This window comes from Eschrichtius robustus, chromosome 3 (genome assembly GCF_028021215.1).
Source record: "Eschrichtius robustus isolate mEscRob2 chromosome 3, mEscRob2.pri, whole genome shotgun sequence".
Taxonomy (NCBI): Eukaryota; Metazoa; Chordata; class Mammalia; order Artiodactyla; family Eschrichtiidae; genus Eschrichtius; species Eschrichtius robustus.
In genome coordinates, this window is record NC_090826.1 from 181934385 (window position 1) to 182006473 (window position 72089).

The following is a 72089-nucleotide window of genomic DNA, read 5'->3' on the forward strand; positions in this document are numbered from 1 at the left end:
GCCATTGAAACTATACTTGTGCTATTCCTTTACGTTCTTTGATAACTTTTGCACATTTTCTCCATTGATTTTTTAAAACTAACTGGTCTTGCTTGGGTTGTTGATTTTTTTTTCTTAAATGATCAAAATGTGAAAAACTAGGTGAAATCAGCAGTTTAAAATTTTCCACAGATCATTACCTGTATTTCTAGTCAAGAAGATTGTTGGGAAATAGTTATTTTCCCGTATCATAATAAATATCCTAATTATTATACTTTAAAAAATGTGGGTAATTGGTCAATGTAGTGGGGAAAATCTGTGTTTTTTTCAAAACTCATGATGCAAATATTTATTGAGAACATATATACTAAGAAATGTTCTAGACCTGCACTTTGCAATATTGTAGCCACAGATACATATGCCTATTTGAATTTAAATTTAAACCAATCAAATTTAATAAAGTTAAATATTCTGCTCCTCACTTACTGTAGTCACATTTCAAGCATTCAGTAACTACATGTGGCTAGTGGGTCCAACATTGAACAATGCAGAAATAGAACATTCCCATCGTGGCACAGAATTGCATTGGACAGCACTGTGAATCTTGACACTGAAAGTAATTACTTTTAAAAGTTTATCTTTTGATGGGCTCACTGAAAAAAGGAGGATGTATACAACTACAAAGAACTACAATAGACTGTGAGTATTTTCATAGGCAATATTGCTTATTTTCCAAATAAAAAAGTGACGTACTAGCTAATTATTGAATTAATTCTAATAGGGATTTTCTTGTGTGTCTTTTTTTATACTTACTACATAGAAATTTATTATTTTCAAATAATTTTATAGACGGTGATACTATTAGTAGTGTAGCTACCTATACTATCCCATAAAAATAGAAATAAAAATATATACAATGGAATATTACTCAGCCATAAAAAGGAATGGAATTGGGTCATTTGTAGAGACGTGGATGGACCTAGAGACTGTCATACAGAGTGAAGTAAGTCAGAAAGAGAAAAACAAGTATCGTATATTAACACAAATATGTGGAATCTAGAGAAATGGTACAGATGAAGTGGTTTGCAAGTCAGAAATAGAGACACAGATGTAGAGAACAAACGTATGGACACCAATGGGGGAAGGTGGAGGGGGGATGAATTGGGTGATTGGGATTGACATATATACACTAATATGTATAAAATAGGTAACTAATGAGAACCTGCTGTATAGCACAGGGAACTCCACTTCGCTGTACAGAAGAAACTAACACAACGTTGTAAAACAACAATACCTCAATAAAAAAACAAAAAGAAATAGACAAAATTCCATTATAAAAAAAACAGGAATAGAAATAGCTCATAGAAATAGAAGTGTGATTCTATTTCACTAAATATCACTGCTCAAAGGAGAATGTTATAAAAAATCAAGTTCAAATAGATTTTCTGTCTTTAATCTCATCAATTGCTTATTTTAAAACAACATATTTTAGCTTACTTCCTGTTTGCACTAAGACTTTTTCTACAGCTTTATTTTTAATCCTAGAGATTATAATCACCTTAATGTCATATCTTTTCTCAAATAAATAAGAAAATAGTTACACCATCTCACAAAGATAATCCAAATACTTTTTCTTGCACCTTTTTAAAGTGTAAGAAATTTTATCAGAGCACTTATTTCTAACTATTCTTTCTTCTGTTCTGAAACATCCTCCTTTATTGAACTGCTGAATATTTGTCCCTCCCCCTGCACTAATTGTATCTCCCAATACATGATTTTGGACCTCCTAAATTATTTCCTACAACTTTTAAACTTTTCTCTCATATTTTAATTATTTTTGGCTTCTTGCTCTCTGTTATAATAAATTTTTAATAATTTTATTTCTTCATCTCATTTTTAATTTTAAAGAAATCATTTCTTCCTAAAGTACACTTATTTTTTTAAGTAAACTATTGTCCTGAAACTCTTTATAATTACACTAACTGTAATTATTCCTAAATAATTTTATAATCCCAGAGTTACTTTTGTTGTAGATGGGAGTACCTTGTTCATCTACCCTTTTCATTTTATTCCTGGCTGTCAGTTTACACTTACGAAAATCAATTTATATTTGTCATTGAAATGGGTTTCCTTTGCTGTCGTACAAGTTTGTTTCCACAAACGTCACCCAGAATGGGAAGACTGATTATAGATTATAAGCGGAAGGAGTCTGATTTTTGGAGTGTTTGTGGTGCGAAACAGCCCATGAGTGTAACCTCCACCCAATCAGCTCAGAAGCACCGACCTTCACTAAAATCCCTGGTGTCCTCAGTCATACCATTCAATTTCTTTAGAAAGCTTGGGGCTCAATCCCCTGAATTCTGTCTTATATGCAGGAGGAGCCAAAGTTGGAAAGGCTGCCAAGAGGTTTATGTACCTCCTTTAATAACTGGGACACTCTACCCAGGTCCACATTTGCTCTGCACGTTCAGTGAGTTTGGGAATTCTCCAGTCATGGTGAGAAGGGCCTCTCACATCTCTGGTCTCCTAGGTTAAGGTCTTGGTCCTGAAGTTCTGCTTCTTTGTCCTTCAACATGACTTTTCCCCTGTTCATCCTGCAGAAACATGTCCAAATGACAGCTACTGTTCCACACTCCTTGTTCTCAGGCATCTAATAGATACCATGCTTTTGTTGATTTAAGCCCTTTTTCATTGTTATTGGAATTCTTGGAGGATAAAAACAAAAGGAAGGTACAGTCTTATGATTTAAGAGATGTAGTTAACTGCTATTTTTTTCTACCAATGATGAAAATAATTCAATTTAAAAAAAAATATTTTTATTAAGGTATGATTGGTATACCAAAAAATCTGTACATATTTAATGTATATAGCTGGATGAGTTTGAATTGAAACATACACTTGTGAAATTGTCACCATATACAATACCGTATGATTAACTATCATCTCTAAAAGTTTCCACTGTCCCTCTATTTTTTTGATAAGAATATTTAACATAACAGTTCTTTCAATTTATTCCCACTTATTGGAAGCATTCACTGCATCCATTTTCCCCTGCAACCTTCTATACATTGTGAAATCACTTGTACATTTTTTAACATTTTCACTCTATGTTGCAAACTAGTAACCTTTGCAGTTTTATTATCAAATTTTATTTTTATTTTATTATGAGTTATGTTGGTTTGTCGATGTTTTCTTGCATAAATATCTTTTATCAATATTTCAAGTTCTTGCATTTAGGGAAACCTCTTTATTTTACCCTTAAACTTGAGTATTTTCAGTTGTTTAACATGGACAGAATCTATGTTCAAAATTATTTTTTTCTTCAGAGCTATGAATATTTTGCTCATTATCTTGCTTTTGTCTGGAAAAAATCAGAGGCCAATATGACAAGTGCTCATTTAACAGTTAACATGTTTGGTGTTTTTATTGTTTTCTCAAGAAATTTTAATAATTTTTTTATTCTTGAAGTTTATACATTTATTATTTTGTGTTTAGGTGTATGATAGATTTCCTTTTTTTCACTAAGTGCCAAAAATAATCTCATTTTTATGACATTATTACTTTGAAGATGTCTACTTCTCCTTTTTTTTTGTATTTGCATTCTTAAACTACTCTGATCCAAAGTTTGGGTCTTCTGGTTTTATAATCTGTGACACTTTCCTTTTACAGTATATTTACTTCACATTTGCTGCCCAGTGACTTAAACTGCAGCTGTGCTTTTGTGCTATTAGGTTCAAATACTGAGTTTTAAGAAGGTTTATTTACACATTTCAAAACCTCTTAATTTTTATCAAAGGCTCTTCTTTGACTGTAGGTAAATATCCTTATACTATTTTTGTATATACTAATTTTTCTTATTTTAAAATTTTCTTGTTTCTTTAACTCTTTTGTTGTTAGGGAAGACTTCCCAAACTCTCAAGCTAAAGGCATTCTTTGAATGTCTGGTGATTCTTAGTCCTCTGACCATATTAGATCAGCGGGACTCCACAAGGTTGGCGGCTGGAGTGCATATCATCAGGCAAGTGATGATGTGCATCACAAGGGCTGCAGCCCTGGCCATGGGAGTTGTATGGGGATGCTGGATGAAGGACTAGGAAAAGAAAGATTCTTACTGATTCCAGGGGCCCCCTCACTCTCCTGATGGCCACAAGTCACCTCAGTTCCTGTTCCGATTTTCTAGCCTCACCACCTGTTTTAGAAGTGTCCCACCTCAGAGAGTTACTATTCTTGGCTCCAATCTGGGGGCAGGCATTGGCATCAGTATTCAGTGTTCAGGATCAACACACTGTTTTTTTGTTTTGTTTTGTTTTGTTTTTCTTGTTCTACCATCCAGCTTTAGCTTCTACTCCTAATCACACTTCTTAGTGCAAATTTAGTGTTTTGGCAGTCACTTCTGATAGCACCCTTCCTTCTTTGTAGCACTGCTATAAATTTATATCTACTCATTGTCTTTTCTTCCAGTGGTATTTGGAAGGGCAGGAAGGTGAAGGCAGGTATTTGCTGATCTAACTTGTATTGCCTTTGTTGTCAGGTTCTCCCCAGTAGCTGAAACATAGATAGCACATGCGTAACATGTGTTGGAGTTTGCTACTGTTATTGTCAATCTCATCCTTGTGATTTTTAAATTATCAACTTCTTTTTTGGTAGTAAATTCTTATGGTTCTATTAAACTTGTTTCTTAGAAACACACATCCGGATTCTAAATTACAAGTCCCTAATTATATACTTATGTTCAATACTCAGCTTATATCCAGGAGGAAAATTAAGCATAGTGACGATAAAATATGGTTCCCCTAATCTACAGGGATGATGGTTTATGGAACCTATGATGAAATGTGACTGTTTTCTAGTAAAAGACTCATCAGTTATTATATATTAAAGTCTTTCTTCAGATTGTTCTTATGAGTTAAAGAACAAAAAAAAATGAATCTTACCTCATTTGACTTTCAGATACTAGTAATTGAAAGAGACTTCTTAACATTACAGCTATTACCTAATATTATCAGTGTTTTATTATTACTTTTCAGACAGTAATATATCTCCTGTTGAGGAGATGGAGAGAGAGAAATCAACTGAATGCTTGAAAAGATATGTTTCCTAAGCTTTTCTTGAAATTCACTATCACTTTTTTATCACTGTACTTGACAAGGGAGGTTATTAAGCAGAGACCAATAAATATATAACATAAATGATTGCATTTTAGTGTAAAAGTCCTTCTGACAGTGGACACTTAAAATGTATATCATGTAAGAGGAAAAAAAGTTGAAAAATGCATTTAGCCTTATCAAATATGTGAATGTCTATCTGTAATGAAAAAAAAATACTTGTATAAGTATTCACTCTATGATGCCTATTTGTGCTGTGTTTAAAAATATAACATCTGGAAATAGGGATTTGTAAATTATAGTCTCTTTTGCAAAAGAAGAATAATGAATACCCTCAACTAGAATGAGACAGACAATCAAATAAAAAACCTTAACTGATAAACTAATCACACTAAGATGAGTAGAATTTTCTGGAGCTTACACATTTCTTGGATAATATTCTCATCAAAAAGAAATGCATAAAGTGTTTTTAAAAGCAGATTTACAAAATTCAAATCTAAGGGAGTAGACTGTTTATCTAAATTAATGGATTTTTTGTTGGAAATCTGCCTGCTCCTCTCAAACATGATCTTCAGTATGAATATATTTTGAGGTAGTTTGGATTCAGGTAGTTTCCTAAGTGGGTCAGGACGTTTTTTGGAAGGCTGAAGGACCTTGGAAATCTACAGGACTCTCACCAGAATGTTGGGTCTGGGTGAAGTGAAGTAAGGTGAGGAATTGATGTGAGAAAGATTCAGAGAGGAGCCTTTGGAAGGGATTGTCAGGGTTCCTGTGTATTCTCCCAATCATTGTCAAGACATTTATCGTGATTCAAGAGATCACTCACAGAGTGGCAGTGCTTGCTGGGTTGGGGCGGGGGCGGGTCTGTCCTCTCTCTTCCAATTGAGTAACCTCCAAGCTGCAGGTCTGTGTTGCTTCTGTACATTATTGGGGTAGAGAATTTCTAATCACAGCATGGAGACATTTTCATGTGGCTACTAGACCCTGGACAATTGCATTGGTATTTGATCCTTACTTTATGAATTCTGAAAGAGACTAAATAAAATTCCTATTACATGGGGTACATTAGTTTCCTAAGGCTGCTGTAATAATTTGCCACAAACACTGTGGCTTAAAACAACACACATTTCTTTTACGCTTCTGGAGACCAGAAGTCTGAAGTCAGTATCACTGGACCACAATCAAAGTGTCAGCAGGGCCATGCTGCTTCCAGAGGTTCTGGGGGAGAATCTCTTCTTTGCCTTCTCCTGCTTCTGAAGGCTGCCATTCTTCCTTGGCTTGTGGCTGCATCATTCCAATCTTTAAGGCCAGCACCTACAACTCTTGCTCTGCTTTATCTTCACATTGCCTTTTCTCCTCTGTGTGTTTAAAATTTGCACCCCCCCAACTTTGTCTCCTTTTTATAAGAGTACATAGGACTGTATTGATGACCCACTCATAATCCAGAATAATCCAGCATAAGATCCTTAATCTAATCTAATACGAAAAGACCCTTTCTTGCCAGATAAAGGAGCATTCACCAGTTCCAGGAATTAGGACATGGATACCTCTTGGAGGGGGTAGGGGGGGGCGGTCAATTTCCAGCCTATCACTTGGGGTAAGAAGAGATGGCACAATGAGAGAGATTTTTCCCTTGCACCCAAAGCCAGGATGAAGCAGTAGGAGTAGATTTGAGGCAGACATCTGGGCTTCTTTGCAATTGAAAAAACATGAAATATGTCCTTGAAGCAGGAATTGGAATGTGACTAGAGGTAGAATTGCCATAAAGTTTCTGAAGTTCAAGCTTCAGGACCCCTCACTTGCAAGAGGCCTGGCACTTAAACTGCCCTATGCATATGGTCAAATAAATTTTTTCGTATAATAAAATTTCCCAAAATGTGTCAGTGGCATGGCCCACTAATCCTGGATTTGCCCATCTCTGCCTGGAAGCTATTACTTCCATCTAAGGGGCATTACTTCCCTCTCTAAATTCAATGAGCCATTGAAATGTGTGTGTAAAAATCTTAAGAGATAAGTGAAATATTAGACTCATTCAGATAAAAACAATAAATTGTTTAAAAGGAAAAAAGGGACATTTGAAAAAGTACCATACAAAAATTTAGAAGTAATGAAGTTAAAAATCTCAATAGATAATTTAAGGGACAAATAAAAGTTGTAATAATATTTAAATAAAAAATAATGAAATCTTTAAATTGTAATGGATTAACCCTCTTCCAATAAGGGCTATTTAAACAAATCTAAAACTCAAGATTGCTGTGAAACTGAAGAACTTCAAAGATAATGAGACATAAAAATACCAAGAAAAATGAAATCACACAGTCATTTGACATAGAAATCCCATTTCTAATATATCTGCCAGGGTGTGTGTGTGTGTGTGTGTGTGTATATATATATATATATGCTATATCAGAAAGGAAAAAGAAAAACAAAATATACTGAAATGGTTTCCTGTTGGGGAGAGAATAAATGGATAGAATGAAGGGGACAAAGAGAAAAGTAAAACGTCACTACATGTACCTGGTTTTATTGTTTAGATTTTGAAAGAATGTATTTTACATATTTTAGAAAGCAATATTATAGGGAAAGAAAAAATACAAATTCTAAAACTTGAAAATGAACTGAAACACACTACATCTATATCAAGTTGGCAACAAAGCCAATTATAACAAATGATTTTAAAGCACATGTATATTGATGGTAAACCTAGGTGCAGAGTACAAACAGATATGCAAAAAAAAGTTAAACTTCATTCAGGAGTCTTATTTTAGTATTGATATTATTATTGCCATTTGAAACTATAGTACAGTGGAGAGGGTGGGAGGGAGGGAGATGCGGGAGGGAGGAGATACGGGAACGTGTGTATATGTGTAGCTGATTCGCTTTGTTGTAGAGCAGAAGCTAACACACCATTGTGAAGCAATTATACTTCAATAAAGATGTTTAAAAAAAAAAAAAAAGAGTACTATTCAAGTATAGCATAAAGCAAGCAAGAAAATATGCTAATGTTTTAAAAGCAAAAAATTTCAGCGTAAAATATAAAGCCAGAGTAAAAAAGTTTAAATACATCGCTGTAGTCTTAAAATTCAAGTTACTTTTTCTTTCAGAGATACATATATTTCTTAACTCTCCACTAAAAATGCCTGGAAAATGATGTTCTAATAATAATTTGCATTCCAAACACCCAGAGTGTGATTTCTTTCCTTTTTTTTTTTTAACAAATTTATTTTTGGCTGCGTTGGGTCTTCGTTGCTGTGCATGGGCTTCCTCTAGTTGTGGCGAGTGGGGGCTACTCTTCGTTGTGGTTTGCGGGCTTCTCACTGTGGTGGCTTCTCTTGTTGAGGAGCACAGGCTCCAAGCACGTGGGCTTCAGTAGTTGTGGCTCGTGAGTTCTAAAGCGTAGGCTCAGTAGTTGTGGCGCACGGGCTTAGTTGCTCCGCGGCATGTGGGATCTTCCCGGACCAGGGCTCGAACCCGTGTCCCCTGCATTGGCAGGCGGATTCTTAACCACTGCGCCACCAGGGAAGTCCCCAGAGTGTGGTTTCTAAACGCCATTTCTTCTTGAAAGAATTGGGGCAGAGAGGGGTTGTGGTGGAAGATTTCAGTTACCACCCTGAAAAGGACACATGGAGCCAAGGAATCTTACACCAGAAAGCAAAAAGCTACTGGGTTTGTGTCCAAAAAGACAGAGAAACAAACTTGAAGGGGGTCTCCCTGCCTGAGAATGGAACAATTTGAGCATTACAATGAATAATGACTGATACTTATTCAAATATATCAAATATATCAAATCCATTTTGGGGTTCTAGAGAACCAGCTCAAAATTAATTACTCTCAAAATTAATAAGGGGAAATAGACACTCTCCTTCTTATAAACAAATAGCAAATGGGGAAAACATTCTTCTGCATAATAAGAAAAATACTTTTGATAAAGGAATAATAGTTCCAGGCAATTATCATAAGTAGATGCTACAACAATCATGTTAAAGTTTAATGAGAAATTTTCTAATGATTAGATCACCCTGCCAACACCTGAACTTGCTCATTAATCCTCAGTCTTAGCAACCTTAAAATTACACCACATAGGTTTTGTGTATATCAATATGATGCAGTGGGAGTACAGAACATCACTTATGAGTTGCGCCTGCCAAAAACAATTCCCTTATTTAAGGAAATCCCTGGATTTAGCTACAAATTTATTTATTTATTTGTTTTAAGAAGAAAGGTTAACAAGTTTAAGGACTCTATAAGGAAACAATCAGATATATCCAGAAAGTAGATTCAATTTCTTCAACAAATAAAAGGCATGGAAAAGAAAACATAAAGCACTTGATATACATTAAGAGATTTAAGAGATATAATATACAAATGCACTTTATGGTTCTTGTTTTGGTACCTATTTGAATGAGTAAAGTTAAAAGGCATTTTAATCAATTGGGAAAATTTGAATATGGATAAAATATGATTATTATTTATTATGTTAGGTTGATAATGGCATTGAGATTATCATATAACAAAACAAAACAAAAAACTCAGGCACTGTAATGGATATTGAACTACTTACCTGTAAAATAAAGAAAACCTGTACGGAATATATTGGAAAATACTCCACACAGGGACTCAAAAAAATGGAGAGGAATACTGATAAAAAAGATTGGAAAAATATCTGTAAGTCTTAAAGCTGGGTGATGAATGTATGGGGTTCATTATACAACTCTTGCCACTCATTTGTAAAGTCAAATCTTCCATTAAAAAAAACCAAACAACTGAGAAAAGACACATTACCACATAGTAAGCAGTTATTTAACTGACAGTAGATTTCACAACTGCACTAATAATCTGCAGCTGATAATCGAATAATATCTTCAAGATGCTGATGTTGCACATTCAGGAATGAGGGAGGAACAAATAAATAAATGTGTAATTTCTGGTCAAAGATGACAGAAAATCAGATCAAAAGCTTAGTGACTCAGTTATACACATATAGACTTTTTTTAAAATAGTTTTTTCCATTATGGTTTATCACAGGATATTGAATATAGTTCCCTGTGCTATATAGTAGGACCTTGTTGTTTATCCATCCTATATATAATATTTTACACCTGCTAATCCAAAACTTCCAATCCATCCCTCCCCCACCCCCTCCCCCTTCCCCCTTGGCAACCACAAGTCTGTTCTCTATGTCTGTAAGTCTGTTTCTATTTTGTAGATAGGTTCATTTGTGCCATATTTTAGATTCCACATATAAGTGGTATCATATGGTATTTGTCTTTCTTTTTCTGACTTACTTCACTTAGTATGATAATCTCTAGTTGGATCCATGTTCCTGCAAATGGCATTATTTTGTTCTTTTTTATGGCTGAGTAGTATTCGAATGACTACATGATTTTTACAAGAAAAGATTTAAAATTGGGATAGTGTATATGAAACAAAAAGAGATTTAGAAATTTCATTATTAAAAATAAATTGTCTATTAACTTTCAATTGAAAATATTCTTATAAGAAAAGGAAAAAAATTACCCATATGGGAGTTAATTTAATTTTTATTGAATGTTTAACATTTTTCACACCATATTCGACAAGTTTATATTTGAACTTTCAAATATGTACAGGAAATTCATTGAGAATATATTTTACATTTTCAGTCATAAGTTATTTCTTTAACAGAACGAAATAAGATACTAAAATACATTGTTCAGGTGTGTCAGCCTAAAGCTGTTGACACATAGACCTGCCTGCCACAAATGTCCTCATTAATCAACAGGGCAATTACCTGTGTGCTTCAGATAAAATGCCCAAGAAAACAAACAAATAAACAAAACTTACAATTAATAATAACATTTTCTATGTAAACTAGTATTATATTTTTTTCAGTGGCAATAATAATAAAATTCTCTTGCACTCTTTATTACTTTTTCAAAAGCATAGAATGCATGATATATAAAAAAGTAGTCTTATAATTCTAGGGGAAATTTATATTTCTAATAACTTACGTAATCTTTATATGCAAGCACATTTTTCACAAATGTCCAAAAAAGAATAAATAATCATCAAATATTAGGAACTGTGATGATCTAAAAAGTATAATTATCTATGGTCATGTACTCAATCATAGGAATTCCTGAATGCCAGTTACTGTTCCTGGATGAAGGATTCATTTATATGCCTATTCATTAAATAGTATCAATAATTCACTCCTTGACTTATTAATTCCCTCATAAATATTTCAGTATATTTTTAAGTGCCAAATAGATCTTAGATACTAATCAAGACGATGTGACTACAAGCGTTAATGAACTATAGTTTCTTCAGATACTTACAGTCTGGTAAGAGGTCTTTTCATATTAGAATTTAAAGTGAATTTTATTAGTTACAGATAACCTACACAGCCATGTTGATTCACATACCATACATCATGTACTTTTGTTTATTTAATCCACATAGCATTTTATTGGATATATCAATATATCATTTAGTAAGATTTAAATAAGGCCTTGATGCTTAGCCAAGGGCTTTGTAACCAAGGTTGGCAAACAGTTTAAGGTAATGAATGTATATTTTCTCCTGTATAAAAACCACAGATATTTTCATTATTATATAAACTCCCTAAAATAATTTCATTCTTTGCTATCCAAATTTCCTGAAATAGAAATAAATAGGTTGACAACCCCAGGTGCATAAACTTATTGCTTTTATTCTTGTGGTTTAATACTTCAAGCATTATCATATGATGAAAGAGTGAGATCAGTTAGTAAGTGTACATTATATTACAACTTGGTAATATTTATCTAATGAAAAATAGTATGTCACATGAATACTGATCAAAGCTATTAATTGTTTGAATGGTGAATTTGAAACATCTGAAAAATGAGTATATGCTCTTTAATAATTAATATCAATTGCACTTAGAAATCAATAATATACCTATATTTGAAAAACATATGTTTTTACTTCTCATTTTTATATCATATTTATATATATATTTTTTAAGTCATCTGTATGGAAGGTGTAGGAAAGTGTATATATTACCTTCTTAAGTAAATATAGCATAAGTCTATCTGGTTAGGCATTTATGATCTATCTAGTCTAATATATATTATATATATTTCTAAAATGATACACAAAAATTATTAGTAGTTATTACCTTTAGAAAGAGGCACTGGGGTAGAGTAGATGATGTTACTTTTCAAAAAAATTTTTAAGTTAAAATTAATGATGGATGATAGATGATAGAATATATTTTTATTTGGAGGCTTCATAAAATTGATTAAAGTTTTAAGGAATTACAAATATTCCCTCTGATCTCCAGAATATACAGACAGCTCATGGAGCTCAATATCCAAAGAACAAACAACCGAATCAAAAAAATGCGTGGAAGACCTAAATAGACATTTCTGCAAAGAACACATACAGATGGCCAACAAACACATGAAAAGATGCTCAATATCACTAATTATCAGAGAAATGCAAATCAAAACTACAGTGAGGTATCACCTTGCACCGGTCAGAATGGCCATCATTAAAAAAATCTACAAAAAATAAATGCTAGAGAGGGTGTGGAGAAAAGGGAACCCTCCTGCACTGTTGGTGGGAATGTAATTTGATACAGCCACTGTGGAGAACAGTCTGGAGGTTCCTTAAAAAGCTAAAAATAGAGCTACCATATGACCCAGCAATCCCACTACTGGGCATATACCCTGAGAAAACTATAATTCAAAAAGAGACATGTACCACAGTGTTCATTGCAGCACTATTTACAATAGCCAGGTCATGTAAGTAAACTAAATGCCCATCGACAGACGAATGGATAAAGAAGACGTGGTACAAATATACAATGGAATATTACTCAGCCATAAAAAGGAATGGAATTGGGTCATTTGTAGAGACGTGGATGGACCTAGAGACTGTCATATAGAGTGAACTAAGTCAGAAAGAGAAAAACAAATGTTGTATATTAATGCATCTATGTGGAATCTAAAAAAATGGTACAGATGAACTGGTTTGCAAGGCAGAAATACAGACACAGATGTAGAGAACAAACATATGGACACCAAGGGGGAAAAGGCAGGGTGGGATGAATTGGGAGATTGGGATTGACATATATACACTAATATGTATAAAATAGATAGGTAATGAGAACCTGCTGTATAGCACAGGGAACTCCACTTTGCTATACAGGAGAAACTAACACAACATTTTAAAACAACTATACCTCAATTTAAAAAAAATAAAAAATAAATATCAAAAAAACAAACAACCCAATCCACAAATGGCAGAAGACCTAAATAGACATTTCTCCAAAGAAGATATACAGATTGCCAACAAACACATGAAAGAATGCTCAACATGATTAACCATTAGAGAAATGCAAATCAAAACTACAGTGAGATATCATCTCACACCGGTCAGAATGGCCATCATCAAAAAATCTAGAAACAATAAATGCTGGAGAGGGTGTGGAGAAAAGGGAACCCTCTTGCACTGTTGGTGGGAATGTAAATTGATAGAGCCACTATGGAGAACAGTATGGAGGTTCCTTAAAAAACTAAAAATAGAACTACCATACGACCCAGCAATCCCACTGCTGGGCATATACCCTGAGAAAACCATAATTCAAAAAGAGTCATGTACCAAAATGTTCATTGCAGCTCTATTTGCAATAGCCAGGACATGGAAGCAACCTAAGTGTCCATCAACAGATGAATGGATGAAGAAGATGTGGCACATATATACAGTGGAGTATTACTCAGCCATAAAAAGGAACAAAACTGAGTTATTTGTAGTGAGGTGGATGGACCTAGAGACTGTCATACAGAGTGAAGTAAGTCAGAAAGAGAAAAACAAATACTGTATGCTAATACATATATATGGAATCTAAAAAAAGAAAAAAAAATGGTCAGAAGAACTTAGGGGCAAGACAGGAATAAAGACACAGACCTACTAGAGAATGGACTTGAGGATACGGGGAGGGGGAAGGGTAAGCTGGGACAAAGTGAGAGAGTGGCATGGACATATATACACTACCAAACGTAAAATAGATAGCTAGTGGGAAGCAGCCGCATAGCACAGGGAGATCAGCTCGGTGCTTTGTGACCACCTAGAGGGGTGGAATAGGGAGGGTGGGAGGGAGGGAGATGCAAGAGGGAAGAGATTTGGGGACATATGTATATGTATAACTGATTCACTTTGTTATAAAGCAGAAACTAACACACCATTGTAAGACAATTATACTCTAATAAAGATGTTAATAAATAAATAAACAAACAAACAAATAAATAAATAAATATTCCCTCTGCATTCAAAAGAATATAAAATTTTAGTACATATTGGGCTGGCCAAAAAGATTTTTCAGGTTTTTCTGTAAGATATTATGGAAAAACCCTAATGAACTTTTTGGCCAACCAAATATATCATTGTATATGATATCGTAGAAGTCCCTATTTCACTAAATATCTTAAGTTGTTTCTTAGAAAAACATGATTAAGACACATTTGAATAAATGATAATTCATATAGTCTTTTTCTTTTTTCTTGACAAGCTTTGAAAAATTTTTTCAAGCTCTGAAGATGTTCTGATTTTGTGTTCAGCCATACTAGGAAATATGTTATTAAATCTCTTTTTAACTTAACTAGATTATTCATTCACTTATTTGAAAAAATAATGATTGAGTATCTATTATAGGCTAGGGATACTCTTGACATCTGAAATTTTAGGTTCAGGATAATTTATAGAGACTGAATATTACAATTTAAAGCATTGATTTCTTTTTCATACACACACAAAAAAGGGAGTCTTATTTGGGACTTTGATTCATCAATATATCTTTTTTTGTGTCTTCAAAGTCTTTCCTCTTTTGATTATTCTCCCTGAGTTTGTAAACATAGTAAATCTCAACTATCCTTTGGTCCTAATTGGTCACTTACTCTCATTTTTTCCTCATCATTTCCTTGCAATCTAGGTAAGCTGTGGGACCCCTCAAACATAACCTTTGCTTGACCAAATTTCCCAACCTGCTTTCAGTTCATCACTACAGAATGGGTTATGTACCAACGTGACATGTGTCACGTCTGGGCCAGTGCAGCGAAGAGGCAGTGTAGTTTGCACCTGAATTTCTCCCTGTCATCAGTGGTGCCATTCCCTATGGTACAGCCTACATCTGAATTGAAAGTGATTGTGTGGATCAGGGCCCATCATCCCAAACCCCATCACTGACTCATGTTGGACAAGCAGTTAGAGAAAACCAAGCAAATCTTTGTGATATTAAGCTATTGAGGTTGCAGCGTTAATTTGTTAGTGCAGCAAACGTAATTTATCCTATTATACCAACGATCCGTCATTTACTCTATCCAAAGACTTTTTTTTGGCGGGGGGTGTTTATTTGATTTGAGTAAAATCCCAGTTTTATTATTCATTTATGCTTAGATATTTAGTTTCTTTGCTTCTCAGTAGTCTTCTATAAATTGGTAATATTAATCACTAAATCATAACTTTGTTGTAAAAAATAGGTTAAATAGATGTTATTTTCTTTCCTCTTTCCCTTGAATAACCTGGCTTCCATAACATTTAAATCTAGGAATGTGCCTAAGCTTTTGATGTTTCTCTCTTTCCTTGAACGAGTCATCTGCCCTTACTCAGCCACTGAAAATAAATAGCACAAAGCACCACTCTCAGAGTCTTTCTTTATTACATGTATTTCATTCCCTCAAAGCTCTAATTTATTTTCATAATTTCAACTAACATTTCTATGATCTTATTCTCCCATTTATCCAGTCAAGACCCCTCTTCTCAACACCACTTCTTCTTTTCTAACTTCCCACTAGCTGTTTTCTCTTCTCTCTCATCAGCCCAGCATGTCCACACGTTTTTACCTTCCTCTGTCCCCCTAGGCCACGTTTCCTTCACAATCCTTGTCAGCATGCCTCGTCCCAGTTGAGTTATTAAAATGTTCTCTTCAACCAACATTTTAAGTTGTTCAATTATTTTGCTTGTATTTTATAATCATTCTCCTCTTTCCCCGGGTCTGCTCCATTGGTTCAAGCTCTATTAGGCTTATACTTACGGTCCCACGTTGTGTACAGAATAAAGTTAAAGACACACGCAAAATTTAGTGCTTAAAATCTTTCACAGTAGAACCTCAGATCTTATTTCCTAAATCTTGCCTGCCTATCCTATGTTTTTGGCACATAGTTCTCTTCCCCATTCTGTGAACACAGGGGATTTCAGGCTGGAAAAGTGTGAGAATAAGATCATAGAACTTTGATTTTTCCTTAATTTTCTCCCTGCAACCATATCTGAATATAAATAACCTGTCTGTCAACACTGCACTGTAGAAAGATTATTTCATCCAACAGACAGTCATCTCTCCCTAACCTCCTACAGAATCTGGTTCTTGCTTTATCACAGCGTGCCTTACACGTTACTAATTGAACTGTTGATGGATCCTCTATTAACATGCAGCTCATGGAGAGTAGCAAGGAAGGCCTTCATTTCCTTCTATTTCTCACAATACCTAGAACAGACTGGAGAAACTTACTAACACTGTAACATTGGAGCGAACATCTTTATTAGATTATCCACTGAAATTAAAATATGATTTTATTTATAATAATTATGTGAGCAAGGCCTATAATCTATTAATTGTAATTTATAGCTGTAATCTGTAAATTATGTACGGGGCAGATGCATTGTACAGTTTCCCACCTTGGCAAATGGAACAGCTAATGCTATTTTTGAAAACAAGTTATATTAGGGCACCTTGGAACATAACACTAATTTATTTTTATATTAGAAAATCCATCTGTCCCTATTTTATTAGTGTTACTTCTGTGCATGCCTATTATTTAGCCAAAGCATATACCTTTCTTAATAATATGCTACCCTAAACCATGGCACAATATAAATTGAAAATTAAAACCATTGTGAGGCACCATTCCACACGCTCCCGCTAGAACCAAAAAACAATACCAAGTGTAGGAATGCTATTTCTGTCCAAGGTGTATGTATTGGCAGTTAATATGGGGAATTGATGTTTTACTCATAACTCAAGTTGCAACTGTAGAATGACAATGTTTGTTGAATCTACTGATGAAAATCAGGGCTCATATCCTGTATGTCTTTGGCATTCTTCTGGTAATTCATTTTATTATATTATATACAAAATATTGTTCCATAATAAATTAGAGAGCATAATATAAAATATATTATTGAATACCATAATAAATATTTTAATAAATAAATATACGAAATATAATACTAACAGTAATAAGCTGACCCTTTACCACTGGTAGTTTGGAAGCACTCCTCAGACCCCGTGAAAGGACACACATGGCAGACACTTGGAAGCAATCATTGCAGACAGAGACCTGACATTCTGGGATTTTACTGATTGGGAGTAAATTTGATACTCAGCAGATATCACTAAGGAAGAGATTCATGTCCTGTGGTGCTCTTTTAATTATGGAGGCAGTGTATTTATCTGGACCATTTACCATATGCCTAGAAAAATTGCTCACTTTTAAAAGAATCCACAGTCAGGGACATATTTTTAACAAATTCAGGTTCCCGATGACTCAGTTTCTCTTACCTCATAAATGACCATTATTAAAATGTGTGAAATAGACTGGTTGAAGGTGGTGAAGAATTACAACAGATTCTAGCAGAAGATGTCGTTAGTCAGTAATCCAGTTTGTTTGTTAATTTTGGTGTAAGGTCGTGATCCTAAAAGTGAGAATGTATTTCTACTTTCTGGTAAAAATCCAATATTATTAAACATAGATGATTTGTAAACAAACAAGCTGTAGGAGTCTCAGAAGGTAAAGTAAGATCCATGATCAGATTCCTCAATTTTCTAACACACTCAAATATATTTGAGAATATTTTTAATTCTCTGAAGTAATGAGTGTGGATAAAAATAGTTGATCTCACTTTCTGTGTGGCTTCACATGCTGCAGTGACACTAGTTGGAGTTGAATAGCTATGCCCTTAGGGAATATGCTAGAAGGTCCTGGGGAGAAAAAGCATGCTAGTGTAAAGATTATATCTTGAAATGGTATCTTCTGCCATCCACTATTCTTACTCAGATGTCGCTGATGTGACAAAGGGTCCAGTTTCTTTTTATTTGTTTATATTTTAATCACAGGTATTCCTTTGAAGAAGAACATATGCTCTGAATGACCAATGGCACTCTTAAATTTGTTCTGTTATATTCTGACTACACATCTGATTATGAAGGGTTGGAGTTACTGACAATCACATACAATGACTCACTTTTAAAATGAGTTACTTTATCCTCAGACTCATGAGGTTTTATGGAGATTTTATGACTGCTGGTGGGAATCCTGTCCGCTGGATGTTTCAGGCTTCTCATGTCATTAGAAGACTAGAAATAAAAGAGAGATACAGTACAGTTTGAGTTCATAGGATTTATGGGTAGAGACCAACAGGCTCCATCTCCTCATTTTGCTGCAGTTCCAATAGTGGGAATTAATGGGAAAGCATATTCGGTTATGTGCATAATAGGATGTACAGAATCTATGAAGGTGGAGACTAAGTTTTCTCCACTAGGCGAGGGGAGTTGACGTACTTGAAAATCCAGTAAAAGGCAAGAGACACCTGGAGGTGGTAATAGAGGAGGGAAGTAATAAGAGGCTGGCACTGTGAAAAATTTGGTTGTAGGCGTAAATGTCACATTAGTTTTCTTTCTGTGACTAGTGAGTAGGTATTTAGAAATTACAAGAAATATTTTCCACCAGTTTATACCTTTCCTAATCAGTATTCATTGTGCTTTAAAGCCTTTACCGTTTGATGCGCAGAACAAAATGTAAGAATCCTGGAACTGAAAGAAATCACAAAAATACTATAACAAATGGTCACCAGCTGGTCCACGGGTTGCAAACTGGCAAGAAATAATCAAATTAATGGGATCACTATGAAAAACGGACATAAGTTGACAATGCCATGTGATAAAGGACTCTGGACTTGAAAAGTCACTTTGGGTGGCTAAACATCTATAACTTCCTGATCTAGACATAACTTGCGAGTTGCAATAGGGACCACGCCGTAAACTTAAGGCAACTCTGTATGGAAATACAGTAGACATTGTGAGTGTCAGCGCCAGAATAAATCAGTCAGCATTCTCCATTTGGAAGTATAATTTCAGAAAAAAGAAAATGAGCATGACCCTTCTGCGCAGAATTGCTCTCCTTGGGTAGGAGGTTATTGTATACGCCAGTGTGGGAAGACTTCTTAAACAGAACCGCTGCTGCTCTGCTAATTCCTTTTCAACCTCCTGTATCTTGGCCCTGAACTTCCATTGTTGGAAATGACATGAGCATACCTTTACCTCAGATTCTCAGCAGCCTGGCCAGGAAGTTCATGGGAATACGATGGGTAACCTATAAGAAAGTAAAAAGGAATGTATTAAAGAAGTTGTGAGTTTTTTCTTACTCATTATTTCCTGAAGGACAGAAATCATGACTTTTTAAAAATATTAAATGGTGGATGGAGTTAGAGTCTGTCATACAGAGTGAAGTAAGTCAGAAAGAGAAAAACAAATACAGTATGCTAACACATATATATGGAATCTAAGGAAAAAAAAAAAAAGGTCATGAAGAACCTAGTGGCAAGACGGGAATAAAGACACAGACCTACTAGAGAATGGACGTCAGGATACAGGGAGGGGGAAGGGTAAGATGTGACAAAGTGAGAGAGTAGCATGGACATATATACACTACCAAACGTAAGGTGGATAGCTGGTGGGAAGCAACCGCATAGCACAGGGAGATCAGCTCGGTGCTTTGTGACCACCTGGAGGGGTGGGATAGGGAGGGTGGGAGGGAGGGAGATGCAAGAGGGAGGAGATATGGGAACGTATGTATATGTATAACTGATTCACTTTGTTATAGGGCAGAAACTAGCACACCATTGTAAAGCAATTATACTCCAATAAAGATGTTTAAAAAATAATAATAAATAAAACAAAATAAAATATTGCATATTTTTACATCAATTGTTATGAACAGATTCCTACGTAAGTAAAATTATAAATAGTTATACAAAAAATTATCTTCATTTCTAAGCACATTGTCAGCTGGCCCATAATAATGAGTCTATACTTCATTGAAAAAGTGGAAAGTACAAGTAACCTAGAAGACTTACTTTTTCAACATTTGTCAATTTCCATGATGGAAGATTAGGGCTAGAAGTTGGGAAATGACTAGATTTGGGAATGAATTCAAACATGGGAGAAAGTGTAAGGAGGGAGAGAACAGAAAAGGAGCTCTATTGGATGCCTCCTTGTCTGTATCTCTCAACACAGTTTTAATAGTTGATTTCAAAGTTATAATTGCATGTAATTACTCCTGCATGCCACTTTCACACACAATGTATTCAGTACAAACAGAGCCTGGTACAGAAAACAAGCTTCCCCAATAATTTTAGACTAATGGATAGAAACGGGAAGAAAATTTAAAAAATAAAATGAAGGAAAGAATTTGGTAGAAACAACTCTGGGGAAAAAAATCAGGGAAAATGCTATAGAGAAAGAAATGGGAAAACTCACAGTGAAGGACCTGGAGTACATGTGATTCCATGTAATATATTGGCTTTCATATATTAAATATCTTAAGACGAAGATATTTTTATATGCTGACAGGAACTGGGGGGGGGGGAGAGAGAGAGAGAGAGGGAGATTATTATTTTAAATATTGGGAATTGGGAATAGAAACGTTTGATCTCCTCATTTGGAAGAAATTTGATTTCTGAATGTGACAAACTTGTAAAATAAAGGTAGAGCTATCACATTTTTTTTTTGCTTCACTTTCAGATTTTCATTTCATGTGCCATTTTTGCTTTAAAAATTTGAAGAAAAAAGTTTTTATATTTTCCAAATGACTTTGTTGCATGACAGTTATATATCTTTTGTATTATGGTAGATACGGCAGGATTGGGTGTCTTGGATTTAGAAAATCTTTCACTGTTGACTCCTAATCTTAGTTAGTTACCTTCTACACTTGCTTATTCCTACACTATCTTTTCCACTCTGTTGCCTTATAGTGACAAGTGGTGGCGCTACATGCCTGCTCAGGGCTTTACTTGTCAAACTGAAGTCACAGAAAGCACAGCGCCTTGTTTGGATGGAGTGGGATAAGATAAATCTTGTTTTTCTCTTCTTTCTGTTAATAGCTAGCTGCTTTTGAAAAAAAACTGGCCTTTTTTAAACTGAATACATAAAATCCGGAAGGTTGGAACTGCAGAGGGTCAGCTTGCAAAGGCTAAAGCCAAATTAATGACCACGCTGTAGTGGTGTAGCAGCATGTTGGAAACTTAGGCGCTTTTTTTCTCCTTGTATTGGATTTAGGTCAAGGAAGGATAAAGTGAAACTGTAAGCTCTCCTGGGAGATGAAGGGCTCATGGCTGTAAGTGGTTTCTGGTTTTGGCACTGAACTGACCTTAACAATCTATGTTAAAATAATAGGTCTTTAAAATGAACTTCTACTAATAGGTTACAAAATATAATAACGATGAGGAAAATGTATCATCCACACATAAAAATCTCGATTGTACCTAAACTTCCACAAAAATAAAATACATAATAATGATGAAGCTATTTGAATATTATACAATGTGATGTATTAATTTAATTTTATAATACTTGTTTCTGTCATGTTAGTTTTCGATTCTATTGTCTGTGCTTTATGCTTAAATTTGAGATAAGAATGATGACGATGAGACAGCATATATAGACCTTTATAGCTAACATAGCATATTCACATATATTTTCTTAATTGTAATAATAAAGCTGGCATAAGATTGTGATTGAGACATTTTGAGAGGGCTTATCCAAGGCACAAGTACAAAGTAGGAAATGTTTAACAGGAACCCAAGTCATGAGAACCTCTTCCTTCTCCAAACCATTGCCTCTGGGTAAGACTAGAATTGGTCCATTTTTAGTTATTCTTGAATTTTTTAACATCTACTTTGGGGAATATATAATCATATAATGTAACGGATACTTCTTGATTACCAACTAAGAAAGAGCTACACTACTTGGCAAAGAAGTAGTGACAGTCAATATGAGAGGACCTGCTACTATCATATAGCAAAAAAAGTATACAGAAATAAAGAGAATACACACAAAACATCACTTTTTGATAAGCATTATAATGAATTGCAAGATGGTATAGGAACATAGAAAAGATGTATGACCTAGTCTTGAAGGTAAAAGACTTCCAGGGAAATAAATTTCAATTTGTGACCTGAAATTATTAGACAGGATTAGAATAGTAGGTGGGAGAGTTGTTCCTTCAAACGGAATATCACATGTGGGAAATCTGGGAGGAAGGACAGTACAAAGTAAGGATGGAAGTATATCCACTCTCTGTGGAGATTAGCAAGCAAGGAGAGGTAAAGGGGGAGATGGATGAGGTCCAGTTCACTGAGAGCCACACAGACAAACCACAGAGGAGCTTTAAGCTGGTCCCAGACATTAGACTTGCCCTGGTGCCTGGAATTGGCCTGGGCGAGAACTGGCTCACAGATGGGGCACATCTATCCACACCTCTCTTCCCAATCCCATGTTCACATTGTTGGCTTGAGATCAGCCATGGTGGGGGACTTCACACGCAGGAATCCCCTCCGGGCTGCTTTTAGAACAGTTCCTAAGGAGAAGGAGTGTGCAGAGTGGGATGAGAAAGGGTATGAGCAGACCTGTTACATAGCTTCTGCAGTGATTCAGGTGAGATGTGATTTACATTTAGGTTAGAAGATTGACAGTGAGGATAAGTTTGAATAAGTTCTGGGAAGTATGGCGGAAGTTGAGACAGGACTTGTTGATTGATTAGCGGTGAGAGGTGAAGGGGAGAACGTGGCAGCCTCCACCTCTCTGGCATGAACAGGCGGGTGCATAGTTCCATTTAGGAAGGCCATAAAAGTGCCCTCCCACCCCCCATAAGGGATGGCTCTCTATTGGATAACTATATAATTTTCCCCACTTGTTCTAATATATATCTCTAATAAGCATGATATTTCTTTTCTTCCCCAACCTGTGGAGTGGGCAATAATTATACAAAATGGAATGCAGACGGGAATTCTATTTTATGAGCAAAGAGAAATGCATCAAAGTTAGTGTGTAGCTATAAAAAGAGTAAAGTTTAATAGGCTTAAAAAATGGCCTGGTGAGATCTTACGGAGAAACAGGTCAAACAAGGATATAATGTTAACCTAAGTATGGGATTGTTTGCCTTCCTTTGGCTCCTATAGGGATAGGAGATAAGTAGATATCTAGGGTTTGGATAAGACACAGACTAAGCTTGTGCCAGTGTGAATTCCCCTGCATGGAGCCATCAGAGTTGTAGTCATGATTTAATGCTGAGGAAGAAATATTACACTTGAAATAGCTAGTAATTAAGGGTGCAAAACCTCATGAGGAGATTTGGAGATAAGTGGATTTTTTGCTAAAGCGAGGAGGGCACAAATTGATAGATCTGAGTATTTCTCTTACTGATTTGGTCACACTCAGTGCCAGCAAGTGAAGTAGTGAATAGCACGCCATCTCACAAGTTATAAATATTGACACCTCTGCCTATGAAACAATCTTGCTGGGAAAATCAACTTCATTTTCCTAGTGACTTGCATAAATTTGTAAAAAATTTAGCACCTATAGAGCGAGCTTTTTTAAAATTACTCAACCAGTAAGCGGCTGAGCCAGGATGAAACTCAGATTCCCTTGCCTTAATATCCTACAATACCAACAATAAAATTCAAATATTTAAAAAAAATTTAAAGATAATGATACTGTAGATAATAATGTTCTTCAAACCAGTTTGCTACCAAATTAAGTCTTTTTTGACCACAGAGAAACTACAACCAAAATACTTCCCTTTACATTTAGCAACAATATATAGCAGCCAGTCTATTATGGCTTACAGCCTGCTCAATAAAAATATTTTTGAGATTTTTCCATGGTCCTTATGGGTTTATAATTCATAAATTCTTTATTATTAGTTAAACAAAAACAGTAAAGTATTAGAACATATCATAACCCAAGAATGAGGTACCTAAAGGAATATTTGAGGCTCTTAATTCAATCCCTGCATTTCAGATTTTTATGTAGAAGAATTGTGTGGATTGTTTTCATTTGAAAATTGTTTTTTTTGTTTTGTTTTTTGTCCTTTAAGAAAATATGCAATCACTCAATATACTGCTTGCCAAAACCTGCCAGAATAATTCTAGTATGTTGTTTTACAGACAGACACTTTTTCAATTTTAAATCAAAGAAAGACTCTTTTTGAGAACTAAATGTATAAACGTGTTGGTTGTATTTTGGTTTTGTTTTTGCAAGAAGAGGAAAACTAAAGTACAAAGAGCATTTGTTCATTAAAACTGTCTAAAACTTAAGTGAAAAAAAAAAAACAAAACAGAATGACTTCCATTCTCCTGGTCAGATTCCAAATTGGGTAATTGCGTTTCTGCTTCCTTACAGTTTCTTGCTAGCTCCTAGCACAGCTGTCATGCTCTTCTATTTCTATGCTAAACTACAGTGCAGGGTTCTCACACATAATGGGAGGCAGCAAATCGTTTTACCCTCCAGAGAGAGGTGAGGCTCTGAGGAGAAGAAGGGGATGGATTCTTTACTTCCCTTCTCTGATTCTGGGAATGCTATAAAATTTCATCGCTACATATTTTGAAAAAAAAATAAAGTAAAAAATGCTATTGTGCATGTAATATTTTCCTTTTGTTATCACTCTCTGCCTCCAGGCAGTAGCTCTAATAAAAGGACATGCTATTAGAACAAAACATAAAGTTAAATACAGCTTCAACAAAAGGATCAAATACATATGTATGTATATGATACATAAAACACCAGGGAGGCATATAATTGAATGAATTATAAAGAGTTCATATGAATGCTTCTTAGACGAGGTTTTAAGTCATTTTCTTTAGCATATAGAGGCTCCTTAACTATGAGAATTGTGAGACCCTGTAATGCATGGACGTGAATTCTTTTGTTTTTTTTTTACATAGAGAAGAGTTGATTAAAAACCCTCAGTCATCGTCAGTGTGCCAAATTATTTATATTATAATAACATTTTCCATAAACATACTAAAGCTGAGGATGTGCATACCCATGCCTCAAAGGAAATGTATACAGGTGTGCACCAAAAAATATGTGCATGAATGATTGTAGCATTAGAAAAATAAACTATTATTACATGCAACAGAAATAAAAAGATACAGATTGTATAATTCCATTGATATAAATTTCAAAAAGAGGTAATACTAATTTAAGGTGTTATAAGGATGTGATGATGATTGGAGCAGGGTTGAGGGTTTTTTTTCTGGCCTATTGTTAATGTCCTATAATTCATCTGACTTTTGGTTACATGGCTATGTTCACTATGTGAAAATTCATTCAGCAATACAGCTATGATTTGTGGTGCTTTCTAATACATAATTTATTAAACAATATTATAATTTTAAAATTTGTTAATATTTTCAATAATGCCTGTTTATCCATCTGCCCAAAGTTCCCCATCTATATTTCATGTAGTTTTAGTAGTGTTGATAATTGTGGCTTGGATTCTATGATTTTCTTCAGGGGTGATCAAGTATTTTCATTTCTGACTCTTCAGCACTGGGCATAGTACCTAACAGAGGAAAGTGCTCAATACTTGTTTTTAAAATGAAGGAACAAATAAATGAATCTCTGGTGTGGAGTCCAGGCTCTGATAGTTTAGAATTAGAAAATAGAAGTGGAGTTTGTTGTTCTACAGACAAGTATCAAATAAGCAGTGAGAGAAGAAAATAAAATGAAGGAGCCAACAGCAAGGGAAAAGGGAGAGTACCTGAAAAAGCAAACCCAGGAAATCTGATAAAGCAGGAATCTGGAACCATTTAGTCCAGGGACAGATATTCCAGTATACTTCTGTGGGCCTTACAGGTATCTCTAAAATAAACACACTAGAAAGCTGGAAATGATTAAATTAATGGAGGACTTTGGGTTTCATATCTATTGTTCACTCCCTCAAATAAAGACACATACAAGAAATGTATGATATGGTGGTTTTACTGCACTTTGCTTTATTTCTCTGTACATAAGGGGTTCTATTGGATGATATCTAGAAACATCAGTTTTAAGCCCTTGTTCAAGATCAAAGAGACATTTTATGGAAAAACTGAGAATAAATTTTCCCAGTGAATTCTTCCCCCAGGTTAGTTGTTCGTTCCACTGTGCCCACATTTCTCCTTTAAAAAATCTTTGTATTCTTTTAATGATTGATGTAATTATCTACATGAATAGAAATAGTGTATTTAATATCAATGTCTGTCTGCCTCACTGAACTTCAAGTTCCTGGACAGCAGTGGTAGGTCTGTTTTGTTCACTCTGGTCTGGACAGCAGTGGTAGGTCTGTTTTGTTCATTCTTGTATCTCCTGCTTTTGGGATAGTTTTAGGGACATAGAATGTGTTTATAAAAATGGGTTAACACGGTGATATTTTGTGTTAAACCTAAAATTCACAATGGTGAAAGCTACACAACTTCAATTATGATTCTGATACATAGAGTGAGGTTGCTATATTTACATTGTTGAAAAAAATGAGTTTTCTATTGTTAACAGAATACCAACAACATGATCATTTTGGGAAAATATTTCAGTTGCTATTCAGATGCTGATGTCTATTAGCATTCTAACTCAGTCAAGTTGCTATACAGAAATGGTAAATAAATAGCTTAATTGTAAATGTGTCTATCAGAAAACCTTAGCCACCTTCAATCTGCCGAATAATAATGTTGTGACATCATTTTATAAATACATTAAAGCCAAAGTATGCATACTCATAGTTTAACAATCCTACTCTTAGGTATATACTAAGCACAAATACATACAATATATGCACCAAAATATATACCAGGATGTTGAGGGCAAAAGATTTGTAAACGGTTGGATGAGATAGGAAGACACATTCTCAGTTCAGTCTAGATCTCCATGGCTTCCTCCATCACTGCTCTACGTTTGTTATTCCCATATTATTAACTGAATGCAACATATATTTGTACAATTACCCTGGTCATTATTTTTTATTATATGTAGTGTCATTTTTTTAAATGATGATTGCGTATGGGCTCTGAAGTCAAACTTCTTGGGTTTGAATCTCACCTAGTTACCTAACAGTGCTCACTGCCTGTGTAAATTGAAATTCCATGCCCTGCTTCCTTCATCTGCAAAATGGGGGAGAAAAATACCAAAAACCTAGGACAGCTGTGAGGGTTGAATGGGACAAAAGTTGTGTTGCACTTAAACAGTGCTACCCATAATAAATGTTCAATATGATACATATTGTGGCTATTAGGAACTTTATTGACATATACAACATCAATGTCTATTTGAAATTATGATCTATAGAAAATAAAACGGTGGCAAAAAAAGCATGGCTCATGTAGGGGAAGAGCTCTAGATTTGAGTTTCTGCTCTGACTTCCAGAGTATGTGATGTCATTAATTTTAATCAATCCCTTGCACCCTCAATACTCCCATGTTTAAAGGAGATTAATAATGCCAATTCCATAGGGTTCTTATGAGAATTTCTTTCTTTCTTTTTTTAAATACATTTGTTCCATAAGTGCAAGGATTTCTTAAGGTCAAATATATGGCAGTGTTTGGCATGTAAAAGATATTTAAAATTGAAGAATTCCTTCTGTTACAGTTAAAAACACACTGTAGGAGCTTAACAAACGTGATGCAATGTTAATCTCCCTTATCTCCCTTTGATATTATCATCTATGGACATTAAGTTTTCCTGATTATATAAATACATTTTGCTTTACTATGAAAGTTAATAACATAGACTCATAAACTCAAGGAGATTAAATGTAGAATGAATAAATTCACTGGCAATAGGAAAAAAAGAAAAGAGGCCAGGGTTAGCATGAGAAACACCATGATGACTGATAACAGTCCTCAGAGCAATGGAAAAAGGCAGCTACCTGAGAGTCTCTCCTCTTCTTGGGGTTGACATTTGGAAAGTACTGAACCAAAAGAACTGTTACAGTTCCCCACCAAACAGTCAGGACCGGATGACTTTCATACCTTGTTTGTGGTTTTTACCTTTGTAGACTGCCCATTTGCCTCAATGGTGGGGCACACCGTGTGGTATTCAGCTAGACCATGTCTCCCCAGTTTGCAAACCCTTTAAAGAGCTGCTGTTACTCTGCTTGACAGTCAAGTTGCCTGTCAGTGTTTCTCTTTCAGTTGACATCACACAGTAGATACATTTTGTTAATCCTCTGTTGTCCATGAAGTTTTGAAAATCTTGAGGAGATAGACCCAGAAAAATCACAGAATCGTGTTTCACAAGGTAGAGTTGTGACAGTAATTTTGCTGAATAGGTCATTCATGCATTGGCCCTATTTAACAGAACGAGCAGAACCAGAAATTGCTTTATAAATGCAGAAGTAAATGTTAATTTACTAAGAATTCCAGAGCTACAAAAGCAAAATAAAAAAAAAAAACAAAACAGATGAGAAATGTAGAATATGAGTATGAAGATACTTTCTTTTTTTTAACGGAATATTGAATATAGTTCCCTGTGCCATACAGTAGGTCCTTGTTATCTATTTTATACATAGTAGTGTTAGTAGTGTGTATATGTTAATCCCAATCTCCTAATTTATCACTTCCCCCCATGTTTCCCCTTTAGTAACCATAAATGTGATTTCAAGATCTGAGAGTCTGTTTCTGTTTTGTAATAAAGTTCTTTTGTATCATTTTTAAATTAGATTCCACATATAAGTGATATCATATGATATTTGTCTTTCTCTATCTGACTTATTTCACTTAGTATGATAATATTTAGGTCAATCTATGTTGCTGCAAATAGCATTATTTCATTCTTTTTTATTGCTGAGTAGTATTTCATTATATATATATGTAAGTATATGCCACATCTTCTTTATCCATTCATTTGTGTATGGATATTTAGGTTCCTTCCATGTCTTGGCTATTGTAAATTGTGCTGCAGTGAACATTGGGGTGCATGTATGCTTTAGAATTAGAGTTTTCTCCTGACATATTCCCAGGAGTGGGATTGCAGGATCATAAGGTAACTCTATTTTTAGTTTTTTGGAGGTAACTCCATACTGTTCTCCATAGTGGCTGCACCAGTTTACATTCTCATGAACAGTGTAGGAGGGTTCCTTTTTCTCCACACTCTCTCCAGCATTGTTTATTTATAGACTTTTTAATGATGGTCATTCTGACTGGTGTGAGGTGATACCTCATTGCAGTTTTGATTTGCATTTCTCTAGTAATTAGTGATATTGAGCATCTTTTCATGTGCCTATTAGCCATCTGTATGTCTTACTTGGAGAAATGTCTCTTTTGATCTTTTGTCCATTTTTTGATTGGGTTGTTTGGTTTTTTTGATATTAAGCTGTATGAGCTGTCTGTATATTTTGGAAATTAATCCCTTGTCGGTAGCATTGTTTGCAAATATTTTCTCCCAGTCCATAGCCTTTTTTGTTTGTTTGTTTATGGTTTCCTTTACTATGCAAAAGCTTTTAAGTTTGATTAGGTACCATGTGTTTATTTTTGTTTTTATTTTCATTGCTGTAGGAGGTGGATCCAAACAAATATTGCTGTGATTTTCGTCAAAGAATGTTCTGTCTATGTTTTCCTCTAAGAGTTTTATAGCATCTGGTCTTACATTTAGGTCTTTAATTCATTTTGAGTTTATTTTTGTACATGGTGTTAGAGAATGTTCTAATCTCATTCTTTTCCATGTAGCTGTCCAGTTTTCCCAGCACCACTTATTTAAGAGACTGTCTTTTCTCCATTATATATTCTTTTTTTTTTTTTTTAATTTTATTTATTTATTTATTTATTTATGGCTGTCTTGGGTCTTCGTTTCTGTGCGAGGGCTTTCTCTAGTTGCAGCAAACGGGGGTCACTCTTCATCGCGGTGCGCGGGCCCCTCACTATTGCGGCCTCTCTTGTTGCGGAGCACAGGCTCCAGACGTGCAGGCTCAGTAATTGTGGCTCACGGGCCCAGCCGCTCTGCGGCATGTGGGATCTTCCCAGACCAGGACTCGAACCCGTGTCCCCTGCATTGGCAGGCAGATTCTCAACCACTGCGCCACCAGGGAAGCCCTCTATTATATATTCTTGCCTCCTTTGTTGTAATAGATTAATTGACCATAGTGTGTGGGTTTGTTTCTGGGCTCTCTTTCCTGTTCCATTGATCTATATGTCTGTTTTTGTGCCAGTATCATACTGTTTTGATTAATGTAGCTTTGTAGTATAGGCTGAAGTCAGGGAGCCTGATTCCTCCAGCTCTGTTCTTTTTTCTCAAGATTGTTTTGGCTTATATTTAGGGGAGACTTTCTATCACCAATTTATATTTCTGTCATGCTTCAGTTTGACAATAACAACAAAGAATATCTGGATAAAAATCTTTAATCTGCTTTATTTTGGGAAGAGGTATAAAGAGGTGCTAGGTTGGTAGACATTTTACAACACAGTTATTTGAATAAATAATACAGACTTAAATATTTCTCTTAAAAGAATATGTGTACAAATCAGTTATTCTGCATTACTTTTACTTTACTACTTTAAATTATAGGTAGAAATTCCATTTTAGATTGTGCGACGCTCATTTTTTTCTTAATTATTTCTCAATACAGTTTATTCTTAACAAGAACAGACAAAAAATTGGATTCTGATTGTATTCTGTTTCTCTGCTGAGTATGAAGCTTATTTTATGTTTAATGTACAATCCTGGTACATATACAAGCTTCTCCTTGGGCACACTAAGGCATTATTCCATTTCATATCATTGTAGTCATTATGTAAAAATTGCTGAATCTGCATTTCTTGTTCAGAGTCAGTACAAGATAAGGATTATATAATACAATGTATTTGTAAAATATCCCTATCTATTGCCATTATATTCCTCCAATAAGACTTCGCCTATGTACTAATTATTTTATAGCTCTGACCATGTAAATTTTACCTGTCTTGTTATCCTGACAAACAGCAAAGATTAAGAAATTCCACTTGGGCTTCCCTGGTGGTGGTGCGGTGGTTAAGGATCTGCCTGCCAACGCAAGGGACATGGGTTTGAGCCCTGGCCCGGGAAGATCCCACATGCCGTGGAGCCACTAAGCCCATGCACTACAACTACTGCGCCTGCACTCTAGAGCCCACAAGCCACACCTACTGAGCCCACGTGCCACAACTACCGAAGCCTGTGCACCTAGAGCCTGTGCTCCGCAACAAGATAAGACAGGATAATGAGAAGCCCACGCACCACAACGAAGAGTAGCCCCCACTCACCACAATTAGAGAAAGCCTGCACACAGCAATGAAGACCCAACACAGCCAAAAATAAAAACAAATAAATAAATGTATAAAAAAAAAAAAAAGAAATTCCACTTCTGCTCTGGAAAACCACTTATTCTAAACAACCATATTTCCCCATATGACTCAAATAAATACTCCTAGATACCCTCTTTGTTTATGTAGGACAAGACCAAAATCACCCCTCCAAATTTCCACTCTCTGGTTCATAAATGATTAGCTGAACTGCTTGTCCTCATTGATTACTTGGAATAAAATGTTTATTAGTCAAACTCTGGTTAAGATAATCTCCTTCCCCCAGACTATGGAATGTCTGGCCCACTCTCACCCTGAGCCAGCAGACAATCCATCCTTAATAGGTCCTCCTGGGAAAAAGGCTGGCTTTAGGATAAGACATTCTCAGATCTGCTTTCTGATCATACCATCCTTTCTTCCCACTTCCCACACCTTTCATTCTATTTCCACACACACAATTCTTTTCAGCATTGTTGACTTCTCTCTATAAAAGAAAACCCCTTTTTTCATAACCCTTGAGACACTCGATGATTGTAGGATCAGAGAATGCCCCCTATTGCAATAATCCTCCTCCTTCTGTAGGTCTTTCCCCCATGACGACAACCCTTTTGAACAAAGTCTTTTCTTACTAAGTCCAGATTTATTTTGCTTTTGCTTTTGTTTATTTGACAGTTCTCTTATTGTTTCAGTTTGACGTAAATGTATAAATTATGGCATCTTGATTCAAGTGTCTCTTAAAATGTAAATTCTATTTTTGAAGGGCTGGATGACTATTTGCTAATATATATGATAGAAGGAGTATACATTTCCAAGAATTATGCATGTAATAAAACTTTAATCATCCTGCACATTTCATGAGAGCTCAAATATTCTTTCATCCAAACAGTCCAAACCCAAAAATCAAATTTGAGGGAGGAAAATAAAAGATGCATAGATGTCTTATACAGCTCAAAGACTCTTTATAATTCAAGAATTCTAAACTCTTCATTTTATAGATGAGATAATATGGGAGTACAGAGGTGAACTATGTCACCCAAAATAATATATCTAGTAAGAAGTAGAATCCTGGAGAAGACTATCAGAATACAGACAAAAATTATTATGAATCACATCTGCCGCTAAAAATGACCTTCTGGTTTCTCTCAGAACCTCTTAGACACATTCAGTCAACCTCAAAGTTCTCATTCATTTTTTAATACCTTGTATTGAAGTACAAACTACATTCAGACAAATCCACATATCAGAATTGTATAAGCTAGCTGGATTTTCACAAACTGAACGCACATGTACAAACAGCATCCTCTCAATCCATTGTAGGTTCTTAATTTTAAAGCCACGTCTTGAAATCGTCAATGCATAAAGTCTCTAGAAGAGCAAGAGAAGAGAATTATCCCATCATGGGCTGTGGCACTAAGCAAGCTTGTGTTTGAATCAGGATGTGCCACTTAGTGACTGGATAACATTGGAATGCTGGTTAACCTTTCAAACCTCAGTGTAGCCATTTCTAAAAGAGGTTATAACCCCCTCCACAGACTCCTTGCGAGATAAAGGAGATAGTGTGAAATGTGGAACACAAGCTTAGCATATAGTAGACACTTGGAAAAATTCATAGTTATTAGTATTGGTCTAAGGACCCTCTGAATCAGCTGAAGAATGACTTAAGACACTAAAAACACCCTGTCCTTAAAATAATCTCTCAATCCCTCTCTCTTTGTATGCCCTCATTCCCACTGAATGCTCCTTCCTCAGGTTATATCTCCCCACACCCGTGGGCAGCCAGAGCCTAACAGAGAGAAGTGACATAACAGTATTAATTGCCTCATCAAAATTTATGATTTCTAACCTTGGCTAGGTATTCAGCCCTACTCAGCAATCTTATTTAGCCCTAATTGGCTTCTTTTCCCATTTTCTACAGTTTCAATTTTTTTTTTTTAACTCCTCTCAAAGCCTTCATCTTCTTTCAGCCACTTTACATGCATATGGATGTTCTTGTCTCACAGGTGACTAAGAAGATTAAGACCAGCAGCTCTTTGAATTCCTTCAACTCCTCCTGGTCCCATCTCTTTGATGGCCTAAATCTTTTCTAATGGTTCTCCATCCTCCTTGCCCACTCATTTGTTTAGAATCATCTTTTGAATTCACATTATTATGTATCTCTCAATCCTTTCCCTTAATTAACTCTGCAGGTTGCCAATGACTCATATATTTTTATATTTGATGTGTCCTCCAATTTGGCCTGACCCAGAATGACCTGCCTCTCCTTTTGAGTTTTCTTTTTCTTTTTCTTATTTTCATGGGATGGATTTAAACCTATGAAATGAAACCCAGGACACTTGGGGAAAAGAAACTACTCTTTAACAGATAATAGCATAGTTGTCTGTTTCACTTATCTATATAAATATTATATGTGAGAAATAGTCTGGAGTTGTCTGTTTATTTGAACGAAAAGGTATGGTTCTGAAGCAAATACTGTGATAGCTCTTTGGAATTTTGAAATTGCAGCTGAGTGATCTGAGACTAGAGAGAAATCCACGGTTTCAACTCCATAGATGTTGCAAGAGCATATTTTCTTGGTGTTGTACAACTTCAGAGTGACTACTGATAAAAGTGCCAGTGGGGGGCTTCCCTGGTGGCGCAGTGGTTAAGAATCCACCTGCAAATGAAGGGGATACGGGTTCAAGCCCTGGTCCAGGAGGATCCTTCATGCCATGGAGCAGCTAAGCCCATGCACCACAACTACTGAGCCTGCGCTCTAGAACCCACGAGCCACAACTACTGAAGACCACACTCCTAGAGCCCGTGCTCTACAACAAGAGAAGCCACCACAATAAGAGACGCATGCACTGCAACAAGGAGTGGCCCCTGCTTGCCGCAGCTAGAGAGAGCCTGTGTGCAGCAACGAAGACCCAACACAGCCAAAAATACAATAAATTAAATAAATTTAAAAAAAAAGAAGTGCCAGTGGGGTATGTGGTTCCCATTATTTTTTTATTTTCATTTTTCTTTTTTTTAAATTTTCATGCTAGGTGTGAAATACCTTTTTCTAACAGTAAAGACAAAATCAGAAAGTTCACTGCTGAAGGAGTTCAAACATTGTAAAATTATGATTAAGAATTTAATTTTTCAAATGTATGCAGAAAAAAAAGCTGACCATACTTCCGTAATACAAATAGGAATTTTCAGTCATTTATCTGTGACCACCAGTGTGAGCAGATAAGGATAATGAGAATGTGTCAAGGAAAGCTTGGGGTGGGGTGGGGAAGTGATGCAATGGTGGTAAACAGAACTGGAAACTTGAGAAAATAGCCCAACTTTCTGAGATCTCTGACACAAGAACAGCTGCTAGACCTACTTAAAGTACCTAATCTCTTATACTTTGGGAATTCCTTTGCTCTATTTCATAGTTTTTCTGTCCTTTTACTTTTTTTCCCTGCCATTTAAAAGCCATCTCTCAGTTACAGCAATCGCCATTTCTTGTGGATATAATAGCACTTCGATTTGAAGGAATCCTTTTAGATAGCTTCTTTGTGTTGTACTTAAACTGATATAGAAGTAAGTATGATAAAGTTAACACTACAGAACATGGATTCAGTAAACAAATCAATTTAACTCTTTATATTTAAATGATCACTATGAAAGAGTAACTTGTATATATTACTTGGTATTATTTTTCATCAAGTGCATATGGTAGTAAATCACCTTCTTTCAAAGTTTCACTTGAGAATTTCTCTCATCAAAGATTAGAATATAATATCTACGTTGGACTTTCCACTCCACACAGCTGTGGCCAAGATGAGTCTTCTTCTCTCTTTGTTCCTAGTCAGGAGATAGAGAATTTCTCATTCAGCCAGGTCTGTATTGCAGAGACAAATAGCCAGGTAAATGAAGTTGTGAGGGGGAGAGCTCCTATCTTCCACTCAGCCCCCACTTAAAAGAAGGGAGCTCTACACCAGACATGGCCGACTGAGAACACTGAGTCCCTGATTACCTTGACCAAACTTGCTAGTAGTCAAAGTCTCCATTCCAGGAGAGGCAAGCTCAGGAAACCAGATGCTCCTGCCCTCACCCACCTCTCTCCTCATAAAGCAGGAGAATCTCTCTGAGAGCAGTTAACCACTTCTGTGCTCTAGAGCAGTGATTCAGATATTGTGGCCAGGAGGTAGGCAAGCCAAAGAACAGAGATCGATGGGTCAGGTAGTTTACCAAGGAATATCAAAGAATGAGAAAGCTAAAAAGAGCTTTCACAATATGGCCTCAAAAACTGCCCATTCAAAGGGACCCATATTGAATTGGATTAAACTATGGAGAAATGTATGCCCCAGTAGAGTGATTGACTGATGGTTAGTGTAATCGAACATCTTGGCATGGTAGTGACAGAGGTCGACAGTTTAACAGAGAGATCAGGGGAAGCAATGATGAAAGAGAGCCTGGCCAAAACCGCTATTGTCACGTGGTGATGTAGACGCACCCACGGCTAATACCTCTGAGGAGCAATATCAGGACCTCCACGCTGCAAAATAGTCAAGCTGAGTCAGTAAACAGGTAAACAACCAGTAACAAGCAACAGCCAATAACCAAGCAACAATGACAAGCCCCAGAAGGGAAGATGGAATGAGTTTGGAGACTTGTTAAAATTATGTCATCTAAAGTGTTCAGTTTTCAACAAAAAACTATGAGAACTGAAAAATAAAAAAGTATGAAAAGTGTGACACATCAAGGGGGAAAAAGCAGACAGTAGAAATTGTCTGCAAGAAAAACAAGATATAGACTTACCAGAGAAAGTCTTCAAAGTAGCCATTGTAAATATCTTCAAAGAAACAATGAAAGCCTGCTTAAAGAATTTAAAAAGTATTATGATAACAACCCATCAAATAAAGAATATCACTAAAAAAGTAGAAATTATAAAAAAGAATCAAATGGAAATTCTGGGATTGAAATATGCAGTAACTGAAATGAAAAATTCACTAGAGGGACACAACACACAGAATAAGAAAAAATATTTGCAATCATATATTTGATAAGGGACTTTTATCTAAAATATATAAAGAACTCTTACTACTCAATTAAAAAAAAAAAAGATTTAAAAATGGACAAAGGATCTAACTAGACATTTTTCCATAGAAGACATACAAACGGATGATAATCACATAAAAATATGCTCACCTTCATTAGCTATTTAGGGAATTGCAAAACTACAAGGAAACACCACTTACATAACTAGGATGTCAATAAATGAAAAAGACAGGTAGTGAAAATTATGAGCAACAGAGTGGGTACACTGAAACACTCATGCACTGCTGGTGGGAATGTAAATGGTGTAGCCTCTGGGAAACAGTCAGTTTCTCAAACGCTGAACAGTGTTACCATCTGACCCAGCCATTCCTACCCTACGTATATAACCAACGTAAATGAAAATAAACATATACAAAAAATTGTACAAGAATGTTTATAGCAGCAATATTCATAAAAGTCAAAACTTGGAACATACATAAAAATCAGTCAACTCATAAATGTATAAAAAAAAGTGATATATTCATACAGTGGAATATTATTTAGCAATCAAAAACAATCAAGTACCGAGACAAGCTACAACCTGAATGAACTTGAACGTGCTAAGTGAAAGAAGGCACAAGAGAGGTCACGAAAGACCATATATGGTAGGAATTCATTACAAAAGAACATATATGAATTTACATGTAGGAAATACCCAGAATAGGCAAATCTATAGAGACATAAACTAGATTAGTTGTCGTGGAGGTCTGAGGAGTGGGCATTGAGAGAAAATGGGAGGGGTGACTGCTTTGGAGTTCTCTTTAGGATGATAAATATGTTCTAAAATTGATTACAGTCATGTTTGCACAACTCTTCTAATATACTAATAACCATTGAATTGTACAGTTTAAATGTGTGTTTTATAAGTATGTGAATTATATCTCAATAAAACTTATATAACAAGCGTATATCCAAGAATAAAAGTAAAGCCTATATATTAATAAAAAGAGAAATACCATAAATTACTTTTATAAATGGGTAAAAACCTTCAGAAGATACTTTATGAAAGATGATATCCAAATGGCAACAAACATAAGGTAATTTTATGAACTCCATTACTCATTAGGGAAATACAAATGAGCTAAAAAAAGAGATAGTCCATAATGGCTAAAATTTTTAAAATGTATTTTAAAATGTATTCAAGAAGATTTAAAAGGACTTGACCTCTGAAATGGTGTTGATAGGTAGGAGTTCTACTTAGTACAACCACTTGGAAAGTTGGTTGAAAGCCACTAATAAAGCTGAATTTTTCAACCTAAGATATATAAATTCCATTTGTAGTAATAGATCCAGCAAAAAAATGCATAACATTTTCATCAAAAGGTGAGCATCAATTTTCATAGCAAAATTATCCATGTTTCCCCAAACTGGAAGCAATCCAAATGTCCATCAGTTGTAGGATGGATAAGTGCATCTTTGTGTATTCATACACTATAGTATTGTAAAGCGTTGAAAATATACAGGCTGTTGTTATAAGCAGTGGTATGGAAGCCTCTCACATAAATAATGCTGAGGGAAAGAAGCCAGATGTAAAATAGCATTGATAGCATAATGCTGTTCACATGAGATTAAAAAACAGATTAAAATTAATCTGTGTTGATTAGAGGTCAAGTAGTGCTTACCTCTGGAAGGTAATGACTAAGAAGAGGCAGTGGGGAGATTTCTGGGACGCTGCTAAAGTTCTCAATTGTTCTAGCTAGTGGTTACATAACATGTGTACATTTTTTTGAATTTCATTTGACTGCATATTTAAGACTTGTGTATTGGAACTATGTATTTCTAGAATGGTCTTTATTTTCTATTTCTTCCAAATTTGAACTAAAGTTAGAACTATGAACCATGAAGTTTTATATAATAAGCATTTTTAAGGAAAAAAGTGACTGTTGAATGGAAATACCAGAAATTGAAAGGCAGTCTTTTTATAGCAATGAGGCAAAAACAAATAGTGATCCAAATAATGACAATTTGGTGTGTTCTTCCTCTTTTTGTTGCTTTAATACCTGACTTGAAGTCCTTTATTCTCATCACAACTCCTCCTCTAATAAATTCTTTTTTTAAGATTAAAGATAACACATAGGATTTTTTGTTCTATTTGAGACCTTAAAACATGAATTTAAATTGAACTAAATTAAGAAGCATTTTAAAAGTACAGTATAATAAAATTTGGAAGGTCAGTGGGTTTTAATGTGGGAATTTCTTTACTGGAGAGAGCTCGCATTTAAAATTGCAGACCTTTTCTTCACATATTAAACATTTTGTGGGTTTCAAACTGTTAAAGAATATTACAAATTTTCTTTTCTTGACTATTATAGAATCCAATATTGAGGTTTTTTCAATAAAACCTTACTTGGCCATGGCTTACTAATTTTGTTATGAATATAAACAAATAAAACTCTGCAGCTGTGTCAACCTTGTCTTTAAATATTTACATTTACTGGAACCTAAGTAAAAGCAATATGAATATGCTATAAACAAAGTGCGTCTGTTTCTCTCACTCTTTAACAGCGTATAAGATACCTTCTTTAGAGAAATCCTCTTCAACACTAATTGTTATAAGTTCTGGAAGTCATTGTGCATTCAGTAGCCTGTTCAACCGGCTGCTATTGTGTTTCATTAAATGGATTCTTTATTACTTTATACCTTAGGACATTGCTTAATGCATGTGTTACACATATTATTTTCCCACTTTATTTCATTACTTTTAATTTAAATATTGATATTTGGTACATACATATCTATATTTGCTACATGTAAATTATATTTTTGCTGAAAAATCGATCAGTCTTTCTCTATGGTGGTATTATTACAACTGTATTATTATATTTTTCTGAGAAAGACTACATAGTGAAGGGTAAGGAAATGGTCTACATTTTATTTGGTTCCTTTTATGGATATTACAGCTTCATTTTTGTGAATTGTTAAGGAATATTCCAATGCAATTATGAAAATGGAAACAAAGTATATAGATCTGTAGGTTCATGAATTACTGAGATTGTCTAGGGAAAAAAGTAGATATTACATTATATACTGGAAAGAGCACCAATATTCATTTGGAATTTAACTCTCTGGGTATTAGTTTTCTTATCCAGAAAAGGACAGTATTGGACTAAATGATCTCTGAGATCCTTTATGTTTCAAAGTGTTTAATGTCCTATAATTTTATAATATCAGTGTAATAAGAGAGTCTAAGGGTTGTGAGCTCTTAAAATACAAATATAATATATAATTTGCATTTCCCATCATCTACTACTATGCCTGGCATATTTAATTATTCATCGTTTCATTAAATTTTTAATAAGCATAAACTGGAAAGTTATGTCTATTGATAACTGAAACTCATTCAACATGATACAAATTTTGAAACATCTCAACTTGTATCATTGGCTTCTTTTTATTCAAAGTGGTTAGAAGGCAAGGAAATGCAATCATAGGTAGCTTCCAAGAACTATTAACTGCAGAGAACCTGGACCCAGGATAGTAAGAGTATAGAGAATGATTCATGATTCAATCAGGGGATGCAGCTAACCCATGGTGACCTGACAGAGAAGGACACAGTTTAGCAAATACCCCTACTGCACTGTCCACACACCTCCAATCTCCTGTGGGATCTTCCCACCGGTGAAACGTAACAGAAACCAAAAGACATTGGAGCACAAGGATAGAATTCAAATGGAATAGGCTCTCAGGGGATAAAGAGAACAGTACGGAGCACGTGTGTACATGCATGATTATGTTGCAGGAAACAGATGACACCTAGAAGTCCATTTTAGCATATTTTTTATTAATAAAGCTATAAAATCTCATTTTCCAAACTTTTCATTCCCCAAACAGCATTTTTGGAGTAACCTTATATGTTTGAGATATTTGGATAGATTCCTTGTTTTTTTCAAAGTTTAATTACTGATTGTGTAGAACAGAGACACTGAAAAACTAGAGCAGTGTTGGTCCAAGGAACCTGCATATCCATGTCAGAGTAAGCCATTGAAATTGGCTATCATCTCCAGATAGACTAGCTCCGTGTCATCTATCTGAGGACACTCAGAAAACTAAATGAAGGTTTTAATTCCAATGTTGTCACCAAATAAAAACACCAGGCATATGACTGAAGGTTACAGTCAAACAGGTTCTTTAATGTCCCTGCAGTTGAGCTCATGGTCATTAAATTGACTTTCATTCCACCAGAGTAAGAACAGAACGATGTTCTGTGTTCAAATTTACATAAATAATTTAACTGTAGTTTTTGAAACATAAGATTCTGATGGAAATCTTTACTGCCTTAAGAAATGACACATATATTTTGTTTTACTTGTGTTTATGTATGAAAGAAGATCAGGTCAGTGAGTGCTTCATTTCCTTTTCAGTTCTATCTAAAACAGAATGGTGTGTGTTGGTGAAATTCAAAACCATTGTTCAAGTTTGTTCAATGAAGAAAAAAAAGAGTCTGGGACTGATTTCATTTCCTGACTCTAAGTCTTCTAGAGCTGAAATATTTATTAGTTTTTGAACAGATAGCTGTAACAATTGGTTGTCATAATTACAGAGTTGCAGTGGCAATGGAGTACATACACATTGTGACTCTGGTTCAGTATTTTAATTTGAGATAGTTTAATATTGAGAGTCAGTAATGACCCAGATGTTACGAGTGGAGATGTTTTAGTCATACAGTCTAAGGTGAAAGGCCAGCAACACTGTGTGGCCTTGAACAAATCACCTAACCTCTCTAAACCCCACTCTCTTCATCTGTAAAGTAAAAATGATAATAGTACCTACCTCATAAGTTAAGGTGATGAATAGATTTATTTATAGTATATAATACATATAAATAATGTTAGATAGAGATACATACATATTACATATGACTGAGAGTTAATCAGCATTATTCTGTAGCGTTCTTTAATTATTTTATGTGCTTTTGATGAAAACCAGGTAGTATAATAATCATTGTCAAAAACGTTTTAATATGCAGACTTACAGCCATCTTTGGTTTTCGATGATTCTACTTCTAGCTCACTCTTGCTCTGCCCCTCCCTCCTTCCCACATGACTTAAAGTTCCTGCACCTTACAGAGTAAGTATATAGATAAAATGTTTAACAGCAGGGTCTTGAGATGACTTGCTGTTGGGGGTAAGATACAGTCACTATTATTGGGTTTGGAGGTACCAGTACATAGTGAAACAATCTGCCTTCATGTGTAGTTATGTTCAACAGATCTAAAGATAGTGCTAGAGCAACATAACATGAAAAATATCCGACTGGCATCTTTTTACCACCTGCATAGACTGGCATCCAGGAAACTATATATAAATTTCCCTTTGCAACCACTTTGTTACACCTATGCTGTTAAACAAAAATCCAGTAATATTTTCACCAAGTCCCATAGACTAAGTCTATGTCTAATGATTCAATATATTTTGTGTAACCTTTAAGAATCTGGTGAAATTTATAGAACTTCACTTAGAAAAAGTGTGCATATATACATACAAGGATTATTTGTATACGATACTCAGGTCTTTAATGTCTCCCTTGAAAGCCATCTGTATACCTGATCTATATAGAAGAAACAAAATAGAGAAGGCACACTCCAATAACTGATAAATATTCATAAAGTAAAATATTTAGTAAAATAATACATTTGTGTGTATTTTATGTAATTTCTATTATATAAAATACCATGTGCATATATATTTATAATATCTTGAATTCTACATCATATTATATGCATATTATATTTATGATAGTTATGTGTAAATATATAAAGGTTTATACACACAGATATATATGCATATACATATACACATGGAGAGACAAAAATAGAAAAAGAGAGAATCTGAGTAATGCAGGCATCTTTTCTTCAAATTGTTTTGCCATTATCCCTTGGACAATTGCTTTACATACGAACTTCATTTTATCAGTAGACACATCATTCTAAAGAGACTTCACTATATTTTCTTGAAGAAAAAAGGTCTGAATAATAATATTGTATTTGGAAAGAACGTATTACCAAATTAAACGTGTTCAGTTTATTATAGTTAGAGAGTGGTACTTTAAACAACTACATAATTTTTTGCCTTTAAGCACTAATTCTCAAGTGTATATGTATTCACTGAGGAGAACTTCATGAGTCTGGTAATTCAATTATGAAACGTTAATTGATTCTCAACTCTGTATATTAAACTGTTAGCCCATATAGAAATTGTAATAATTTTAAAAAATGAAAGCAATTCTTCTATTTCTAAGTTTCTTTAAGTGATTAGGATGGGAAACAAGATATTAAAATACAATTTGTATTAATACCCTCATTCCTTTTGCCATTGAGATATGTATAATTACCTCTTTATCAATGAAATGGCATTGGCTGTTTACAATGCTTGAGCAAATTGTTTTGTTTACAAATATATCATATTTTAAAATTATATTTACCAATTCTCTTTTTCAGTGCAGTAGTTTCATGTCAGTCCTATGACAGAGTTAAAATGTGGTTCTTTAGAAATCAGATGCCTGCTGCTGTCATTGGCAATGTACAAAAAGCTCTGGCAGGTCCTCTCTTTTGAAAAACTTATCCCTTCAATGTAAAAAGCCTTAAGCAAATCTACAAAAGCCAAGGAAACCTGTATAAAAGAGAATTGTGATGCTAGAGTTGGCATAATCATAGTTAGGTCTATTCATGTGGGAACAGCATATGTGACCCAAATGATAAGCGTTAGAAGCATGCCAACGACGGCATTCTGAAAGTTACATACAAGAGTAACTACTTCATAAGTCAGGGGTTTTTTCCTGCAAAAATTTTCATTTCATTATGTAATGCTCTTTGGAATGTTTATGCATTAACTAGTAAGTAAGAAAATATTTGCTCTCCTAGAGAAAGCCAGAGAAAAACCCATATACTTTCTTATGTAAATATTTTAGTCATCCTTCCTACAAATCAATAGCTGAAGGGTTAAATTACTGCTAGTTACTCATGGGGTGCCCAGCAGGGTGCCTCAGCTCAATCTCCTTTCTACTAAGTCCAAGCCCAGTGAAATATTCATTTTGGCTTAAGCGAACAGAGGATTTGTCTCTTTATTATAGTCAAAATCCAATGGGTAGAAAAATAATTTTGCTTATATAGTCTCTTCTTTCTCTGAGGCTGTGTTAGATAATGGTACAAATTTGGTAATCTTCTATCTCTAAATGTCCCATTTACCAACAAAAATTACACATTTTAAGTCATGGGTTTTTATGTGTGTGTGGAAATAAACTTCTGAAGATCTCAAACATTATTGACTATGCATGAAGAAAAATGAATCTAGGTAACCTCATTTTTGTAAGGGAATGTATGCATTACATCCAATGCCTTGAAGTACAGCAGTCTGAAAAATATCTGACAGAACTATGATGTATATATTTGTAATCTATTTGCTCTATTATGACAATGAATTAAAATATATTTTTCTAAGAACCTTCACATTGGTGAAAATTTGTCTCATATTTTTCCTTAACAAATTTGGTTTTCTAACTATTTTTAGAAGTTTTATTAGATATATATCACACAACATACAATTCAAGTGTATAATAGGAAAATTTTTAGTATATTCACAGAGTATACAAACATCATCCCCAAAAGGAAGCTCATAATCATCAGACATTCCCTGTCCTCCCCACCATTAGTGCTTTAGGCAACCACTAATCTACTTTCTTTACAGATTTGCCTAATTTGGACTTTTAATGTACATGGAATCCTACAACTTTTGAAATTTTGTGACTTTATTTTTCACCTAGGCATAATATTTTCAAGGTTTATCTATGTCCCATACTTCATTAATTTGTATCTCTGAATAATATTCTATTGTATGGGCATACCACTTTTTATTTATCCATGCATCAGTTAATGGATATTTGAATTGTTTCCAGTTTTGACTGTTATGAATAATATTGATAAGGACGCTTATGTACAATTTTTTAAGTTTATGTTTGCTGTCGTTTATCTTCCATGTTTTTGTCTCTCTTGGATATTTACCTTGGAGTGGAATTGCTGGGGTATATGGGAACTTAAAGTTTGACTGTCTGAGGCAGCCCCAACTGTTTTCCACAAGAGGCTCCACCATTTTACATCTCCACCAGCAATGTATGGGAGTTCAAATTTCTCCACATCCTCACAAACGCTGGTTATTTTATGTTTTTGATTATAGCCATTCTAGTGGGGAGGTGGTGGAGTGGTATTTAACTATGGTTTTGATTTGCACTTTGACATTGGCTAATGTCAAGCATACTTTTGGCCATTTGTACAATAGCTTTACAGAAATGTCTATTCATATTCTTTGCTCATTTAAGTTGAGTTTTCTTTTTGTTGAATTGTTAAGAGTTCTTTATTTTTTCTGAACATAGTTCCCTTGTCAGATGTATGATTTTCAGATACACTCTTCCATTTTATGGGTGACCTTTGCCCTTTTATTTTTAAACAACATTATTGGAGTATAATTATTTTAAAATGGTGTGTTAGTTTCTGCTTTATAACAAAGTGAATCAGCTATACATATATATTTATCCCCATATCTCCTCCCTCTTGCATCTCCTTCCCACCCTCCCTATCCCACCCCTCTAGATGGTCACAAAGCACCGAGCTGATCTCCCTTGTGCTATGCGGCTGCTTCCCACTAGATATCTATTTTACATTTGGTTGTATATATATGTCCATGCCACTCTCTCACTTTGTCCCAGCATACCCTTCCACCTCCCTGTGTCCTCAAGTCCATTCTCTACCTCTGCATCTTTATTCCTGTCCTGCCCCTAAGTTCTTCATAAACTTTTTTTTTTTTTTTTAGACTCCATATATATGTGTTAGCATACGGTATTTGTTTTTCTCTTTCTGACTTACTTCACTCTGTATGACAGACTCTAGGTCCATCCACCTCACTATAAATAATTCAATTTCATTATATTTTATGGCTGAGTAATATTCCATTGTATATATGTGCCACATCTTCTTTATCCATTCATTTGTCGATGGACACTTAGGTTGCTTCCATGTCCTGGCTATTGTAAATAGAGATGCAGTGAACATCGTGGTACATGACACTTTTTAAATTATGTTTTTCTGGGTATATGCCCAGTAGTGGGATTGCTGGGTCGTATGGTAGTTCTATTTTTAGTTTTTTAAGGAACCTCCATACTGTTCTCCATAGTGGCTGTATCAATTTACATTTCCAAAGACAGTGCAAGAGGGATCCTTTTTCTCTACAACCTCTCCAGCATTTATTGTTTGTAGATTTTTTGATGATGGTCATTCTGACTGGTGTGAGGTGATACCTCATTGTAGTTTTGATTTGCATTTCTCTAATGATTAGTGATGTTGAGCATCCTTTCATGTGTTTGTTGGCAATCTGTATATCCTCTTTGGAGAAAAGTCTGTTTAGGTCTTCTGCCCATTTTTGGATTGGGTTCTTTGTTTGTTGGATATTGAGCTGCATGAGTTGCTTATAAATTTTGGAGATTAATCCTTTGTCAGTTGCCTCATTTGCAAAATATTTTCTCCCATTCTAAGGGTTGTCTTTTCATCTTGTTTATGGTTTCCTTTGCTGTGCAAAAGCCTTTAAGTTTCATTAGTACCAATTTGTTTATTTTGTTTTTCTTTCTATTTCTCTAAGAGGTGGGTCAAAACAGGATCTTGCTGTGATTTATGTCATAGAGTGTTCTGCCTATGTTTTCCTCTAAGAGTTTGATAGTGTCTGGCCTTACATTTAGGTCTTTAATCCATTTTGAGTTTATTTTTGTGTATGGTGTTAGGGAGTGTTCTGATTTGATTCTTTTACACGTAACTGTCCAGTTTTCCCAGCACCGCTTAATGTAAGAGGCTGTCTTTTCTCCATTGTATATTCTTGCCTCCTTTATCAAAGATAAGGTGACCATATGTGCTTGGGTTTTTCTCTGGGCTGTCTATCCTGTTCCATTGATCTATATTTCTCTCTTTGTGCCAGTACCATACTGTCTTGATTACTGTAGCTTTGTAGTATAGTCTGAAGTCAGGGAGCCTGATTCCTCCAGCTCAGTTTTTCTTTCTCAAGACTGCTTTGGCTATTCGGGGTCCCTTGTGTTTCCATACAAATGGTGAAATTTTTTGTTCTAGTTCTGTGAAAAATGCCATTGGTAGTTTGATAGGAATTGCACTGAAACTGTAGATTGCTTTGGGTAGTATAGTCTTTTTCACAATGTTGATTCTTCCAATCCAAGAACATGGTATATGTCTCCATCTATTTGTATCATCTTTAATTTCTTTCATCAGTGTCTTATAGTTTTCTGCATACAGGTTTTTGTCTCCTTAGGTAGGTTTATTCCTAGATATTTTATTCTTTTTGTTGCAATGGTAAATGGGAGTGTTTCCTTAATTTCTCTTTCAGATTGTTCATCATTAGTGTATAGTAATTGAAGAGCTTTCTGTGCATTAATTTTGTATCCTGCTATGTTGCCAAATTCATTGATTAGCTCTAGTCGTTTTCTGGTAGCATGTTTAGGATTCTCTATGTATAGTATCATGTCATCTACAAACAGTGACAGCTTTACTTCTTCTTTTCCAATTTGGATTCCTTTTATTTCCTTTTCTTCTTGGATTACTGTGGCTAAAACTTCCAAAACTAGGTTGAATAATAGTAGTGAGAATGGGCAACTTTGTCTTTTTCCTTATCTTAGAGGAAATGGTTTCATTTTTTCACCATTGAGCATGATGTTGGCTGTGTGTTTGTCATATATGGCCTTTATTATGTTGAGGTAAGTTCCCTCTATGCCTACTTTCTGAAGGATTTTTATTATACATTGGTGTTGAACTTTGTCAAAAGCTCTTTCTGCATCGATTGAGATGATCATATGGTTTTGCTCCTTCAATTTGTTAATATGGTGTATCACATTGATTGATTGATAGGCGTATATTGAAGAATCCTTGCATTCCTGAGATAAACCCCACTTGATCATGGTGTATGATCCTTTTAATGTACTGTTGGATTCTGTTTGCTAGTATTTTGTTGAGGATTTTTGCATCTGGGTTCATCATATGTCAATTCCTATTACTATTTTCTTAACTATTTTGGGTTTGTTATTGTAGGTCTTTTCCTTGTCTTGTGTTTACTGCCTAGATAAGTTCCTTTAACATTTGTTGTAAAGCTGGTTTGGTGGTGCTGAATTCTCTTAGCTTTTGCTTGTCTGTAAAGGTTTTAATTTCTCTGTCGAATCTGAATGAGATCCTTGCTGGGTAATCTTGGTTGTAGGTTTTTCCTTCTCATCACTTTAAATATGTCCTCCTGGCTTGCAGGTTTCTGCTGAAAGATCAGCTGTTAACCTTATGGGGATTCCCTTGTATGTTATTTGTTGGTTTTCCCTTACTGCTTTTAATATTTTTTCTTTGTAATTTTTGTCAGTTTGATTAATATGTGTCTTGTTGTGTTTCTCCTTGGATTTATCCTGTATGGGACTCTCTGTACTTCCTGGACTTGATTAATTATTTCCTTTCCCATATTAGGGAAGTTTTCAACTATAATCTATTCAAATATTTTCTCAGAGCCTACTTTTTCTCTTCTTCTTCTGGGACCTCTATAATTCGAATGTTGGTGCATTTAATGTTGTCCCAGAGGTCTCTGAGACTGTCCTCAATTATTTTCATTCTTTTTTCTTTATTCTGCTCTGCAGTAGTTATTTCCACTATTTTGTCTTACACGTCACTTATCCATTCTTCTGCCTCAGTTATACTGCTATTGATCCCTTCTAGAGAATTTTTAATTTCATTTATTGTGTTGTTCATCATTGTTTGTTTGCTCTTTAGTTCTTCTAGGTCCTTATTAAACGTTTGTGTATTCCCTCCATTCTATTTCCAAGATTTTGGATCATCTTTACTAACATTACTCTGAATTCTTTTTCAGGTAAACTGCCTATTTCCTCCTCATTTGTTTGGTCTGGTGGGTTTTTACCTTGCTCCTCCATCTGCTGTGTGTTTCTCTGTCTTCTCCTTTTGCTTAACTTACTGTGTTTGCGGTCTCCTTTTCACAGGCTGCAGGTTCGTAGTTCCCGCTGTTTTTGGTGTCTGCCCCCAGGGGCAAAGGTTGGTTCAGTGGGTTGTGTAGGCTTCCTGGTGGAGGGGACTAGTGCCTGTGTTCTGGAGGATGAGGCTGTATGTTGTCTTTCTGGTGGGCAGGACCACGTCTGCTGTTGTGTTTTTTGGGGTGTCTGTGACCTTATTATGACACTAGGAAGCCTCTCTGCTAATGGTGGGGTTATGTTCCTGTCTTGCTAGTTGTTTGGCATAGGGTGCCCAGCACTTTAGCTTGCTGGTCATTGAGTGGATCTGGGTCTCAGCGTTGAGATGGAGATCTCTGGGAGAGCTTTTGTTGTTTGATATTACGTGGAGCTGGGAGGTCTCTGGTGGACCAATGTCCTGATCTCGGCTCTCCCACCTCAGAGGCATAGGCTTCATACCCAGCTGGAGCACTAAGACCCTGTCAGCCACACTGCTCAGAAGAAAAAGGAGATAAAAAGAAAGAAAGAAAGAAAAAAATAAAATAAAAAAGTTATTAAAATAAAAAATAATTATTAAAATAAAAAATTAAAAAGTAATGAAAAAAGAAAGGAAGAGAGAGGAAACAAAACAAAAAACGCATCTACCAATGATAACAAGTGCTAAAAACTATACTAAAAAAAAAAAACAAAAACAGACAGACAGAACCCTAAGACAAATGATAAAAGCAAAGCTATACAGACTAAGTCACAGAAAGAAGCATGCACATACACTCTCACAAAAGGAGAAAAAGGAAAAAAATATATATATCATTGCTCCCAAAGTCCACCACCTCAATTTGGGGATAATTCGTTGTCTATTCAGGTATTCCACAGATGCAGGGTACATCAAGTTGATTGTGGAGATTTAATCTGCTGCTCCTGAGGCTGCTGGGAGAGATTTTCCTTTCTCTTCTTTGTTCGCACAGCTCCCTGGTTTCAGCTTTGGATTTGGCCCCGCCTCTGCGTGTAGGTCGCCTGAGGGCGTCTGTTCTTCGCTCAGACAGGACGGGGTTAAAGGAGCAGCTGCTTCGGGGGCTCTGGCTCACTCAGGCTGGGGGGAGGGAGGGGTACGGAGGCGGGGCGAGCCTGCGGCGGCAGAGGCGTCATGACGTTGCACCAGCCCGAGGCGCGCCGTGCGTTCTCCCGGGGAAGTTGTCCCTGGATCACGGGACCCTGGCAGTGGTGGGCTGCACCGGCTCCCGGGAGGGGAGGTGTGGAGAGTGACCTGTGCTCGCACACAGGCTCCTTGGTGGCGGCAGCAGCAAACTTAGCATCACATGCCCGTCTCTGGGGTCCGCGCTGATAGCCGTGGCTCACGCCCGTCTCTGGAGCTTGTTTAGGCGGCGCTCCGAATTCCCTGTCCTCGCGCACCCCGAAACAATGGTCTCTTGCCTCTTCGGCAGCTCCAGACTTTTTCCAGGACTCCCTCCCGGCCAGCTGTGGCACGCTAACCCCTTCAGGCTGTGTTCACGCCGCCGACCCCAGTCCTCTCCCTGCGATCCGACCGAAGCCTGAGCCTCAGCTCCCAGCCCCCGCCCGTCCCGGTGGGTGAGCAGACAAGCCTCTCGGGCTGGTGAGTGCTGCTCGGCGCCGAGCCTCTGTGCGGGAGTCTCTCCGCTTTGCCCTCCGCACCCCTGTGGCTGCGCTCTCCTCCGTGGCTCCGAAGCTTCCCCCTCCTCTCCCCACAGTCTCCGCCCGCGAAGGGGCTCCTAGTGTGTGGAAACTTTTCCTCCTTCATGGCTCCCTCCCACTGGTGAGGGTCCCGTCCCTATTCTCTTGTCTTGTTTTTTCTTTTTTCTTTTGCCCTACCCAGGTACGTGGGGAGTTTCTTGCTTTTTGGGAAATCTGAGGTCTTCTGCCAGCGTTCAGTAGGTGTTCTGTAGGAGTTGTTCCACATGTAGATGTATTTCTGGTGTATTTGTGGGGAGGAAGGCCATCTCCACTTCTCCTCCGCCATCTTGAAGGTCTCCCTCCGACCTTTGCCCTTTCTTGAGGTATTCTTTAAGCTCAAAAGTGATAAAATATGATTAAGTCTGATTTATTTTTTTTCAATTGCTTGTGCTTTTGGTGTCCTATCTAAGAAGATTTTTGCCTAAATCAAGTTCACAAGGTATAATCTTATGTTTTCTTCTAAGAGATTTATAATTTTAATTTACACACTTAGATATACAATTCCTTTTGAGTTAATGTTTATTTATGGTGAGGAAGGGGGTCCAACTTCTTTCTTTTGCCTATGGAAATCTAGTTGTTCCAGCACCAATTGTTGACAAAACTATTCTTTCCCCATAGAATTGTCTTGGTACCCTTGTCAAAAATTAATTAACCATAAATATAAAAGTTTATATCTGGACTCTCAATGCTATTCCATTGATCTTTCTATTTTCTTGCTATTATCATACTGTATTGATTGCTATTGCTTTGTAGTAAGTTTTTAAATTGGTTTCCTCCTACATTTGTTCTTTGCTATGATTGTTTAGGCTATTCATAGTGTGACTTTCTATTTCCATATGAATTTTAGAATCAGTTTATCAATTTCTGGAAAAGAAGTAGCTGGTATTTTGGCAGATATTGCATTAGATCTGTAGATAAATTTGAATTGTCCAATGAAATTACATTTAGTATTTTTATTGGTATAGTTGAATTCATGTCAACCACATTATGTTTTGTTTTCTATATGTCTTACATTTTTTTTTATTCCTCTGTGACTCTTCTACTGCTTTCTTTTGCACTAAGTAGATACTTTCTAGTGTAACATTTTCATTCCTTTAATGATTTTTATCTATATACTTTGAGTGTTTTTTTTAATGATTATCCTACAGCTCACAGTATAAATCATATCAAAATCTACTTGAGATTTACAGTAATTTAATTCCAGTGAACTATAGAAAGGTTTTGGTTATATAGCTTTACTCCCTCTTTCCTTTTACATGCTACTATTGTTATATATATAAATCTATATATGTTATATTCCCTAACATATATTGTTATAAATGTTACTTTATAGGATTTTAATTCACTTAAAGAGCTTGAAAGAAGATAGGAGTATATATATATTACATAACATATATGCTAATATATATTAGTATATATTTATAGAGTGTTATATTTACCATTTCTTAGCTATCTTTTGTGTTCTGTTTTGTTTTGTTTTTTCCATTTCTTCCTGTTGATCCAAGTTACCATCTGGTGTTATTTGACTACTCCAATACAGCTTATTCCTACCTACCTCTTTTGTCTTATTATTGTCAAATACATTGTGTATTTGTATTTTATACTACTAACAATTGTACACATACTGTATTTTTTTTTGCAATAGCTATTAAGTTAGGAAGAGCAAGAAATATGCAATCATACTGTCTTTTGTCAATACTTGCATAATTAATTTCTTGGTTCTTTTTTGTTTTAATGTATCTTAGAATTACTCTCTGGTTTCACAAACTTTCAGCTTGAAGAATTTCCTTGAACATTTTATTGTAATGTAGGTTTACCAGCAACACTTTCTCTCAGTTTTTGTTGATATGTGAATGTTTTTATTTCACTTTCATTTTTGAAAGAATTTTTGCTGGATATTAGATTTTTGGTTGAGAGTTTTTTGTTTGTTTTTTCTGTCAGTACTTTGAATATGCCATCTTACTGCCTTCTTACCTCCACTGTATTATAAAAAGTTAGCTATTAACTTTCTTGGAGTTTCCTCACATGTGATGAGTCATTTTGCTCTTGGTCCTTTAAAGATTTTCCTTTTGTTTCTGGCTTTTTCAGTATTTTGACTATGAGGTGTCAGAATGTGCATCTTTTAATTTATCATCTCTAGAGTTCGTCAAGTTTCTTGAATGAGTAAATTAATATTTTTCATCAAATAGAAGTTTAAGCATATATTTGCACATTTTTCTGTGCCTTTTTGTCTCTCTCCTTCAGGTTCTCACATTACGTGTAAATTGATACATTTTATGGTGTACCACGTTTCTCTGATTCTTTGCTTTTTTCTGATTCCTGTTCATTCCTCAGATTGAGTAATTTCTGTCAATCTATTTTCAAGGTCGCTGATTCTTTCTCTGCAGGTTAAGTCTATATTTGAGCCTCTCTAGTGAAATTTTCATTTCAGTTACTACAGTTTTCATTTCCACAATTTCCATTCGGAGATATACTCAATTTTTTATCTTCATATTCTCTATTCAGTGAGACATGATTATCATATCTTGCTTTCCTTTCTTTTTGACTTTATATTTTTTGAATGTATTTGGATAGTTGCTAACTCTGAAATCTGAGCCTTCTTACAGGCAATTTCTATTGCCTGCTTTTCTTCCTGTAAATGAATCCCATTTTCTGTTTCTTTCCCTGTTCCTTTGCATGTCTCACATTTGTTGTTGTTGTTGTTGTTGAAAACAAGACACATCAGCTAATGTCTTGAAGCAGTACTGCGTTCTGATCCCTCCTACCCCATGACTACTTGTTTTTTGCTTGTTTTCTTGTTTATGTGCTTAGTAACTTATCTAGACCCTTCCAGTGAAGTCTATTTCCCGTGCGGACTTGAAGTCTCTAATGTTGATTTCCAAAGAGTGCAGCCTTGGGCATGCATCAATTACCCTGAATCCCAGGGATGATTGTGTTTTTAACAGGGTTCTCTTTGACTATCTCTGTCCCTGACCTCTCTGTTAATCTTCCTTCTTCCTGTGGTTTCACACACAGCTATTAGGCTCCAGTAATTTTCAGCTACTTGCTATAGAGCTACAGAAGTCTCTGTTTTTAAAAACTGTCTCTGGTCCTGGCAGGACCTCTGTGCCACTGTTTTGGAAACGGGTGTGAGGACAGCAATCTGCTTCTCTCAGAGTGTCACTCCTGCTTCATGAACAGAGATCTGGGCAGTTTTGTAGTCTCCGGGCTTTTTGCCATTTCTCTTCAGTGTGGAACATCTGATGTAAAGGTCATCTGGCAAGGATGGCTGCTGCTCAGTATTCTCAGCCTTTGGTGTCTGGGCAGTGCCTCCACACTACAAGTGAGTGCTGGATGGAAGAACTGTCCCTAGACCTCTTGCCTCCTCTTGCCTAAAATAGCATTTTTGCCACATGGAGTTGGAGTAGATGAGAAATGCTGGTAGCTTGCTCCTCCTGGAATAGCCTTAAACTAGAAGGTTAGGTAAGAGGGGTCCCCTCTTCTCTTGGTTATATTCACCTGGAGTAGAGCTTCTGACACACAGAGCCGAGTGGGGGAGGTGGTGGAAGGAGCTGGTTTGATTTCAATGTCACTGACTCTTACTGTTCTTATGGATATTTAATAGATTTTCTTGAGTAAATGTTTCTACACTTGCATTATGCCCTGAGAACAATTTCCAGAGACTTCAAATGGTCGTTTTTACAATAATTTGCATGATATGGTTGTTTCACTGGGAAAGGGGTCTACAGAGCTACTCATACCCCCATTCTGAAAGTGCTTTCTTCATCAATTTGTTTGGGATGTTTCCTATATATACAACTTTCTTATACATAGGAACTGCCACAGTATCAAACTTAGCTTTTATTTGAATAGGAATGAATATTAAATATGTAAGAGTACACTTATATTAAAGGCAAAGATGTGGTGGGATTTGTTACTGAAAATAGCTTACTCCCATCAGCCCTTTTCTATTGCTTCTCTTCTTAAAGCAACTAACCAACTAACATCAGTCTTTTGTCCAATTTCCTCAAGTGGTCCTTGGTGGAAATGTGAATTTCCTTCATACTTCAAATATGCCTTTGTACCATATGTGGTTTAAATTAATAGTTGAAAATGAAAAAAAAATAGACACATTGAGGTAATAAACTCAACATAATTCTTCTTTATGTCTTAAATTTGTTTTTACTAATCACTCAGTGTATATATTTTCCCTCTATGCTCACATCTAATCTTAGCCCAACAAAGTCAGCCTCTCATAGATAGAAATGATAACTCTCCATTTAACTCATGAGAAAATACATCCTGGTAAAATTTAAGTTTTTTTAAAAATCGAAATATTCATATATTATTTATAAATATGCAACATTTTTTAGTCCATGTCCTCAATTACAGTTTTTTTTCCAATGTAACTTCCAGGAAGTAATCATTTTAAAAATTTAGAACAACATACAGGGTTAGGAAAATTCACTTTAATTCTGTCCCTTTTTCTTACAGAAGAAATGTAGTTTTGCAGCAAAGACATTTCCTGAGGTAACGCACCATTCTTTGTAAAACATATTTTTGCAAAGAAATATGGTACTAGGAAATGGGATGCTGCTATAACAAATACCTAAAAATGTGGAACTGGCTTTGGAATTAGGTAATGGGTACAAGCTGGAAAATTTGGAGGTGAATGATAGAAAAATCCTAGATTGCCTTACATGGATTGTTGGTAGAAATGTGAACAATAAAGGTGTTTATGGTAAGGGCTCAGAAGGATTTTGGGAACATGTTGTTGAAAACTAGAAAAGAAAGCAGTGTGACCAAGAAGGCATGAATTGGAGTGACCTGGCCATTAGCTAAAAGATAGCCAGCAGCCATCAAAGCTGAAGAAACAAGAAACGATGCTCATCTTGAGCCTCTGGAGGGAGAGTGGCTCTATCAACACCTTGATTCCAGCCCAGGGATCCTGATTTCAAACTTCTGGGCTCTAGAACCATAAAAGAATAAATTTCTGATACTTTAAGCCCCCAAATTTGTGGTAATTTGCAGCCACAAGAAACTAACCTGTACTTATCTCTGGGTTTTAGTCTACTTACCTCTGAAATGGGAATTCTAGATTAGAGGGCCTTTCCCACCCAGCATTCTTTGATGAACAATACAGACATTCCAATCAAGAAAAGATAAAATAAGCCTTTGAGAGAAGTGCATTTGTTCATTTACTTATTTTTCACTCACTTAAAAACATTTTAGGTGGATGAATTAATGAATTTAATGATGTTATATGAGTATCTTCCATATGTTAAATGCCTGTTACATCCCAGGATATGGGCAAAAAAATATTAAAGCATACTGACATGTACACACTGCTATATTTAAAATGGATAACCAACAAGGACCTACCTACCGTATAGCACAGGAAACTCCGTTCAATATTATGTAACAACCTAAATGGGAAAAGAATTTGAAAAAGAATAGATACATGTATATGTATAACTGAATCACTTTGCTGTACACCTGAAACTAACACAACATTGGTAATCAACTATACTCCAATACAAAATAAAAAGTTAAAATAAATAAATAAAATAAGAAGAAAATTTAAAAACACACACACAAACTTATCTTGTCCCTCATAGAAGCTACTATTAACACGGAGACTCACATGTAAAGAAAATTTGTTAAACAACTTGATGAGTGACATGTAGAAGTCAGTCTATGAAAGTGACCTAAAGGGTTTTACACTGAAGCATCCCCAGACCTCTGCTAGCTCTGGCAGCCCAAAGTGTACAGGCAGATATTTGGACAGTGTTTTAGAGAAGGAAACATATTTTTTCAGGACTCACTAGCCAACAATATCTGAGCCACTTACTTAAAAAATAAAAGTAATAAAATAAGTTATATGCAATTTTTTAAAAATGAAAGAAAAGAGATAGCTATAACTGCAGAGGCAAAATCTCTGTCTTTGGCACTCAGGCCATTATTCTCATGACGGAGGATTTGCGAGGTTAGTAATTACTATATACTATACAAGGATATAATATACAAGGATATATTCCCTTGATATTCCCTCCCTGTCTCTTTTCAACACATTGCTCATTTTGATTCCAAAAGTAACTAAAAACTCAAAAGGGTAAAAAAGACAATAGGCTCTCTTTACATTTTGCATACTTCATCTTAAAAAAATAAACAAAATATGCATGATGAACTTATCCGTGACATAAATGCTCAATCTCTGGAAGAAACAAAACAAATATATGTAATCATATTCCTAGAGTGTTCCTAGTACTAATTCAACCAATGTCTACTGCTAAGGTTGACATATTATCTGAAAAGAAAGTGCTTCATGTCCACGAGTTTAAAATTAGAGCATCTGAAAGAACACCAGGATCTCTAAGGGGGTGTTTAGAAAGAGGCAGGCTTGGAAGCTGTATGACAGTTTACAAAAAGTCTCTTAGGGCCACCATTTTTGTGACCAGATAATATTTGATGGACATAGTGCTCTTTTAATAATTTGGAAGGCAAATGACTAGCACTCTAAACCAAGAGTGAACTTCATCCTCCGGTATTATTATCATCATAATAATTAAGAATTATTAAGAATCATAGTAATTAAGAAACTATTAAGAATGCCCTTAGAGACATTGTGTTTATGAATATATATTTGACACATGCATGCTGTTATACTTAGTGTTTTTTCTCTGTCTTGTTTTATTGATGTTTTTTCCCTTTCCTATCATTTGTGAGGTTGATCATATTGTCTTTGTTCTATTTTTCCTCTAATATTTTAAAAGATATGCATTTGATTTATATAATTCTAGTAACTACCTAAAAGTTTTAAGTTTCCTGAAAATAATTAGAGTTAATATATGTATATTTTACAACCAAATAACACAATAACTTGGATGGCTTTAAGAACTTCCTCTTGTATCTTCTGCAGACGTTCATCTCTCATGATGAGAGATCATGGGAGATCATCATCATTTAAAAAATCTTTTTCTTATTATTATATTTCTAACAAAATGTAAATTTAAATTTAGAATTGTAATTTTACTAAGTTTATATATATTCTGCTACTCCATTTTCCATTTCCCTTAGAAATATCAATTTTTTTTTTTTTTTTTTTTTGCTGGAATGTATTATTTCAGGAAATGTTTGGAATTTATAAACTTTTTGAGTCTTAACCTGTCATTTTTATCTTCACACTTGAATGTTAGTCTGGTCAAAAAAAGTGTTGTAAGTGTAATGTTTTTTGTTTGCTTTTTTTAAAACATAACTTTGAATATATTTACTGTGTTGATCTTTGTTTCATTCTGTGTTCAAATGAGACCTCTGATATAATTCTGATTCTTATTTATATCTCTTTATTTCTCCTCTCTGCTTAGGGTTTGGGAATTTTTTTTCTGTAACTTTATCTTTTTAGAAGTTAACAATTTCTATTTCAATTTTTGCAAGGTTTTTTATGTTTATACTTTTTTTAAACATCTTTATTGGAGTATAATTGCTTTACAATGGTATGTTAATTTCTGCTTTATAACAAAGTGAATCAGCTATACATATACATATATCCCCATATCTCCTCCCTCTTGCATCTCACTCCCACCCTCCCTATCCCACCCCTTTAGGTGGTCACAAAGCACCAAGCTGGTCTCCCTGTGCTATGTGGCTGCTTCCCATTAGCTATCTATTTTACGTTTGGTAGTGTATATATGTCCATACCACTCTCTCACTTCATCCCAGCTTACCCTTCCCCGTCCCCGTGTCCTCAAGTCCATTATCTACGTCTGAGTCTTTATTCCTGTCCTGCCCCTAGGTTCTTCAGAACCATTTTTTTTTTCTTACATTCCATATATATGTGTTAGCATACATTATTTGTTTTTCTCTTTCTGACTTACTTCACTCTGTATGACAGACTCTAGGTCCATCCACCTCACTACAAATAACTCAATATCATTTCTTTTTATGGCTGAGTTAATATTCCATTGTATATATGTGCCACATCTTCTTTATCTATTCATCTGTCCATGGGCACTTAGGTTGCTTCTATGTCCTGGCTATTGTAAATAGAGCTGCAATGAATTGTGGTACATGACTCTTTTTGAATTATGCTTTTCTCAGGGTATTTGCCCAGTATTGGGATTGCTGGATCGTATGGTAGTTCTATTTTTAGTTTTTTAAGGAACATCCATACTGTTCTCCATAGTGGCTGTATCAATTTACATTCCCACCAACAGTGCAAGAGGGTTCCCTTTTCTCCACACCCTCTCCAGCATTTATTGTTTGTAGATTTTTGTAAAAGAATGAAATTAGAACACTCCCTAACACCACACACAAAAATAAACTCCGAATGGATTAAAGACCTAAATGTAAGGCCAGACACTATAAAACTCTTAGAGGAAAGCATAGGCAGAACACTCTATGACATAAATCACAGCAAGATCCTTTTTGACCCACCTCCTAGAGAAATGGAAATAAAAACAAAAATAAACAAATGGGACCTAATAAAACTTAAAAGCTTTTGCACAGCAAAGGAAAATATAAACAAGACAAAAAGACAACCCTCAGAATGGGAGAAAATATTTGCAAATGAAGCAACTGACAAAGGATTAATCTCCAAAATTTATAAGCAGCTCATGCAGCTCAATATCAAAAAAACAAAAAACCTAATCCAAAAATGGTCAAAAGACCTAAATAGACATTTCTCCAAAGGTATACAGATTGCCAACAAACACATGAAAGGATGCTCAACGTCACTAATCTTTAGAGTAATGCAAATCAAAACTACAATGAGGTATCAATTCACACCAGTCAGAATGGCCATCATCAAAAAATCTACAAACAGTATGTTTATACTTTTATTAATTTAAAAAAAAACTGCTTAGCTCACTTTGTATTTAATCTGTTTCTGTTTATCTTCAATTCTAGAAAAGTCTCATCAATTTATTTTATTTTATTAACTAATTTAAAATATGAGTGCTCTCTTTTCGGTTCTTCTGGGATACTTGCCATATAGATCCTGTAACTATATTGTTAATATCTAACATGGTAAATTTTCTTATAATCTCTCCACCTCAAACCTTCTACCCGCTACATCTTGGGAAAAACTGTTGGCATTATCTTTCAAACTTAGTAACAGTTTAGTGATTTGCTCTATATCGTTGTCCATTCCAATCATTACTAAATACATATATACATATTTATATATGATATATACATATAATTAATATATACATATAAATTATATATAAAAAATATATAACTATATAGATCTCTGATTTTTTCATGTAGTCTATTCAAGTTTTATTAATGTAATAAATTGCATTATCCTCAGCTTATAATACTTACATTTATTTAACGTAATAATATTTCTTACGCATATGCATGTTCTTTTTCTTCAGATTTTCTTTAATTTCCAAAAGTATGTGGCCATTAACAATTTTTTTTAGTCTGTGAACTTCTGCCTTACGTATTTTTAATATGAGTAGGAAAAGCCAACAGTTCTACCATTTGCATTTTAGTTGATGTTTTGTTAAGAATGGAGGGCTTGGCTGTGTCATGAAAGAGTTTACATTGTCGAGAGTTTGGGAGTTGGTGCTCCCCATCCATCTTAGACATTGCCATATCCTGGAGTATTGCTGCTCTATACCCAGGATGTAGGTTATGAGGCCCCTCTCTGGAGGTTGATGTTCCTGTTGTCTCAGGGGACCCGGAGTCCCTGTGTCTGGAAGTAGATTACCCTTCTGGCCACATCCCACTTCTGCAGCAAAACATCCTAAATGGAATTTGAGTGTCACATTCTTCAGTAAGATCTTGTCTGATTTTTATCTTCCTAGGATCCTCATATTTTCTAGTTACATTCTTTGTATTCCCATATTTTTAATCTTATCTATAAATTTTAGGAACTTCGTTGGTGAATGGAAGCCTATAATGGAAGATCAAGTTTCTAGTATTCTTTAGTCACCTAAGCAAAAGTCATTCAGGTAAATAGAGAATAACAATGAAATCACAACTGAGATGAGAAGCCATTTAATAGTATATTCAGATAAATCGGTGAATAAGATAAATAAAGATCATTTCCTAATTTTAGTTATGGTTCATCTTCGAAAATATGCATGGCATCGATCCTATAAAACAGAACATTCAAATTCTCATGATTTAAACATTGTGTTTTATTTTAGACCCAGTGGTGGTTTTAATGATTAGTAACTATTATGATTATATGATCAGAAAGAGAATTTTACTTAGCAGTGACTCTGAAATTGTTTTATGTCATTGCATGGAAATGATAAATGTGATTTTAATGGAAGCTAAATCCAACAATAATTTCTAAATTAATAAACATCATTATTAGGGTAAAATAATATTATGTGATTTATCTAAGATGTATAACTGATAATATTAGAATAAAAGGCGACTTAATATTGAATTTCTACATTAAACATACTTTCACATATGTACATATATTGTTTATATATTAGGGTTCTCCAGAGAAACAGAACCAATAGAATATATACCTTTGAGCTGTTTCAGTGCTATGATTTGAGGGCAGTGTCTACAACATATGCTCTCTCTAAAGACCTAGATTAATCACTATTGGAATCATCCATTTGTATACTGTATAGGGGTTTACAGGTACAGAGGAATACAAATGCAAAGAGATCCCGGTAACTAAAATAAAATTCACTGGTAGTTTTTTTTTTTTCTTTTTTACTTGATAAAAACTGTTACATTTGAGTCTTACTAAGTCATTGCAATTTTCTTCTTACAAAAATAGATTGTATATAACCATTTCATTTATAAGGAAACAGAGACTCAAGAAATTACACTAAGCCCAAGCCAGGAAGCCTTCAGGGACAGGCAGGACACACATCCAGCTCTTCTGACAGAGGCACCAGCATAACATCCTTGTGGTGCCTGGCCCCTTCTTTCAGGTTGCAAGGGTGCACTTGTATATTTCTTATTCCATTAACATATACTCATTTATCACATAAACCAACTGTAATCTATTAAAGACCAAGAACATGAGAAAAGAGAATACTAAGTAGATAGGGTTTTTAATGAGGTTTCAGTAAGTGAAGGGCTTAGAAGTTTAATACTTTAGTGTTATTTTTTTTTTTGCTTGAGCAGTTCAGGGGCATGTGAAGCACGTGCAAACAAAAAAGGTAGGTAGTATTAAGAAATGAAAATAAATCGTTAAATATCACCATCATCATTATAATGATAATAATAAAGAACTTATGAGATATCCTTTTTTTTTAAACAACCAAACTAGTGAGTATTAAAAAGTGATGACAAAAATGCTAAAATCTAATGAGTCGGACACCCTCATATTGCATCAGATCGTAAATTGCTATCATCTTTCTGGAAAAGTATTTGTAAATGGGTAACATACATGTTAAAATATCTATAATGTTTGGCTTTGACTCAATAACTTTACTTTCAGTACTATTTCTCAAGAAAAGAATAAAGATAGAACCAAACCTTTTACAAAACATTTGTTTTATGTGAACTATATTTACAAAATATGCATTTTTATCATTTACATAATAATCAACAAATTGTAAATAACCTAATTATCCCAAAATAGAAAAAAGTAAATAAAAGTATAATTAACTGAATAAATATTATGTAGCAAATAAAATCCTTTGTGGTAAAAGAATGACATAGAATCATATTCATAAGATTATATTATGTGAGAGGAAGTATACAAAATTATGTACCTACATATATATCAGATAGGTATGTAAAGAGAGAAATATAGGTATATAGATATATATGATCATATTAATTTAAATTTTACATAGAAAACTCTATAAGAAAATAAAATATAAACAATGATGTTATCTTGGAAATGAAGATAAAGATAACTTTCAATTTTTATCCTGAACCCTCTTCTCTGTTATTTTTCAAATTTCTAAAATAATTGTGTATAATTTTTATGAACATTTTCTATCATGCTATGTAACTTTTATAGGAACTATGAAGAAGATAAGCTTTTCCTGGGTAATTTTTCATTTTCTTTTCCTTTTGAGTTTGTAGCTTTTGAAGTTAATGTTCAGATATTTCAATGCTCCTTCAGGATCCTTCGTTTAAAAAATAAATATATGAGTCTGTAAGTTCTATACTGAAGCACTGATTTTCACTAGGAATGCTAATTCCCTACTGCAGTTTTATTTTTATTTTTTTTAAACTTGGCAGCTATGTTTTTAAAGGAACTTTCCTTTCCTCAGTTGTTGGAGTACTCCTGTGAAGAGGGCTGTGATGTATCTTGGGGTTGAACAGTCCTATCTAAGCACATTTATTCTATGCAAATGACCGGTGATATGACACAAGAGTGTCATGTCCTTGATATCCTCCCCACCTAAATTAAAAAAAAAAAAAAAAACTAGTTTAAAATCACTTTCGTGTCTGCTGACACTTGGACTGAATCTAACTGATTCTGCATATGAATAGACGTGATGTTCTGGGGATACTCAAGTCAATTGTGTGATTTAAGCTTCATTTAAACCAGTCCCTAAGGGGAGAGGTCTCCTCTTCATGTCTATTCTGGAGAAAGATAATGTAGATGACTATATATTTTTTATAAACCTGAGACTGACATTCTCTTAAAAAGCTTAAAAGGATGCTATTAAATGCTATTGGACCCTAAGGACTTAAGGTGATTATCTATCACCATTTCCTTTAAATTATAGTGTATGTTCTAATTTATATGATAGGGCTTGGGGAAAAGATGAAACAATAGATGTGATTCTTGGCACCTCAATTAATATGAATAAAATTATATTTTAATGTTAATTTTAGAAGGGTGGACCCCTATCCTAAAATAGAAAATTGGTTACTTAGATCTAAAAACTTTACTAGTCTGCATTTTAAATCTTGTATTTATGATGTAATCATAATCAGCATGGTGATAGAGGTTTAAATTCCAGTCATCTAGTATAATAAACATTTTTGCTGACCATGAATAGATGATAATTTCAAATATTTCACAAAATAAGACAATCTAATAGCCACTTTTGAGTAGATGATGAAGGGATAGATAAAATGTAAGTTTGGTTTCATAGTTTAAAAGTAAATGGGTAAAAATGTTAAAATCTATAAATTCATGAGGTTTATCCTTACAGAATTTCTCATTTTTTTTTAAAAGAATACTTTTTTAAAAAATTTTATTTATTTATTTATTTATTTATTTATTTATTTATTTATGGCTGTGTTGGGTCTCTGTTTCTGTGCGAGGGCTTTCTCTAGTTGTGTCAAGCAGGGGCCACTCTTCATCGCGGTGCGCGGGCCTCTCACTATCGCGGCCTCTCTTGTTGCGGACCACAGGCTCCAGACGCGCAGGCTCAGCAATTGTGGCTCACGGGCCTAGTTGCTCCGCGGCATGTGGGATCTTCCCAGACCAGGGCTCGAACCCGTGTCCACTGCATTGGCAGGCAGACCCTCAACCACTGTGCCACCAGGGAAGCCTTCATTTTTGTTCTTATGGTCTGTTTAGCTAACTTCATATCTTCAGGTCATTTAGTTTAGCAAAATTCTGATTGAGATTTTTTTTTAAGTGTCTGTAGATATTCTTCAATTTGTTTAAATAGAAATAAATAATGAATAAGTAAACTTAAAAACCTTCTTCTATGCACTACCACTTCCATTTAGGGTATGTAACAAGCAGGATAAGCTACAAAATTATAGTATTTAAAAATCATCAGAGTGCTGAGGATGCAAAGATCTCATGTACAAAGTCCCAGGGAATTATAATCCCTTATTAAAGACAAATAGACCCATGGCTGTGTTCATCTTTGGTTGAATGCTAGAAGGAAAAACCCACCACAGAGAGAAATAAGGAAAAACAAAGTGATCTCTTAATGAACCGATGGTAGCATATGCATAGCCATGCTGAAATGACAAGTAAGTATCCTCAGCCCCAAGTGAGTCTGCTGTCACCCACCCACACTCCCATGGGCTTACACCAAGTGCCCAGGGGGGCAAACCAGAAGCTGGGAGCAGGGCAGGAGGGCTGAGATACACCTTCCTGGTTTGCAAAGGGTTTTCCCAAGTGCAACGCAGCAGCTTGCTGAAGAGCACCTCAGGACTTCCCCACACGTATGACAGGGAACCTCCAGCGGTCCAGGCAGGGCAGAATTGCTCAGAGACACTCTGGACCCTCACTGAGGGCACTGCACTAGCCCTCCAAAGGCTGGAGTCAAAGAAGCCAGGGTGAGAGTGGTCTCCTAAGGGGCAGGATTTCAGAGCAAGAGAACCCCCCAGAACACAAAAAATGTGAGAGCAAACTGTAAGATAGAATAAATATCCCAAGAGTTGGAAAGCTGTTGGTTAGACTGTAATCATAAAGAGATCTGGGTCTCAGCAGTGTTCACATTCTGTGTTCTGCTGAAGGAAAAGTCACCTCACCCTCCCAACATCTGAAACAAGTGGTCAACTGAACCTATCTAAAACTGCAAGAAACTCGAGACACGTCAGAGCTACAGATCAGACGCAGCCGTAGTGGCCCAATGCACAACATTCTAGGCATAAATGTCATTTACTTCCACTTCAACTGATCTTTCACACACAGTGTGCACTATACAGTACAAGTAATATATGAGAAATGCAGAGAAGCAAGTAAACCCATGGATGAGTGGAAACGATCAATAGAAACGAATACAGAAAAACAGAATTTGGAGTTATATGACAGGGACTTTGAATAACTATTCAAAAGTGTTGAAGGAGACAATGGAAAATAGAGACAGCATGCATGAACAAATAGATCATTTTAGCAGAAATTAAAATTAATTTAAAAAAACTAAATAGAAAAACTAGAAAATATATGGTAATTGGAAAAAAACTTTCATTTAGTGTGTAAACAACAGACGAGATACCGCAAAGGAAATCAGTAACCTAGAAGGCAAGTTAATAATCTTTGCTCAAAATGGAATAGAATAGATTAAATAAGGGGGAAAAACACAGAACAGAGCATCTGAGATTTGCCCATTAACCAGTTTAACATTGAATAGCTTAACTGAAGTAGTGTCTCATAATTATTATTGCATTTATCATTTCATCCCTTTTTGTTATGTTTTTATATAATGCTGTAGTATCATCAGAGTGATGAAGTGGAACTGTAGATATAATGAAATTGACATTTGAAGTTTACTAACAATTTATAATCTCTTTTAAATTTTGGTTTGAGCACCACCAAATTTGACAAAACTAGAAAAAAATCTGCAGAGACAGAAACATATCAAATCATGTTTTTAAAAATCCTTTATTACAGATATAATGAAACATTTCAGGTAATTTCCTTTAACAATAATTTATTGTGTATTTTTGTTCATGCATATTTTCATGTGTATTTGGACAGGATTTTCCTTGTGTTTCATCATATTTGATTCATAGAATTGCTTTCTCTTATTTTTTATAAGTTGGGTAAAACCCAAATTGTTCCAGAATTTTACTATTCACTAAATCCTTCATTTATCTACATTTTATTAAAGTTACTTTTATTAAGTGCACCTCAATGTATATTTGTGGCAGCAACTGAATAATTCATTAATCCCATTATCCTATGACTTGGATAATGTGCATACTACTTCTAGATCTGACCCTAAAAACCTCCCACCCCATCCATCACTTGATCTCATCCCCTATCTAGTGGCTGGACAATATCAGAGCATTTGATGATCTGGTCTTAGTCTATATGGGGTGGGGTAGAACTGCCTGACCCCCACTCCCACTCCATCACTCACACTCAGGACCAATTAGAATTGAGGTTAATGAGAAGTAACAATCCCCTGAATTAAATCACTGAAACTCAGTGTGTATCTATTATCGCAGCTTGTGCTCTCCTAACTAGTATAGCACTTTATATTTTTCATTGTTTAATGGTAAAATAAAGAACATGGTAATTGACATGTTAAAAAAAGGAAACATGACATTCCTTCTCAATTTCTACTTTTTTGTGGAAATCTTTTTATAGTTTTATTATAATTCTATGTTCACTGTGGTTTTAAGTTATGTGTCTCATGTTCTACATTTATCCCAAAGTGTTGTCCCATTTTGTAATGATAGAAATTTTTTTTATCTTGTATGGTGCTTAGCAGTGTGATGTGTATAGCTGCTGGTAAATGAGTATTATTCTTATAGACTAAATGAATAAATACCTGCATATATTTCTTATTTAGCTGACCATGTTGATATATTCCATTTTTGTGGCAAGCATCACATAACAATCTGAACATATTTACACATTTACATTGTCCTACTTTATAGAAAAAAAACCCAAAACAGACATGTAGGTTTAAAGCAAAACACACACAAAAAAGAAAGAAGAATGGCAATAGTCTTTGGTAATTATTTTTGATTGAATATTCATTCATCATCAAACATTCATTAGAAGGCTTTCATATTTAAGGTGCTATGTAAAGATATAAATATATCTTTCCTGATTGTAAAGTCTAGTTAGAAAATCAGACAAGTGAAAATTACACACAATGAAAGGCACATTAATAGAGAAGTGCTACTATAAAGGAAATCACGTACTAACAATGGAGTACTAAGACCGGAAGCTAATCTAAACTGCTCATGGTATGGAGATAGTTTAAAAGGAAATCTCAAAGGAAGTGAATTTTCGTTGATTCTGAGACAGCCCAGTCAAGAAAACAGGGGGAAGATTTTTCCCAAGCTAAAGAAGCAGCATGTGAAAAGGCATGAAGATATGAGCAAAGCAACACCTCTTCCAGGAAGGATAATATTTCAGAAAGTGAAGGAATGTGGTAGGCATAGTCAAACCCTGAAGTGCTAAGGATAGCATTCAAAGTTTCTGGACTTTAATCAGAAAACTGCATATTGGATGTAATTGGCATATTTTAGTCTGTTGCGTGACATGATCACTTTTACCCTCTTCTCACTATGTCCTCCAGCCCTGTTACCAACTCTGACAGTCTCATGAGAGGAATCAAAACTTCCTACCTGTTGTCTTTTTTAAATTTCATTTCCCTGCAGTCTATTTTTACACAGTAACCAGTGTTTTACAGTAGGTTTAGTCTGATAATGTTCCTCCCATGCTTAAAATCTTCCAGTAGATCACAGTGAAATTCAGATCAGAAAATAAAAGTCAATTTTGTTTCCATGACCTACGTGAGTAGGACATTACCAACCTCCCTAAGGCCATATCCTACCTCTTTCCTCTTACTTACTATTTTATTGCTACACTGGGCCTTCTTCTCTTTTTACAAATTAAAAAAAAATGTATCTTATTTTTTCCCCTTAGGTATTAGATGCACAGATTAAGAAGAATGTCCAAGTTCATAGCACCTTTTAATCACTGGAGTTTATGCAAAACCCATGATTGATTTTTAATCATTAACTCAAACATTCATTCATTCTATTCATTCAGTTTTATAGTCATCACTTACTATCCTCTCCCCATATAAAAATAACTATTCTCATGTATTTTTATTACAATATATTCTTGCAAAAGGGGATCTACTATTTTGGTTGCATATTTTTGTTGCTATTTCTTTTTTTTTTTTTTTATAAATTTATTTATTTACTTTTGGGCTGCGTTGGGTCTTCGTTACTGCGTGCGGGCTTTCTCTAGTTGCGGCGAGCGGGGGCTACTCTTCGTTGCGGTGCGCGGGCTTCTCATTGCGGTGGCTTCTCCTGTTGCAGAGCACGGGCTCTAGGCACGCGGGCTTCAGTAGTTGTGGCACGCGGGCTTCAGTAGTTGTGGCTCGCGGGCTCTAGAGCGCAGGCTCAGTAGCTGTGGCGCACGGGCTTAGTTGCTCCACGGCATGTGGGATCTTCCCGGCCCAGGGCTCGAACCCGTGTCCCCTGCATTGGCAGGCAGATTCTTAACCACTGCGCCACCAGGGAAGTCCCTGTTGCTATTTCTATAAAATTTTTTTGTTATATATCTTATACTTCTTTCAGTAAGAACTTTCTTTTTTAAGATCCATCCATGTTGCTAATTGTGTATCTCATCTATTACTTCAGGCAATAGACATGCCCCTTATTTCTTTAACTAAGGTAAGGATCATTTTTAGTTGTTGCTTCTAGCGTATTGGGTACTCATTAGTGGTAGTAGACAGGGCAGCTTCAGTGAGGGGAAAATTTGTGTTGAGTGAAAACACTTGCTACATGTAATTTGTTGAAAATACATGTCTTTGCTTCAAAACTGTAGTGATCTCCTCTGTAACTTTTCTTTCTAGACTTTCCACGAACCCAATAGAAAACATTACCTTTCACAGAGCCTTTGAACCTAACTGGCTATAGTGGATCACAATTTTTTTTAAAAAGCCCACATTGCATCTTAAACCATCATAGTGAACACACCCTCCCAAGAAACCCTAACTGTGGGTTGAGGGAAGGATGACAGGATGGCAAATATGGGCATTTTGGAAAGGTGAGCAGCAGTTTATATAACTTTCTTGCACTTTGGCACATGCTTATCCTAGGTCTCTATAAAGGAGATCTACTTGATGAAGAAATGATGCTAGGAATGCCCTAATTTACGGCTTTGTTGATCAGGTTATTCACAGTTCATAGTGGAAAGCTGGGGTCCCATTGTCACGTTTCACTTCATGATCAGACATATAGTCTCCACTAGAGTCTGTTTTCCATCTCTAACAAATGCATCTTACTAAACAATCTACCAAAATGAGTCATTTCCTTGTCTGAGTTTCTGTCAGGAAAATGAGGATGATTCCATCAAGGTACTGGACCAGTGTGTTGGTCTTTAGGAGAGTGAGATAATCCATGTTCCTGCAGAATAAATTGTAGCCGACGTTGAAGAACTGATATAAATCTGAAGCAGGGTGGTCACAGGTTACTGTTGCCCCTGCTGCTTTCTCTGCACATTGGGGCAGATTTCTAAAGCAATGGCCATATTAAGAGTTGCATAGGGCCTGCTGGGGGCTCTATAAATACTCAAGTAAGAATAACACATGTGGAAGAACAGTTTTTATCAAGGTTAGCGTCTGCTTACAATAATAATTCATCAAGGCCCACTGTCTTTCAGAGTGTCTAAAATGAAGACATTACACATCCAGTTGATGGATATTTACTAAGAATTTAGGACTGGGAATACTGGGTTACTGCCCCCAAAAGGGGAAACTGTGTGGAAACAAAGGACAAAATCACTGTGAGGCTTGAACACCCTGGGCTGCCCGGGCCACCTGCTCTAGGACTCTCCCCAAGTGCAGCAGGGATTCTGATGGAGTTTATGATGGGTTTACCTCTTCCTCCTGGGATTCAATTTTGGGATGCGAAGCACAGGGCTTTTCCTCATAGATCCTTCAGCATGTCAGCGGTGCTTACATTCTCTTTAGTTCCCAGCTCCTCCCACCCCACCCCTACTTCAAAACAGAGGAAAGGAAAATAATCTTAGTTATATTAAAAACATCGTATTGCATTATTAAAAAATGTTTAGAACACAGAAGACAGCCAGAAACTATCATTATCTGCATATCCATTTTAGAGTTATTTGGTATCTCAATTTACTTATGAATTGTCTTCAGGTAAAACTATTTGATGCAGTCCTGTGTCTGGTCCTATGTCCAAACTTTTATTTCTTTCTAAGTTTGAAGGTTTGGAGAAGAAAATCTGATAATAATAATGACATAGGTATTAATATTACTTTACTTTAGTATATTTAATACACTCAAATAATTACAAAATATGAATTCTGAAGAGGAATAAACATGAAGTGACTATAGTTTTATGAAATCAGTTTCTAAATAGAAATATTTTTAAAAGAAAAAGAAAAAATTAATAGATGCATAGTTTAACTCTATAAAATACCATTGTTTATAGACTATCGTCTGATAATAAAATTTTACTAAAAGAACTTTTGTTATAATTTGAAATGGAAAATAATATTTGAGAAGATCAGAAAGTAACCTATAAAATTAAGCTGGATAAATGTTTCATAACAGTGGAATAGCATTAAATCAAGGATATTTTAGGATGCCCTTTAGAAACACAAACTGGATAAAACAGCAATTTCTGTTGGAAGGAAAATCAGATTCTCCCACTCTAATATAAATGAGTAGAGGATTTCTCTGAAAGCTTTTAATCCACTCCAGCAGCCAATCTTCTTACAGAGAGAGCTGTCCTATTATTTAGACATTCTAAGTAAAATCCTACCTGAATTAACGGTGATTGCATTGTAATAAGAAAATAAGAACTGGTTTATATGTGTAAATTCTACTCCTTTAATTGTGGAAGAAATGTATAATAAAGTCCATTATAAAGCAAAAAGTGTTCATAGTGCTAGCAAGTCACTTTTAATCAGAGTGCGTAAATAGTTCTTTCTGGCTTAAGTTTCCTAGTACAACCCACTTAGTGTCAATGGGCTGGAATTTGAGAGCGTCCCTCCCCTTTATTCAGCTCACATAAACTAACCTAATGGTAGAATAATCTTTAATCTTGACTATGGGCCTACACTATGTGGCCTGACTACTCCTTATTTCTGGAGGGTGCAGTAGCCTTGCACTTTACAATTTCTCTGTCTTTCCTCTCTCCTTATCCTCTAGCCTAACACTCTGTTTCCCTCACCCACCCCAGTGCTCTGGCCTCAGGTATAAAATTTAGTCATTTACAAGTCACTTACATGTAATTATGCTACTTGATGTACTGGGTTCATATTTAATGGGTGGGTAATAGGAGGAAGAAAATAAAAGACTCCTACACTGGCCCAACTCCACGTGATTTATCCTGATGTGCTTTTAGTCATGTGGCCATATTTTAAAATTGTCCCTGTTGGATTTGCTCTTGCCCCAAAGTGCATTATTTTCTACTTTTATTCAGTCTTCCAGGAAAAAGGAGTTTGTAAAACAGCTGTCTCACCATATGTTTTACATAAACTGAGTTAACAAAACAAAACTTTGTTTCTGAAATGAACTACATTTCTGACATATCAGAAAATATGCTTCACTTTTCTAAAAGCTCTGATTTGTATTATTTCCTAACTTAAAAAAAATCACTATTCTTCTAATTTCTTGAATGTCATGTTTTACTATTTTTTGGTCTTTCTTTTGACCATTTATATGTGTCTCTCAAAATATAATGTGTAGGTTATTATCAATTCAAATTATTTTCTAATTTCCATTATGATTTTTTTAACCAATGAATGGTTATATCGTATATTATCATTCATCTCCTCTCCCCCAACATACTCAATATCAAGGAGAATTTATTTACTGTACCGTAAGAGTGATCTCTAGTTCACACTTACACTGAGGTTGTATATTTTTTGAGTTCTATATTTTTGAGTTAGAGTTGGGTCTCCTATTATACTCTCTACTGAAGCCCGGGGATTTCATAGTTGTCATTCTGGTCCCAAGATTCTATCAGAACAGAAAACGCTGTACAGCAAATGTAGATTCTATGCGTGGTGTGCTTTTTTCAGTTCCTACTTTCACACAAATTATGACCTGGTAATTCCTTAATATCTTGTCACTTTCTCATTTTTCATTAAAGATTAAAAAAATATATTTTCTAAACAATTGTGTTATTTTATTCATGAGATTTTGTTCAAATATTCCACCCTGTAATTTCTTCCCCACTCCCAAAAGGAAGTATATTTGCTTCAATTTTATCGGAGTTGTCCATTCAAGAGATGCTGGTTGATTTGGAGTAGGATATTAGCCACGTGATTCGATAGGGCACTGAATAAATGATGCTTATAGTATTAGTATATGGCGATTATGGGGAAAGAGATGGCAAATAAAGATTCAATAAATGTCACTAACAAAAATTGTATATATATTTCTTTTTCTCTTTTGCATTTGCTTTTTTTCTGAACACACCGATATTAAGTTCACATTTCATGGGTGTAATGTCTTCTACTATTTTAAGCACACTATTCACAGTTTCATGAACTTTTCAACTATGTCCTTTATTGCCTCATACTATTTTGAGGATTTTATTTTGTTTGTTTCTCTCTCTTGT